We start from the raw sequence: 63,531 nt of genomic DNA on the forward strand, positions 1-63,531 counted from the left end.
GGGTGGCTACCCTGAACTCCTGCTATATAGCTCCAATTCATGAATATTTGTTTTTGTTATGATAAAATAACTAAATAATAATGACTATTTGAAATAGACCACCATTGTTTATACATAAAATACAAATAAAATGTACTGTTGTTGTTGTAATTCTCAAGAGGACGCAAGAAAGAATCATAATAAAACATGAATAATAATAATGATGTTCATATTGACCTACTCACATTTCTCTTCACATGGGGAACAGTAAAAAGCCACTGAAGGTAGTGTGTTTGTTCTGATTGTCAAACACTCTGGCACCAGGCCACTGACAGTATCGCCAACCTCCAAGTGTAGCACAATTCCATTTGAATTTCCATAACGGTCTTGTTTTTCATAGGCTATAATCACAGCCTGTCCATTTTTAACCAGAGATGTGTGTGTGGGCCCATATGAGAAGATTTAGTACTTTAAATTGTAAACCCCTCGGATCGGTGCAGTTAACACACCTGTTTTAGTGTCAGAAAGACAACTACAGAAGAATAAATCAGGATTTATTCTTAGTTTGCATGCTGGTGTCCTGCACCGAACGTCACAGCAGCCAAATATAAATCAGGCATAAGTTGACAGAACTGAATACTGTGAATCACAGGAGTATATTTATGAGTATAAGTTCTTAAGATCTCTGCAGGCAGGCAGACATACTAACAAGGTAAATCTGTTTGTTTACTACTTTTGTCTGTGTCAGGTGGATATACTGTACCTGGCATTTCCAACGTTTGTGAAGACACGGCCAAAGATTAGAACTATTTGACCATCATTTCCTGAGTAGGGTCCCACGTAACCGGAGCCAGAGGACAACAGAAAGGCTGAGAAAGCAATATATCAAACAAACTGAAAGATAAAACTTGACGTGAGAGCAATAACATGCACACTTTAAAGCCTGATTAATACTTATACACCAGTGTCTCACATGGAAAATAGCCAATCTACAAGTTCACAACGCGTCACTCTGTGACATGTCGTCAGATCAGCTTTTCATGTGAAACGCTGGCACGCAATTAAGTATAAATCAGGGGTAAGGTTTGCGTTGTTTGAAACATTTTGCTGGGGGTGGAACAGTGGCCCTGTCTATCTACTGTATTCATCAGATTGTTTATATAAATCTAAATATTATGATTTTACTCAGACATTATGTGTTTAAAATGAGAACATCATTATCAGATTAGCTTCGTTTTTTCTTTTCATCTCAGACCAGCCAGGATGGCTGAGCTGAAAGGAATGTCAGGTTCTGGGGAGGTCACTCTCTGCTTAGCCTGCACCACATTGCTTTTCTCTTCCTCCATTTGTTTGACTTCTTGAGTGATCAAGAACAATTTCATCCTCAGTGCCCATGAAAGGAAGGTCTCGTTCTGGGGTGATCACTTGGCTCTGCTCAGCCTGTACCTCATTGCCTTTCTCTACCTTATTTTGTCCGAATTCTTGAGTGATCTCATTTCCACTATTATTTAGGACAGTGCCCATGAGAACATGTATTCTAGCTGTGCAAATGAAAAGCAAAGTCAGCAAAACCACCAGAGTCTTCATTGAGGAGCAATATTGTTTCTCAAATTGAACATGTGGCACTAGCACCAATTTGATCTCATTATTAACTATTAACAGATGATAATGGCATTTACCAGAAGACACAACTAACCCACTTATGATGCAATGTTGTTACTAGGTTTGCCAACTCCCAGAAAGAAAATGAAGGGACATTTACTCCGGCCGCAAACCCCCAAAATGCATAGAAAACTTGGCACAGTTATACCTATAATACACAATACAAACACAACAGGTCTTACACCTGCATTACTGCATTACACTTACTGTAACATGGTTGTAACATTACATCACATTACAGTCATGTAATGTAAGGTGAACAAGCAACTGTCAGTGCTCCCTGGCTTCTATGCTGCTTCTCACTTTTCTTGTGGATTTCACCTGATGCATGTTGTTTACATCATGGATTCTACGTTTTCAACTGAAAAGGTTTGGCAGCAGTCGGTGCAGTTTCTTTACATAATCTTCTGTCACACTTTCTAGCCACCCTTGTCTTTTCCCCACTCAGTTCTATTCTTTTTTTGTTTTTCCTTTAGACATTACATTTCTGTTCTGAGCCAGTACTGTCAGTCGCATTAATCCATGCTTGTTTGTTGTGGTTTGAATGGAGTGAGGGTGTGGGGGGCAGCAGAGCCTATCACTATGAGGCACAGGTCTATCATATCTTAGTGAAAGTGCTTCTCTCACAGCAACAAATACGGAAAAAGGTACGTCCCGTATCAGTTCAATACGGGACGCGTCTCTTAGTTTACAAATACGGGACAATTCTGTATTTTACGGGACGGTTGGCAACCCTAATTATTACAGATTATTAAACTGTAAAACACTAATGATTTACCTGTGTGATATCTATTGAAACTGCCCATCCTAATTATAAACCCAGAGAATCTAGGACTGACTACTAAGCAACAAAGCGCAATGTAATTAACATGAATCAGCAATGACAAAGAGTGGCCCTATCCATTCAAAAGTATCATCTTTAACTTTAGAAGTGACCCCAACATTTCAGGTCAAAGCAGTAGAGAGAGGGAGAGAGAGGGGGGAGAGAGAGAGAGAGAGAGAGAGAGAGAGAGAGAGAGAGAGAGAGAGAGAGAGAGAGAGCGAGCGAGAGAGAGAGAGAGAGCACAACATCAATGCAAGATTATTAGTAAATGGTAAATGGTTTGTTTATAAAGTATAGCGCCTTTATGCAAATCGCTTTACAATGTGCATTACATTCACCCAGTCATACACACCATTCACACCCCGACAGTGGAGGAAACCACCCTGCTCATTGGTAGCAGTTTCAGTGTCTTGCTCAAGGACTTTTCTCAAACGACCACTCTACCTCCTGAGCCCCTGCCGCCCCCTTATTGATTAGAGAGAAACATACAGCAGCACATCTTAACATCCAATCCTCTTCATTGGAACAAGCCAGTTGCACATGGAGAACAATGTACCTTGACATGCCTTGTTCAGCCATTCAAAACACGCAAGTCCTTTCAAATGAAAGTAGTGGTACTGCAATTATGAAATACGGGACAGGAAAGTATTGTAGATGTTACAGTTTACCCCAAGGCAAAGCTGTGAGCGCTAGAAGCATGCATATTTCATATTCCTCTATTTATATTCAAGGTTTTGTAAGTGATCCTGGAATGAAACCGCTGCACTGTGAGCCCGGCCCTGTTGCTCGCTGGGTATAATTCTACACCGCTGATTGATTCTGCTGTGTTGTTTCCCCCAGCATGTAAAGCAATATGTTGTGTCGCGGTTGTTGTTTGTTTTGAGGTTTACAGCCCAGGCCAGCTGTCAGGTCCAGTCACAGTGCGAAGGTCAGGAGTGAATTAGGGCCTATATTGAGGAAGCGGGTAGTGGTTACCGGGAAGGTTGGATTATTTGAGTGAACTGCTCCAGTAGGGGAGGGGGTTAACACAGCGATTACACGCAGATTATAAAAGCTCCTACATCAGCCTCATGCGTATTATGCACACATGCCGTAGTGGAGCCGATGTGCACTCACACAAACTCACTCAACATGTGCATTTGTAACCAGACTGGCCTTGTGCAAACTAAGCTGTGTTAAGAAAACACTCTAGCACCCACCAGTGTTAATTTCGTCGACTAAAACTGTGACACAAAATGTTTGTCGACTACCTTTTTCCACTGACGAAAACTCAATAATAAGTAAAAACTAAGCTATGACGGCTAAAACTATGAGTAAATATATTGACAATTTAACAAATAATAAAATGACACTAAATGTTAGGGAGTGACTAGTAGAGAAGAGATCCAGCAGAGACCCAGTAGAACTATTCACTAGTGACTAGTCATTCCAATGACTAGTGTGTGTGTGTGTGTGTGTGTGTGTGTGTGTGTGTGTGTGTGTGTGTGTGTGTGTGTGTGTGTGTGTGCGCGCGCGTGCATGCATGCATGTGCGCGTGTGCGTGTGTGAAACACACAGCAGAAATATCCTGCTGAAGTTGCTGAAGCTATCTAACATTTATGTAAGGTAATAGCAGACTGCTGCTCCATTAACTTGTGTGATGGCTTATTTTGTCTTATTATGAGGCTTGGTTGAATGCTTGATTTCCATTAGTCATTCACTGAATTCAGCGGTGTGTTATTTCTGGATAATGACCTCTGAGCTCAATAACTGACCACTGTCTAATCAAAGGCTCAGTGCACCTGGCTGCGCTGGTTGATTTTGTGCTGGAAGCCATGTAAACAAACACACAATGTTATTTACAGCTAGACATTGCTCCCAAGAATGTTTTTGAAAACATTTGAAGCGAGAAATAGACAATGCAGTAACCGAAAATGTATTCTACTTGAACAACATTTCCTGTTGTTTTCCAAGGCAACCGTGTTGCACTGGATGGGCGGCTGAACCTGGCATAAATTAATTGAATACTTTCATTAATGTAAGCAATGAAAAACTTCGTTTTGTTGTTACTTTTGGGTCCATTTATTAATTAATGTATTATTCTTGCTTATTTTACTTTGACTGTATTCTCTTTGTTTGGTACAATTGAACAAACATTCTACAATTCAAACAAAGTATTTCTCTTAGTTGTTATTCATTCATCTAAAGAATATACTCAACATCTGGGGGCAACATCCAAAATGGCAATATAGTCTTCAAAACAAAACGCAAAACAGCGAATTAAGACACAAAATGATGTGTTATTGTCAGATACTCTCTAGAAGAAAGACCATTCTGTGAATGCAGGCTTTTGGTAGACTAGACACTCCCCCTAACGCAGGCTTCACGCGGGCACTTTAAAATGCTGCGGTTGCCCCGCCCCCTTTCCCCATACCTGATGTAACAACAGACCCAGAGAGACCTCCATTACTACCTCCGATATATTTGGAAGTAAAAGAGTCAAAGAGAAACTTAAAAACAACTTACAACTTGTAAACAAGTTGTAATGTAACGTTGCACCTCATGAAAGTTGAGCAGAGCTGTCATTGTCAGGGAGAAGTGAACTGCGTCACAGTGACAGTTAAAAGACAGTCACGAAAAAAAACTGCGTTGGTTTGTCGTTTTCCCTCCAACTGTGTTCATTCTCGGTGAGTAACATGTAACATGAGTGTCAGTGGTGGAAAAAGTTTTTTATACCAGAGTAAGAGTATCAATACCACAATGTAGAAATACTCTGTCACAGCCATAGTGGAAGTCTGGTATTCAGAATTAAGTAAAAGTACAAAAGTATTGGTATCAAAAGTATCAAAATGTTCTTAAAGTACCAAAAGTAGAAAGTACTCATTATGCAGAATGTCCCGTTTAATGAGTTTTCAAATGTATGAAATGTATAAAAATCTCTTCTATTAATCTCTCTATTAAAAATAGCAGATATATGGTACAAGCTCACAATGCCTTGAGCTTGTAGATCGGCTATTTTCAAATGGCCGAAATATACATGGCTGAAGTGGTTAATGTATGTTTTGTAATAATAATAAAAACCTGCAAAGTAACTAAAGTTTAAATAATTGTAGTGAAGTAAAAGTATTGAAAATTGGAAATACTCCAGTAAAGTAAAAGTTCATCAAAATGACATTACTTGAGTAAATGCTTACACCACTCATGAGTGTGAGTGTTTGTGTGTGTGAGAGATTTTAAATTAACAGACCATTAAGGTGCTTGAAGGTGCTGTAAATACTTTTAATTGCCTAAATAAATAAACACGTGTTTTGTTGGCCTGTCACAGCACCAACAATCCTTGTATGAAACCTCATACTTAACTGTTTACCAATGATTGTTAAATGAAAGTGATATTGGAGCATGAAGTGTTACAACCTGAATAGCACATCTACATTTCTATCTAAACTCTCAATGAATTTAAAAGCATACCCTAGTCAGATTTCTAGGTGTAGCTCTTTTATAATGGCCCCAGGTAGTCAGGACAAAATAAATCAATATGTAGGAAAGAGACACATGTTTACTATCATACTATTTATTTGTTTGATGAAATGAAAGCATGAATTACTTTTTCAAGGTCTGCAAATTATGAAGAAAAAAAAAAGATTTTAGCAATGTTTCTGAGCTGGAAGAAGCATGATTACAACCCTTGTCACTTGACAATTGAAGGACAAGTCATATACCATATGTTTGTCTCTACATACAGTAAGTACTCTACTTAATCTATGCATTATTGTTTTATTGTTTAAGTGCAGTACTGTTATGACAGTAATTATTACACAATTTACAGTAAAAAAAAACAAAATGTAAAGATACTATATTCATGTAGAATATTCAAGGGTGTGCTCACATACATCCCCCTGCACAATGTAGAGTTTGTTGAGCGTCAGTACTGTATATCATTTGGTTTAGAAACTATTGAAAATACAAATTAGTAGCTCTGTGGTTGAATATCTGTCACCTATCCAAAATAAAACTAACTTTACTGTGACCCCATTGACTGCCTGGCAATGAATCATGTTCAGTGACTGTACCTGGCTCTGGAATACTGTGTTATGTTGTGACAGGATACAGTAGAGTGTGTCTGTATATGTACTAGAAGGCTGTGTATGTTGTGACAGGATAGCATACATATACCAGGCTGTTGTGTTGTGGCCACTGTTGAAGCTAGTGAGTTGTGACAGGGTACGTTATACATGTATGTGACTCTTGGTTCTTTCAGACACTCATATGGTGTTCCATCCCAACCTACTCCAGACCCTAGGAGTCATGTACACATGGAGCACAAGAGCAGGTACTACAAATCTCCACGCAAACCCTGGTCTTCGCTGCAGCCGAATACTGTGCTGTGTAGAATAGCCCACATGCCAAAAAGGTTGATACTGCCATTAATAACGCCAGGCTTGTGACAGGCACCAAGCTAAGAGCGCACATCTCGGTCCTTGTCTCTCTCCATTATTGGCTCCCAGTGAAGCGTAGTGACATTTAAGATTTGTGTTCTGTTTGTGTTCAAAGCCCGTAATGGTCTTGCACCTGCCTTATAATGTGGAACTTTAAGACCAATCTCCCAGCTCCAGGTCACTCAGATCTGACAGTCAGTTGTATTTGAGGACTCCACGGTCTAATGCAGTAATTACGGGCGAACAAACTATCTTTGAGCATCAAATCTGCCCCCACCCATAGGGACTTTTAAAAGCATGCTATAAAGACCCACCTTTTCACTGCTGAGGAGTCCTAGGTTCACTTGTTGTTTTGTGGGTTGTGTGTGTTTGTTTCTACTCCCTCCTGTTGTGATTGACTGACAGTGTGACTGAGTTTCTTGTTGTCCCAGTCTAGTCTTCTTAGTTTTCTCCTTTGTTTTTTTCCAGTGTAATAACTTGATGGGGGGCACACTACAAATAACAAACCTATGAGACGAGGGCGAGGCTGCACGACATCGAGCTGGACATCTGATGTGTGGAGGACTGACTGGAGACGCCACTGGAGGGCTAATCCGGGGATGAACTAGAGAGAGGGCAGCTCTATGCATGCATGTGTTCCAAAGTTCGACCCTGGCCATCACTTACTGATGAAGACAAGAAGACGGCTCAAGGTAGGAACCTTTTTTGTTGTTGCTGCTGCTGCTGCTTGTGTTGTATGCTGTGTGTGTGTGTGTATACTAATGTGATTCAAGCTGCTGTATTATTGCTGTCATTTTGGGACCCATTGGCCCAACATGTGCAGTGACTCTGGACTAGAATGCTGATGTGAATCTACAGTTTGTGTATGTTGTGTTGTGTCTGCCGTTGAAGATAGTGAGTTGTAACAGGGGACAGTATTTGTGTATGTGGCTCTTGGTCACTTCAATTATCCCATGTGTGAGTTTGCTATTTCCTTTGAAGTTCAAGCTAGAAGTTTTGTGTTTTGACGTAACAGCCATCAATTGACCGACTGATGTGGATCTACAGTATGTTTAAGGTTGTGATCTGTGACAGGGGGGCTGATATTGGTTCATGACTGGCTTGGTGGCGACACCTCCTCTGTCTATCTAGGCCTATTCCTTATCACGGCCATTTTTATTTCTTTCTTTCTTTCTTTCTTTCTTTCTGTGTTGTTGGATTGTTTGCAGTGCGCTGTACTAAAATTAACACTGGCACACACACACACACACACATGTAAAAACACTTCTAAAGTGTACTTAAGTACAGTACTTATATGTTTCGTGTTGTAAAAAAGAATGCCCCTAGCTCCCAGAACAATGTCACGCGAACTAGCTTCTGCTACATTTTAAGCAGCAACCTAAACGCAAACGATCTTATTAGTCAACCTTATTATTCATTCATACTGGTCTGACACACACACACACACACACACACACACACACACACACACACACACACACACACACACACACACACACACACACACACACACACACACAGGCTATAATTTCACACGTTGCGCCCACAGGGCGACATTGTTATTTTTAGCAGTGTTTTGAGTGGAAGCAGCATTACAGATTCATTATGGTGTATTTCGGCATGTTTCTCCTCCACCGTGGAGACACCTGGGTCTAGGTCTTGTTTCAGACCTGAGGAGTTCATGGCTGCCAGATCAGGCAGTGAGATAACTCAAAGACTTGTTGGTCCCCTGAGGTGCAGCCCAAAGGAAAGCCAGCCAGAGCCACTGCATAACATCATGCACACATCACTGCATCTGTGGTGTCTACCTCTACTGCTCTCCAGTGTTCATTTCGTGATCGACTCAAAGTCTGAAACTATGACGAAAAATGTTCGTCGACAACTTTTTTCACTGAAGAAAACTAAATAAAAACTAAGCTATGATGACTAAAACTAGACTAAATGTACTGACAATTTCGTCAACAAATAAAAACTAGACTAAAATATTATTAGGGAGGGACTAGTGGAGAAGAGATCCAGTAGAATCCAGAAGTCATTTTATGTTGTGTGTTGCGCTCTGAAAATAGCAGATCTACAAGCTCACAACACGCGTTGTGAGCTTGTAGGTCGGCTATTTTCAGCATGCAACCAAGTGTAAAATCAGGCATTACGACGCCATCAAGGCCTGCCAAAATACTTTTAGTCGACATAATCAACTGTAGATTTAGTCGACTAAAATCTTATATTTAGTCTCTGAAACTAGACTAAAACAAACACTTTTCAGATGACTAAAATATGACTAAAACTAAATCAAGATTTACTGTCAAAATCAACACTACTGCTCTCACTCACTCCCCTCCCTCCCTCGCTACAGCACCTACCTCCTCTTCCTTTGATTTAGTCACTTCACACCTTGCGTCCCTCTAGCTGATTTTGCCTCCTCCACTCTCCCTGAGCTGTCATAAGAGGTGATCTGTGCCCCGCCTCCATCGGGGGATATATATCAAAGAGGATGATGAATTGCAGGTCTTTTTCATACTGTATACACGCCATGAACACAGATACAGTGTATGCATCTCATGACTTAATGTACTGTATGTACAATTGGTCGTGGTAACTGAGGGGGTTTAGTGGGGCACAGACACACGCACAGACACGCATTCTATAGTAGATTCTCACACACAAATACCCCCTATTGAATGAGGGGTGTTTTAAGAGGGAGCTGGGCGTGTCTCGCACTTACATTACATTAAGAACGGGCTTATGTCATGTCATGATGACTCTTTGTACAAAGATGTATCCATTTCTAACAGGATTTTGCAGTGTATGTTTGCAGTGTGTGTGTGCACACAGACAGATATGCATATATGGCAGGACTCATTCCAACCTCTCAGGGTACCTTACTTACTGCTTAATGTGATGGCTATTCGGGAATACCGTTTACACTGATAGCTGCCTCGGCCAGATAGCACACCGGACATGTCGACTCTTTTGCCTTGTTTGTACATCTGTTGCCTTTGTTGACATCTATATTATTTCAGATGTTGTGTGTGTGTGTCCGTGTGTGTGTATCCTTTGTTTGTGCTAAATATACAAATATTCCCTTCACAGACCATAGTCCTTCTGAGTTCTAATCACAGGACACAGGGCCTGTGTCTGCACTGATAGTGGTCCCCTCCTGTTTACATCTTAGCGCTGATCCTCCCCGGGATAGGGAGCGTTTAGGATTTAACCTTCACTTGTCTCACCTGCACACTGAGACGAGAGGCGGAGATACAACAGGCAGCTCTGTGTTGTTGTTGTTGATCAACTTGGCACCGATTGTATGAAACGCATGTGGACGTTCATAACACATCTTAAATACCATGGTCACGATAACAGAGTTCACCAAGGCCAAGACATTGCAGATAAAAGCTAATGTAAAACCCCCGCCCCAAAAAAACATAAAAGAGACATGAAAGACAATAGTTATAATCTGGCAGATGCTGTTGTTTGCCTAACAATATAATTTACTGTATGTGTGAATTACAATCTGTGAGTATACATGTAAATAATGTACACTGTGTGTGTGTGTGTGTGTGTGTGTGTGTGTGTGTGTGTGTGTGTGTGTGTGTGTGTGTGTGTGTGTGTGTGTGTGTGTGTGTGTGTGTGTGTGTGTGTGTGTGTGTGTGTGTGTGTGTGTGTGTGTGTGTGTGTGTGTGTGTGTGTGTGTGTGTGTGTGTGTGTGTGTAATCCACCTTGAAAACCGACTGTAAATGAGACAGTAATGCAAAGAAAGAATGTCAATGTCCTCACAATGTATATGTGAGAAGACGATGGTGTACCACCATGAGGGCACAACATGAAATACAACAACAACAAACATTAAATCCAGCAATATGAACAACCATGCATTTTTCAAAGGCTTTAATCTGTGGCTTGACAGTTCAGATGGAAAAAAACAAACAAACAACTGACTTGATAAAGTGAAAGGACTGAAAGCATGAAAGGCTTTCCTGTGGGGGTGTGCTCATGCATGTGTGTGTGAGGTGAATCTTGCACGCCACTGATAAGCCATAACCACAGAGCGAGAGAGAGAGAATGAGCGAGCTATGTATCAATATCCACTGGGCTTTCATCTCTATTTACACACGGCATTGCACATTTACTGTCTATAGGCGACACACAAATAATCAAAAACACATGACCATGTGAGCTCTGGTTCATTCCATACACAATTCTCATCAAAGGTAGAATGCAACATTAGATATAGAATGACCATTAGGTCTAAGTAATACAATCTCCAGATCACACAGACACACGTCACACACACACACACACACACACACACACACACACACACACACACACACACACACACACACACACACACACACACACACACACACACACACACACACACACACCACACACATCACACAAACACACTTCTTCACGTGCTCCAGTGGTTCATTTGCCGTTCCGCTCCCTCTGCTCTTTTTGCCGTAGCCTCATCACCTCTTCCTCCCCTCGCTCATACTCGTTCTCTTGTAGCCTATAGCAGAGCGTTCTGGCACATTGACTCCTGATGGGAACGGCACCGGTAGCGCTGATGGAGAAGCCCACAGAGAGGAGAGAGAAAATGACGAACTGCAAAACAGCAGCAAAGATGGAGGGTGGGAGATCATGGAGAGACGGCGCGGAGCAGGAGAATTCCCGTGTTTCCCACTGTACTGTACTATAACGTAATTGCTCACATCAGCGGAAGTATTTGACACACACATGGTCTTTTTTATTATTATTATTATTTCAAAACAGGTATTTTACCTGGTAAACCCTCAGTAGTTCAATGCATGGAATTGAATAGCTGAATCTGCTGAACTAAACTGGCCTTTCAACAGTTTGGGGGGCCTGCTCTTATGCAAAATACTGTATACAGGCTCCATGTCGTCACTGTCGGGTAGAAACCTTGTATTTCCATATTCTAATTTTTGTAATGTTTTTCCGTAAATGAATGCCCTTCTTTATCATACAAGAGTGTCGCACAAAAGTAGTGAAAATAGCAGGCTAGCTATTTTAACTATTTCTTATCCAAACAAAATGTATTATAAAAAAGGAAAGGTTTTGGACATACAGGAGGGTTTCCACCCGACAGCGACAATATGTAGGTATAGATTCATGCTCTGTGCTACTTCTGTGTCTTCTAATGGCTGCTTGTGCAACATCTTTCTGTGGTTGATTAGTAATCTCAACCACCAGGATATGGAAATGTTCCAAAGCTTCATTTCGGACAGAAACGGAACGTAAACAGTAAAATCCGGAATGTTCATTTACCTCTGATTAACTTGTGGAAAGAGGAAGGCGGTCGGGTGGCGCAGTGGTAAAGTACATGCCCCCTGAGTCTAGTGTAGGGTCTACACAAACACAATTGGCCTGTTTTGGGGGGAGGGAAGCCAGGTGGGGAGGGTGATATTAATCACTTTACGTTCTCCTACGGGCTGGGTGGGGCGGCACCTGTCACAGAATGTATGGATATTTGGGGATCTTTAACATGGAAAGGTTTGGGAACCCCAGGCTGCGATAAATGATCATCTGTGGATCAGTGAGTATAGGGGCCCAGGGGCCAAAGCAACAGCTCTAAAACTGACAGAGAGAGGGAGAGAGAGGAAGAGAGAGGGGTTGAGATGAGAAGGGGAGCAGGTTCAAAGCCTGTTGCTATGGTAGCCGGGTGGAATAAATCACCAATGAAAATTCTATCCTCAAACGCCTTAGAACCCCACTGGCTCTGATGGCTGCTCCGTGCGGAATGAGAATGCGTGCAGCTCCTAGGGAGCACATGAAAGTAGCCTTAATAAATGCACATATCAGGGTTAGACTGTGTATTGGGTTGTATTTCACCAGCTCACCACACCTTCCACACATGGATGGTGTCACAATGGCAGGCTATCACAAACTTTTTATTACACTCGGGCATGCTGGAAAGACCATAACACTGCATAATTTAGAGTACGGTCTTTGGAGGGCTCACAGAGTTCTACTTGTGTTTATACAGTGTCTGACTGACTGCTGTGCTAGGCTCTCTCTCCTCCTCTCTCTGACTGACACTTCGTGTGTGTGTGTGTGTGTGTGTGTGTGTGTGCGCGCACACGTGTGCGCAACATTATTGATGGCTGAATCACAGAGGTGACACCGAGGAAGACGGTCCATCTTTTTAATGGCAGGTACTTTATGGAGGCTTACAGGAGACAGCATTTTCAGTCTAAACCCCAAACTTTTAGTCAGGAGGTATTCACGGAGACTTGTCAGTGAAGAGATCAGGTCTTAATAATAATAATAATAACAATAATAATAATAATAATAGCAATAAACAAAACTGTTCTCCATCCTCAGACAATCACCTGAGGAATTTGGTAAACACAACATACCGTAAGTCAAAGAAACATCAGATAAATAAGATAAACACATTAAAAGTACTCCTATCGTTTAGCTGAACCATAATAGCGGATTTCTTTCTCGTTAGCTTTTTTTTAATGCTGTCCGTCATGTCGAGGGATATAATTGAATATTCATGAGAGCGACTCCGCGGGCCGAGCCAATGACATGCTTGGGTGCTCACTGCAAAATTTTCTCCTGTTCCTTTTTTTCCCCATATAAAGAGAAATGTGGGCGCTCTCGTTCGACGTCTGTGGTGGTAATTACGAACCCCATCTGCACCGTCATTACGGGCTGATGAGCGAGAGAGGGAGCATGAGGAAGGAAGAAGAGGGAGAGAGAGAGAGGGAAACGAATGGAGAGAAAGAATTGTCGTGACACAGATACACACAAATAAAAACAACAGAAACAGAGCAAAATAGCAAACCTTTGACTGAGGATGATGATGGTTTGGATACACAGTTAGTTATCAGATGTTCATACGCAGGCCACCGGCATTTGTAGATTAAGTATGATAATACAATGCACACAATACTGTTGGCATATTCGATCACTAAACTCGGATGTAAATGTACACACACTGGTGATAACACTTAATCTACTGCGGAAAGTTTGTCGAGTGCTAAAATATTCATCGACACAAGCAGATCTTTCATGAGACAGCTTGTTGTTAATAATACATGCCTCCAAAATATTACAGAGTCATGTCACGGCACACAGGGCTGTTGCCCTGATGATGTCATTACAATGAATTAGTAGCATTGTGAAGCTTAACGCTTATTTCACCATGACATAAAATGAACATAACATATTTCCAGTTCTATTAAATGTACACAACAGAACTCAATACACAAAATCAAGAAAATAAGTTAATACAGTACCGAAACAGAGAAAAAAAGGCCTCTTAACCTTTAACGAAAGAGTTCTTTTTTTTATCGTATCCTTAATACATAGAATAAGATTTCAGCTTTGTCACGTGGAGCCGCTGAATATTTGAGAGGAGCAGGGTACATATGGCTGAACAGTCTCAGGGAGTGTGTGTGCATTCAGGGGTCGCAGGTTAGATTTGGATGGGTTGATGTACGTTCTGCCTCTTCAGAGAAGAGGCAACGTCGCTCAGTCACAGTTCAACTCTTCCCAGAGTCTGGGCTGTGCTCCACTTGGCTCCATCAAACACCAGGACGCCCTCGTACCATTTACTTGATTCTATCGACCATGTTTGAAATGGAAAAGATGAAAAGCAAACTAAAGGGATTGTAAATATTTTGGGTAGACGCCAGATGGCTGTCTGTTCTTGTTTGAGTGATTTTCTTTTTGTTGTCGGCAAGGGAAAACCTTTTCATGTCGTACAAACACTGACCCGAGTCAGAGATGTATACGTGCATATGTGTTGGTGTTACGTTTTTTTTGTGCGTATGTGGTTGTGAGAGTGGGGATGCGTCATGTGCGTATTTTGTACATCTCAGGTGCCCAGGGTGTGTCTGGGGGCTCGATGGGAGCCCTCGCCTCCCTTCCCCCTCCCCCTTTTCTCGGCCCCCGGCTGAGCGTACTTCCTCTTCGCCTTCTTGCGCTTTTTGTCGGAGCACCACACTCTCTCGCAGTACTCCTCCACCCTCTGCGCGTCCCCGTAACCGATCAGCTGGAGGAACTCCTTGTACCACAGCCGAGAGTGAGGGGCCAGGGCCGAGGCCGGACCTCCACCCATGGCCCTGGGGCTCACACTGGCGCCCTGCGGCGGGGGGCTCCCGGAGTTGTGGCGCGCGGACGCGACTCGTTCCGCCGCTCCCTCCCAATCCTCGGCCTTCTCCCCTTTGCGCGTCATGGACACCACGGCGTCCCCCCTGAGCACGTGCAGGGTGATGCGCAGCAGCGTGTGCACGTAGCCGTGCTCCACCGTCTGGCACACGTAGACGCCCGCGTCGGAGCTCCTCGCGCGCAGGAACAGCAGGCCGTGGGAGGTTATGATGACACGCTCGTCACCCCGCACCTGATGTAGGAGGAGAGAAAAGTCGGTCAATGAAGTATAGCCATCAAACGAGGTCCTGCATTTTATGTGCATGCTGCAGCTCTCATCATGTCTAAGTCCCTTCTCATGCATGGGGAACCAAACATCTACCTTAACCCATTAAGACAGGGAAAGCATGTCATTTTAGATTTTAAATACTTTAATCATTACTCTTATACTTTGGCTATTCAAAAATGGCAGATATACAAGCTCATAGCGCGGCACTGAACTCCGCACTATGAGCTTGTAGATCTGCACATTTTTTTTTAAATCATGAAAATTTGGGCAAATTTTTGAATATATATGTTTTAAAGCGAACATTTGTAACTCAAATCTTTGCTTCTATGGATTCTACAAATGTCTTCTAAATCCTAACATCATGCTATAATCAGTGGTTCTCAAACTTTTCATGTCAAGGCTCCCCAAAATGATATGTATTTGGCCACGGACCCCCCATCTCAAAATATGTTGTTCCAGGGACCCCCAGAAGCAAAGATTTGAGTTAAAAATGTTCGCTTTGAAAAATATATATTCAAAGATTTGCACAAATGTTCACGATTAAAAAAAAAAAGAAGCAGATCTACAAGCTCATAGCGCAGCACTCGGTGCCGTGCTATGAGCTTATATATCTGACTGATATTTTAGAAAAATCTTGAACATTTTTGCAGGCACAGGCAGGATCACTGTGCTACATGCACTGTTGGAATACTCCCCGAGAGGAAGTCTCAGAAAAGATCCTACAATGCTAATGGAAACTATTGTGATGGATGTATATTCATTCATATATTCACTGTACAGTTACAGTATGTGGGATCCTATAAGCAGCTACTGTATACATTAATAATATATACCATGTATTAACCATTCAATATATTTTTCAACTAGACATTATTATATCAGTTATTGTATACCGCACATGAGTCTGTCTCTCTGATATGCATAGCAGTCATAATGCAGCTGTATTTATCTCTGTGACGTCGATAGAAATTCTATTTTGAGGCCACTGAACTGTGTGTGTGTGCGCGTGTGCGTGTGCATGTGCATGTGCATGTGCGCGTGCGTGCGTGCGTGCGTGCGTGCGTGCGTGCGTGCGTGCGTGCGTGCGTGCGTGTGTGTGTGTGTGTGTGTGTGTGGATTGCACGAGAAGAAAGCAACAGCCGGATAAGCAATAATGTTCCACACAGTCAGTTCCTTATGACTGTTATTTTGATCCTAGAATGTTCTGGAACAAATAGTTATGTAAGATCGATGAAAATGTACTGATTGTAACAAACTGCACAGGGTCAGCGTGACCTAAAATTATGACTCAATAAGAGGTTTATTGTGCCAAGAGGTAGGGGTGTGCCGATATATCGTCCCGCGATATATCGCGATACGTTTTCGTGCGATACGTTTTTTTTTTTAACAATCATTATAATCAGGCATGCAAACAGCCCCGAGGTGAAAAGGGTGACAACATGTTGTGTTTTTTTCGGGTCAGGTGTCACACTATTGCCCTATTTGGATTCAAAACGGCTATTGTAGCTGAAAAGCTACAAGTTTGCATGTCTGAATAATGCAAAAACAGAATTATTTGTTTGCATTTGCTTTTTTCTCCCCCATATATTTTCATAAGTGCGTATCGTATCGAAATCGTATCGAAGTTGTGAGCCCAATATCGTATCGTATAGTTTCGTGAAATTAGTGTATCGGCACACCCCTACCAAGAGGTAAGGCTTAAAAAGAGAGTATAGAGATGAACCCCAAACCCTGTTTGTCCGTTTTCTGCAGACATGCCCTTATTTTATTTTATTCTAAATACAAGTATATGCATGAAGATGTTCCTGCCTCAAAACAGGTTTCTCGAACATACATTTATTGATAGACTGCACAATGTATTAATCCAGCACAGACAGTCCAAGGCCAGCAGCTCAATATTTAATTTGTATTAGATTTTTTTGTCATTCCTTGTCATTCTGGGAGACTAGTGTATGTGCGATTATTAGTATTTCTCCACAGTCCTACGCTACGGTACAGTAGGTGGAAGTAGCTCACCTCTTCTTTGTCGTCTCCAGTCTGCATGAACCAGAGCACTCTGGCCTGCAGGGAACGAGGGGTACACTCCAGCAGCGTGCTGTTACTCTCCACCCCGTAAACGTGCCTCTCCTCTGCCTTCTGCCACCGCTCCTCTACACACACACACACACACACACACACACACACACACACACACACACACACACACACACACACACACACACACACACACACACACACACACACACACACACACACACACACACACGCGCAAGCCTAAGATGAGAACAATCTCCTGGCCTTTTACTGTATTACGTGAAGCTCTCACTCATAACAGCCCACCACCACCTCCCCCCACCCATTTCATCTGTGCAATGACCCCCTCACCTCAGCTAAACACCATCACACTGCAGGAGGTCGCATTCTATCAGAGCCTCAGTGGACTGCTATGGCAGTGATAAGCGACGCTCTACTGGAAAATCTTTAGCTTATTAGCTTCACTGCCACCTTTACAAAGAGCTCATTTGCTAGTGTCCGCGTACTGCGTTCCGTTGGCCATTATTATTGATGTGATAAGTGCAAACGAGTAGTCCAGTACACATACAGTACACACGCATACACCCGCAAGTGCATAGGGCATTCTATATGCGCACACACACACACACACACACACACACACACACACACACACACACACACACACACACACACACACACACACACACACACACACACACACACACACACACACACACACACTAACCTCACACGCACATCAGTCACGCATGCACACGCATACATAAAGTGCTTACTGCATACTGTACACACACACACACACACACACACACACGCGCACACGCACTAACCATCAATTTGCAGCCCATTGCACAGCTGGACGGCGTTTCCATGGCGAACATCCTGCCGCCTGAATCGTCTGCTGATGAAGGGACAGAAGGAAAAAGAAGGAAGCAGAGAGTGAATAAAGCCTGTTTCATACTTTATACTAGGCTTAACCATGGTGGATGAGAAGAAACGGGAGGGACATGACATGAAAAATAATGGGAGAGTCATGTGTGAGGGGGGGTACAGATAAACAGACAGACAGACAGACAGAGGAAAAAGAAAGAGAGGAGTGAAGTGAGAGACGATCACAGGAATACTAATACATATTACATAACAGCTTGACTGCCTTATCTGTGGTGTTTTGGTTCAGAGCCTTATTTTTCAGAGCCTTATTGTTATAAATGTGTGTTATAATAGAGAGGGAGAGGGGGGGGGGGAGAAGGGCGGTAAGGTGCTAACAGCTGACATATAGGGATTGGCCATCTGACACCTCACTCAACAAAGTGATGTGCATGCATGTTGTGCATGGTTGTTGGCATGAATACACATTTAAGCAAGCTTGTGTGCGTGTCTGCACATACATTATGCATATTTCGGAGTACAGTATCTGCAGGCCTCCGTACGTGTGTGTGTGTGTGTGTGTGTGTGTGTGCGTGTGTGTGTGTGTGCGCGTGCATACTGTACCTCTTGGTGTACACCCCTGCAGGGTAGTAGCGTGAGCATGTGATGCCGTCCCAGGCGCAGTAGGGGTCTCTGGCCAGGCAGCAGTCGGCACACTCTGATCCGTACAAGTCACACTGATGCAGCCTGACCTGGGCCACGCCCACCTCTGAGCCCACATACAGCTGTTGCTGTGGACCACCACAACATACATGGACGCATGACATTTGAGACCCAACTGGGTTTTGCCCTTCATATTTTGTAGTTACAGCGGTAACCAAACTTTTTCCGGAACAGGGCCCACTTGAAAATCTTAAAAGCTTTTGTGGCCCACCCACCCGTATGACCATTTAACACGGCAGCTGTTAAGTGTTCAGATGGGTCAGACGGTCAGATGGCCAGATGAGTGTTAAGTGTTCAGATGGGTATTAAATGATCCTATGGGTGGGACCGCATGCATTGTTTTCAGAGCATGTTTACTTTAATGATCAATCAGTTGATTGTGTTCCGGCTTGGATCATTGGAACCAATGTAGTACACTTTACGTTCTTATTTATGATTTATTTATTGTTTTGGTTTGTTTTGGCAATTATTTGGAGGTCCACTTGCAATACCCTCACGGCCCACCAGTGGGCCCCGCCCATCCCATAGGTTGGGAATCACTGTTGTAGTATTTGAGTGATAGTTTATGACATTTTCCTGGGGTGTTGGGGTGCTGTTATTTTGATGCTAAATGCTCTTCCCTCTGTTGTCGTTACTGCTTTTCTGAGCTGTCCCCTCATAGTTAAATAATCTAGTTCTCATGCAATCCAGTTCTCATGCAACCAACTAATCGATTAGTTGGCACATTTCTAGATTATTCGACATTTCTCTTTAGTTGAAAACAGCCCTACAACCAATACTATTTTGTGTACACTGTAACTGTATAGTCATGAATAATGAGTTGCATACAGCCCTGGCTTAACGGAAGGGCTTTAGGTGCTGAAGCACAGGGCACCAACCTTGGGGGGGGGGGCACCAAACAGTGTGGAGAAAGTGAAAGAAGACAAAACTATCACCAAAAAGCGCTGACATTTTTGCACCCCCACCCCCGCTGACAAAACGGTCCCGGGGGACACCAAATCGGGTCCAAGCACCGGGCACCACGAAGGCTTAAGCCGGCCCTGGTTACATAAGCATGGGATGGGGGGGGGGGGGCATCATCATCATCAATATCATTACTATCAATAGCAATTTATCATCTATTTACCCTGTGTGACTTTCTAACTATGCTGAATGATTCCAATCACACTACAGAGACATGAATGAACAAACAGGAAGGTTCATCATTATGTTGATGCAACACAATGAAAAGCTGTTGCACTATTACCACCATGTGGCTGGCAAGAGAACTGCAGTGGAGCAACGCAACAGAAGTAATTGTAATGCCAGCAGGTCCTTACCCTTTTAGATGATATAATCATTTCGGTCACTGGCACGGGCACCTAAAAAAGATGAAAGGTGAATCAAAGATTCATAAGGTAATACAAGGAGGAACATTAATAGAGCCTTTATGCGTTATCAATGTCAGCGGGCTAATGACGGATAGTTCAAATGCTACAAAACACAGAAGAACTGAACAATCTAAACAGATAAAGTGTCTGTCAGATGATGGCTTTCTGTGAAGTTTCTACCTATCAACCAGTCAATCAATCCCGCTATCAATCAACCGACCAACTGACTGCCTGACCGACCGATCAACAAAAATATATAGCTATTGAAATATATATTTTAGCTGTGAGGTGTTCAGATATCTAAACCTTTTTGTCTGTTTGTTTTTCGTTTGTTTGTTTTTTTGTCATGCAGTCACTCTCTGTACGTCTGTTAAATGTTTGAACAAACTGGACTTCTTTATCGGCATCAATGTGTAGCTTATTATGTAAGTTTTAGGAAACATACTTTGAATACTTGCAGCTCCTCCAGCAGCACCTCTTCCACAGTGTCTGTGTCTTTACTGTAGATGGTGATCACTTTCAACACCACAGAGTCATCTGGTAGAGAGAAGAAAGGAGTATCACATCTGCTCCTGTGTTCATACTGACACGCAGTCAAATGATTATCTAGCATTCCGTTCATCTCATCATTAACCACCTAAGCCCTATGTACTTTGTTGTATGACAGCTAGTGGAAATAGCAGCTCTGTCATGCTGACAGACTGCTTATTCATTTGTATTATAGCTGGCTTTGGTTGATTCCTTTTAGATTTTTGTGCATGCATGCTTTTCTTTATTATTTCATTTTGAGTTGCAATGCTTTGGAAGCCAGTCTATAGTGGCAGTGTCAGTTCAGCATTGAGGACTCCAATTGGACAAGTGAGTGGAACAGGTGCAGGGCATGCCATGAGCTAATGACTCTATTGCAGGCTGCTATTGGTGCTGGGCTGGAAGGCTCTTCTTATTTAAGGGCCACTGTTGGAGAGCGAGGCAGATTTGCCCTGGCTACGGTAAAGCACATACAAGGCCAGAGGAGGAAGAACCTGGACTCAAATGGAAACATACTGGACCCCCCCCCCCCACTCATTGGAAAGGGAAGTAGATGCACAAGACACTTTATTCTGCTGTGATTGGATTTTAGACACTGGAACCTATGGTATTTAATGACTCTGCATCTTACATTTTTAATGGCTTAACGACCCCCTTTCCCCATTGGACTTTGGATTTATGCATTCCCTTCCTACGCCCCTGCCCCATTCCACTGCTCTGCATTTATTAATATTAGGTTGCATAAAAGAACATTGACTTTGGACTTCTTGCCTCACTGTGTGGTTTTGTGTGGTGTTTTCCCATTTATGGTCACTGTTTATAGAACCGAAGCCTTTGGCTTATTTGATTGTTCACACTATTGTGTCTACAAGCTCACAACCTGTTGCTCTGTGAGCTGTTTTAGAATATCTGAACAATAAAATAGGGCTTAAGTGTTTAAACTGTTACTAATTTTACCTGGGACCCCCCCCCCCAAGGACCCCTGGTGGTCCCGGTAACCCACTTTTTAGACCCAGTGGACATTGAGGATTAGGGGGTTGGGAATTACAACCCTACATAATTCTGTGTTCACCGGTGCCAATGTAGAGTACGTGGTAGTGTCCGTCCTGGGCCTGGACGCGGTCCACGGCGATCTGGGTCAGCCGCCTCCTGCCCGGCTCCGTTTGCAGCAGGACGGGCCGGCGGTGGAGGGGAAGCACCGGGCGATACATGACGGGATGGGAACGCACGAAACGCAACACCTCGTCGGGGAACTCCTTCGAGCTGGAGAAGCCGCCCCCGTTCACCTTACTAGCACACTGCAGAGAGAATGAGAGAGAGAGAGAGATGGAGGGGAGAGGAACAAGTGAGTGAGAGAGAGAAAACAAGGTGGGCAAATAATAAATAATAATGATAATAAACTTTATTTATATAGCACCTTTCATGACATAAATGCAGCTATGAGTGCTTCACAGAGCAAAACGCACAAAACAAAAAATTATAAAATAAAAAATAAAACAGTGGCAACAGACAAAAAAGACATGAATAACAACACAGAGATTTAGAAGAGAAAAAATCAACTAAAAGCAAGAGTGAATAAATAAGTCTTGAGCTGTACTTTAAAACTGTCCACAGAGGGTGTAATGGAAGTTTATTCCAAGCCGTCGGACCGTAGAAGCAGAATGCTGCTTCGGCGTGTTTTTTATATGACATTTCAGGCACTTTGAGTAGGCCAGCACTAGAAGACCTGAGGGGGCGGTTTGGAACGTATCTAGGGAGGAGGTCATAGAGGTAGGAGGGTGCCAGACCATTGAGAGCTTTATAAACAAGTAAAAGAAATCCTAAAAACGCGGTCCAAAGAGGAAGGAAGTAAGGGAAAAGGAGAAAGCGGGAGGGAGGAGAAAGCAGGTTGGCTTGACATGTGTTTTGTCTGGCTCAGTCTGTCCTCGTGTGACCTGCTGAGCCAGCTTACAACGGTGCTGACATTCAATGGCGCTGTCCTACATAGTCTCTACACTCGCTCTCTCAAAGGGCACCTGCTCTCGACACAGAACATTGGAGAGTGCGGGGAATACATAATGTCAGCTCACTGAGCTATAGGGATCGGAAACGATTTAATCGGTTTTGGGCAGTGGTGGAAAAAGTACTCAATTGTTTTACTTACCATTTTGATAGTATTGGTATCAAAATGTACTTAAAAGTACCAAAAGTAGAAAGTACTCATTATGCAGAATGTCTCTTTTCACAAGTTTTCACAAATCTTTTGAAAATAGCAGATCTACAAGCTCACAATGCGACGCATTGTGAGCTTGTAGATCGTCTATTTTCAAATGGCCGAAATGTAAATAGGGCTGAAGAGGTTAATGTATGTTTTGTAATAATCAAAATCTACAAAGTAACTAGTAACTAAAGTTTTCAAATAATTGTAGTGGTGTAAAAGTACAATATTTGCCTCTGAGATGTAGTGGAGTAGAAGTAAAAGTATTGGAAATTGGAAATACTCAAGTAAAGTACAAATACTTAGTTACTTAGTTACTTTACACCGCTGGTTTTGGGTCATGTTTGATCATAATTCAGACTCACAGATCCAGGCCGAGGATAGGGGACCTTGTCTTCGTATGGGGTCCAGTGGTGCTCTGGTCTCTCCCGGTGAGCAAACGGGCCGTTAAAGGCCGCCCGGATGTCATCCATGTGATAGACACACACGGCGTAGCCTTTGAAAACGGCACTGCAAGAGACAGGCTCTGTCATTGTTGATCTGAACGCAAGAGAGTTGCATGTAAAGGATAAGGTGCATGTTGTTATGCTGCATGTTACCCCCAGCTCACCTGGTTGTGCTGAAAAGGCCAAATATTTCTGGGTTCTTTTCGTCCTTGCTTTTGAGCACATAAACATCCTCTGAAATGCACAACACATGGGAGAGAGATTATTACGAATACATAAACATCCTCTGAAATGCACAACACATAGGAGAGAGATTATTACGAATACATAAACATCCTCTGAAATGCACAACACATAGGAGAGAGATTATTACGAATATCAGTTGCCCATGACAAATGTCCTATTTTGAGTCAAATACCTATACAAAAAGAACCAATAAACTAATAAAACACTCTTATAGTTCCATACTATGTTGGGCAGATTTTCTTTTTTTTTTCATAATGAAATTGACAAGAAATTGTATTGGACACATTTTGAAAATCCATTCTTTTAATACCCAGAAAGTGTCTATTCATAGACTTGGACGCATTATTCAAACTGCAAAATGTAATATCATTAACGGCTAACGTTCTTAACCCATTTAGACCCGAGACCGATTCTAAAAACGCCTTCTAAATCCAGTTTTCTTAAAAACTTAAAATATTTATTCAAAAATTACAAAAAAAAATATGTTGCTATATACTGTACATAGCAACAACTAGCCCAAAAGGGGTTTCCGGATTGAAAGGTAATAACCCCAAAGGGGGTTCCCGGTCTAAATGAGTTAAACAAAATCTTACGGCCCCAACAAAATTGTTAAAGCTCCCTTTTCCAAGAGCTCCCTTTTCCAAGGACTCCCTACACACAGCCCTACCCAGCTCGTCAAAGTGTGTGTCGATGCCGTTGGGCCCGGCCACGGAGCAGATGAGACGGGTTTTCAGGAAGGAGCTCCATCTATTCACCAGCATCCTCTGGCCCCCTTGATCATTCTAACAGAGAGGGTATAGATATTGTTTATGATTATGCTATTTAACAAGTTTACAAAGTGTTTTACAGAAAATAGCGATGCAAAAAACAAGTCCACAGGACTGTTTTGGTGCTATCCTCTTTTAGCCTTAATGTCTTACTGTAGCACGTTCTGTTTACATTTCTGACTAATCAAGTATTCTATCAATCAAAAATACAATTTATGTCAGTAAACAAACTTCTTGCAGTGGTTTTCACAGAGGGGGGCTGTGGTCCCCAAGCCACACTCCAGTGGCGGCCAATGACGTTTTTTGAGCTTTTTAGTACACAGCCCAGAGGCTATGGATATTTACATTTTTGAGGTCCTTGGCATGGTCTGTAAACCGCTGACTTATGGAGTCTAATATATCTGCTGGCCCCGGGAGCAGTATGGGTTGGCGCCTCAGCCTGTGTCTTCCGTGAGGAAGAAGCCCACAAACCCACAGTGAGGCCTTTAAGGAGGAGCCTGCAGTACCACCAAGACACCATCACGCCGGAGTGAAATGTTTGGAACGGGAGGAGTCTGGTGCAACGCTCAGGTCCTGGACCTGGTGAGACGAAGGAGGGGCCCGGACAGGAGGCCATCCACAGAGCCTAGTCCCTCCACGTACCAGAGCCTCCCCCGGTCCCGGCAGAGTAGTTCCGGAGAAGCGGACTGACTTTACTGTGGGTAGCTACTGGGACTTAAGTCGGGGCTTGATCAACCCCGGCTGGGTCACCTGGGCGAGGGTGTATGTTGTTGCGAGACCCAAAACACCCGTCGACCCCAGGCTACAACACTGATGATACGTCCCAGGTGCATCCACGTGATGTTTTTTTATTTATATATCTGCTGGCCATTTTTTGTGTAGTTGGAAATATATTGAGTACATTTTCTATTCTGCAGAAAAAAAGGGATTACAGTATATCCACAGTCTTACCGCACAGACCCGCCCCACGCGGGTATAGACGCCTTTTTTCACCCCCTCAGCGTCCATCTCTCGCTCGGTGAAGAAAAAGTAAACCTTATCATCATCCCTGTCGTCGTTGTCAGGAATGACTGCTGACCCAACAAACTTAGGCTCTGGGGAGAAAGAAATGCCGTAGTGAATATACGTGTAATGAATGATTCAACACATTGGAAGTGAATGACAGCCAAGATAGCCGTGGCATACTAAGTATAACCTTTTCTGCTAATCCTCCATAATGAGTGTTTAGCATGTGTTGCCATTACCAGCTTTACAAACACAAGCAAATGTTAAGTCTTCTCCCCCAAAAGCGCCTGTAAACAAGTGAACTACGGATCAGGATGATTGCAACTAAACTATGATGTCTGTACTGGTACAGGCAGTATTTGTATTACTTATGAATTAAAGTATAGCCTACTTCCAACGGTTTTTAGCTCCTTGGAAAGATAGGTTGAATGGATTGATGTAAAAGAAATCAACCGGCAAATCATAAGACCTTAACTGGGACCAGAATTGGAAGATGAAAATAGTCATTATCCTGTGATTATTCAGTACAATGCATCATTTTGCAAGGCATGTCTACGTAATTAACGTGAAACATCAGCACAATGCTGGGGATTTACTTTCAGGCATGTGATCATGTCAAATTCAAGAGCTAGCAGGTTTGGGGAGAGTACACTCTCCATAACAAGGTTTAATTTAGACTATAAATAAGCACATTTCACGTGTATAAGTGCTCTATAAATAGTAATTAGTAACCCAGTTGCTTACTTAGCTTTTAGGTGTCATAGCCTCAGAGTTTCAAAGGGGTTTAATCATGTAACCCCATGGCTACTTGAACTATAGCATAATAATCTCTGGGGAGAAGTTAGAACAATAGCCGAAAATAGCCAAGCTCTAGTAACTCTGATCTACAGTATAAGCTGTGAGCTTATAGATTGGGCAATTTTTGGCAAAGAGATTTAGTGTAGAGGGGATGAAAAGCGGACCAAGTACAGAGCCAACTAAGCATATAGGGTATGTCAAGTATGTAAGTCACAGGAGGATTTTGTTTGTTTGGGATCATCATTAGACCTCAGGGTCTACTCTAGACCAGTGGTTTTCAACCTTTTTCATGCCAAGGACCCCTAAATTGATATACATTTGGCCACAGACCCCCATTTGAAAATGTTTGGTTCCAGGGAGCCGCAGAAGCAAAGATATCATTTAATCTTCGCTTTAAAAAATATTAATATTCAAATATATGCACACTTTTTCAAGGTTTTTCAAAAATAGCAGATCTACAAGCTATGAGCTTGTAGATCTGCTATTTTTGAATAGCCAAAGCTAAGTGGTTAAAATGATTGTGACGCTATGTTAACTAATTTCGCTGGGGACGCCCTGGAACCCCCTCAAGGACCACTGGTGGTCCCCGGACCACTGGTTGAGAACCACTGGTCTAGACAGTACTAGTCTGTAGAGAGAAGCACTGACCACTGAGCTGCTGCCGGTCATCTCTCTCTGTCCGCGTGTACGTCTGGTTGTTCAGGCGACACAGCGCTCCATCGTTCTCCCAGTAGTCTGTGTACAGGCCAATGTACAGCTCTCCTCCTGCACACACACACACACACACACACACACACACACACACACACACACACACACACACACACACACACACACACACACACACACACACACACACACACACACACACACACAGGTAGTAATGGTGAGATGATGAACTGAGAAGAAAAAAGTCCAGAAGATGGCAGTATTTCTCAAAGTAGCAGCTACAGTAGGCCTACAGAGCAGAATAAATCAGCAAACGTCCACAAAGATATTTTGAAAACAAACATGGTTTACCAATGTGATCTCATAAGTAACGTGTCACTTTTAATATTTGTTACTGAATTAAAAAGCTGGAAACGAATGGAAACAGATGATACGCTGAGGCGGCCGCGACCCGATGGGAATTGGACGAAAGAAAAAGAAGACTGAATTTAACAGCCATACAGTACAATAAGCAGTACCATGCCCATTCAAAATGAATAGGCGTTATGTCCTCTAAGATATCTGAGATACATATTTGATACATGTTATTTAGTTAATTGTATGATAAAATAACATGATGATTTCATGAGCCATCCTCCATCTCTCCTTTTGTTTGTAGTTCAGTCACAATGCACCTAACCTGGTGTCTAACCTTAGAGGTACATACAGTATTATTCACAATGTGGTTCAACTGTACTAATCTCCATTGATTTGCATGCGCATGTCCCTCACAAATCCATAGTATCACTATGTTACCGTGCATTCAGTTTAATGCTTAAGTTTATCTGTCATATGGCAGAGCCGTGTGACAAAATAGCAGATATATAAGCTCATAATCTAATCGCTATGCAATATTTTCACTATTTCTTAAAAGATTTAGACAATTCTTGACAATTTTCGGCTATCATGACATGTCCAAAATAGGGAGCAGGTTGAAAGTGGTTCGTAGTGTCTTACTGGAGAGTGTGGAGGTACAGGGGCTGTTGGGGTCGTACGGGCACCGGCCTCGCCCGCTCTCAATGCTCTCCTCCTCCAGAACAAACAGCCTGTCCTGAGGACAGAACATTGTCAGAACGCACAACACACAGAGATACACAGGCACAGAGATGCTCACACGCAGACGGAACACACAGATTATGACCGATGAATACTTGCATCCCCTTAACCCTAATTCGTACCATACCATAACCTCACCCCTACATTCCAAACCTCTATACCTTGACGGCCGACTGTGAACTCAACTCGAAGGTCTACACCCTTGAATAGACAATTAAAAAGTGATCAACCTCCTAGTCTTGACAAAACATTGGTGGTCCTCACAAAGTTGTTAAAGACGCACGCACACATGCACGCACGCGCACAGACACACACTTTCTACAGACAGACACGTCTATGTTTACCCTCGCTTCAACATTTTCAGATAGGCGTACCCCAGGAGGTGATGGAGAGATACAGATAGGAGAGAGAGACAGAGAGAGACGGAGAGAGAGGGACAGAATATGTGAAAGTGATGGATGAGAGTTGGGCGAGAAGATAGATGAGACGGGGAGTGATGGATGACCAATTGAAGGAGTGTTGTCCTTAATGTGTAAACCCCAGATCTGCTCTGCTCTTATCCTCTCTACAGAGTTCACTGCCTCCTGATCCGACCTGCCATGCACAGCGGGGAGCAGACAGACACACACACACACACACACACACACACACACACACACACACACACACACACACACACACACACAGCTGTGCACACTATTCAGGTACGCAGACAGTGGAGAACACAAGTTTGCACACTCACACGCACGCACACCCCTAACCACAGACTTGAAACGTACACGCACGCACACACACCTAGCACAGACACAAACATACAGACATGTGCACAAAGCACTAACTCACATTCGCGCCCTGCGCACACACACGCACACACATGCACCCCTAAACTCCCTATAGAAACGCAGCCCTTTAAATGGTGTGCCCACCGCAGTGTTTATGAGTGTCAGCAGGAGATCAGAGGAGATGTCTCATATTGATTTATGAGTAGCCATGGAACCCCCGCTGTGTCCAAGCCAAAAACCCTGTGTACGCCTGTACCACAATTCACTACAGTCTGCTTTAACATCATCCATCATCTGCCTGTGATCTATATAAACCCACACAGGATTCACAGAAGAACACTTCACACAGCACTGTTGGTGTACATGAAATGTAAATGTAGTTAGTGGGAAAGCAAGCTGTGCCTTTTCCTCTTGAGATATAATAAAACACATGTGACCACAGTGGTCTGTAATTATTTTACACATTTTGCACGGCACACAATTAGGTCAGATTAACCACTTAAACCCTATAAACTTGGTTGTAACTCAAATTGCAAACTGCAAGCTCACAATGCATCGTAATGGGATGCGTTGTGAGCTAGCTTGTAGATTTGCCATTTTCGTTTGATGTCCGCCTATTTATGCTCAATGTTTGCCTATTATGGCATGCGCATAACATTGACGCTAGGGTTTATGTGGTTAATAAATGTGTGTGCATCAATTTTACATAATAAATACCCTAACAACAACAGCAACAATTGATGGTGGGTACTGGGTATTGTTCCTTAGTGCCCCACGCAAAGTTCAAACCAGTCTGGCAAAGTTCTTGTAGTGTGGCAAAATGGTAATTCTAGGCTACAGTAAGTATAATATCCTACACTATGAGGAGTGTCATTCTAAAATGAGATAGCCTAAGCCACTATTTAAAAATAAAATGACACCTCCTCCCAAAATGATAGATGCTTTCATGAGACTAAGGCACATTTTGGCTTCCATTTTGGGTTCCAATTACCGTTAATCCTTGGCTTTAGAAAATAGCTGTTTTCAAGGGGAAAGAATGATGTTTGTGAGATGTGCCAATGAATCTTAAATAGAAAAACATAGAAAAAAGAAGAAATGCATTTTGGATTGACATTCCTCAAATGTAATGTAATGATTGTAATGATTATGTAATATTTGACCACAGTTAGTTCTGACCTGACATCGTGATTCGCTGAGAGGCATTCTGATGAGTGCAAATATCTCCCAGTGACAGCGCTCCAAACGCAGCCACCATATTTACTTTTCCTGTAACCTTTAACCTAGTAACGAAGACATGTTTCTTTTTTTCTTTTTTTTCTTCTAATCATAAATCATCAATACTATAATTTACACAATCAGTGTGTGTGTTTGTGTGTCTGTGTCACACAAAATGTGTCCCTGGCATAACTCGGTGTGCAGAGCCGAAAGGCAGCAACTATTTCCCTGAACCGAAAAAAATCACGAATATCTGTATCTGTCAGCCGGGAGATCGTATGCATCGGCTTCCTTGATTGGCCAACCCGAACCGTCGGCTTCGCGGATTGGCGGAGCGTCACGTTTGTGTCACCAAGCCAGTATAAGACCCTGATTGGCTAACCCGACCCATCTGCTTAACTGATTGGCCAAGCTTCGCCTAACGTGTGAGCCGCATAGCGTTATAGTTCCCGACATGCATGGTCCCAAATAGGCCGGCGCCCTTTGGGTCTAACGAATAATAAAGGAACTGTGGTGTAATCCAATACACTTGAGGTCATGCTATAGCATAATATTGCCGATAATATCGCTGATCTATGACCACAGGACACTAGCCAATATTGCAACAACACTCCTTTTCATCATGTATTATAAACACGTACAACACGGCAGCAGAGCACATTGGAACGCTTTACAGCCAGCTGCAGCTCTCTGGTCCAGTGTTGTCCAGGCCAGGGCTGTAAACATTCCATTGATATGAGTGATGGAGCAGTGGTGTGGCTGTTTCTGTTTGGAAGGTGTGATGGGCTTTTGAACGAGCAGAGCAGAGCTGTGGAATGCAGGGCGAAAAGCATTCTGCGTGTGCTCTGGCTCTCTGAAAACACCACAGAGATACACACGCCCAGGGAGCTGTTCACTGTAAACATCTGGCAGATACCTTTCACAATCTCACTTTATATGCAAGCACACACACACACACACACACACACACACACACACACACACACACACACACACACACACACAGACACACACCTGACCTCGCAGTATAGGGGCAACACAGTGTGTCTTGGAGTGCCTCTGTTCTGTTCTGTGTACAAGGAGAGCCAGGCTGTTTTTTTTTTTCTGTCCAGATTATCTAGAGCCAAACAAACATACTGCTACTCCCTACGAGGACGTAAACAGATTATTTATTCTCTCTCTGCCACACTCCATCCGTCTTGCGCTCTCCCTCTCCATTGGTGATCGGTCTTGTCTCCTTTTCTCCTCACTCCCTCTCCTTTTCTCCCCCCCTCTCCTTTTTCTGTCGTTTCCTCTCTAAATCCCCCCCTCTCCCTATACCTCCCTCTCTGTTTCTCATCTCCTTCTCTCTAGGAGACACCACACTCCCTGAGGTGCTCTGGCGAGGACTGTAGTTGCACTGACAGTGCAGGAAAGTGCAAACTTTGCTAAGAAAACTGTTGAGAAAGTTCTAGAAATCTATAGAGCACAACGACACCATGTTATTTTCATTTTGAAAAAGTTGTTGCACATAAGTACGTATACACCATAAGTCTGAATTTGGACATTCCCCTTTGTTTCTTAATAGTATGTACATATATTCTGTTTTTTTATTTCAGTACTAATTCCTATGAATTTGGTATTGGTCCCCCTATAGCGGAGTGTTGTAAGCTGTGTTCTTTTTGGTAGAACCAACCAATGGGTTCCACCTTCAATGTTCTTCTTAGGTGTGTTTCTTAACCTTTTTCATGTTTTGGAAGACGATGTGTACAGTATGCATTCCATTGCTTTTGCGTTGAAATAGGAACTGGACAAACCGGGCTCACATGTTGAAGCCAGGGACATTCAGTCAGTCAATCAGTCTCACCTGTCCTGTGTGTCCCACCCTGACCAGGCCACAGGTGGGGTTAAAGGCTCCTGTCCCACAGGCTAATAGGTGGGTCTGGTTGTACTGCTGCAAGACCTTGATGTAGTTAGCACACTCTGGCTGTATGGAGGGAGAGAGAGAGAGAGAGAGAATGTATGAGATACGACAAGAGTATTCACAGAATTCTCCTCGTCAGTGTCAATTTAACTCTGAAGAGTTTAGAAATGTGGTGGTCTTATTTGGTTCCATTTGTACACCCTTTTGAGTTAAATTAACACTTAGGATTTTACTGTGTTCTATTGTTTGTGCATCACTAATCTCTCAAGACAGATTTTCAATTAGCAATGAAAAACTGTCTTTTAAATTAATGGGTTCCCAGATTGGTGCATAATTAACCATTGTTCAGTCATTGTTTAATCAACTATTGTTCATTGTAATACAACTTATATAGGACGGACATTTCATAAACACTTTGGCAATAGGTCATTTTTTGAAAGAATGGAAAAATGGAAATGATCGAGAGGGATGAACCCATGGTGAAAAGGGAGATGAGGAATAGAAAGGGTAAACAACAGGATAAGAGGTTTTAATTAAGGAAATGAAGAATGGTCGGGGTTTTACTGCACCGTCCATAGCACCATTACATCAATAGGTTGAGCCAAGGTTAATGAGAACTAGTGTGCGGTATGCTAATCGATAGCATAGCGGTGACAGAGCCTATTGAATTATGTCCGCATATAAATGGGCCGAGTGTTACCTTCTCCCTGCCCTTGTTCAGACATTCCTCTACTTGAGTCTCAGTGCTGGCCCAGTGGATCTGAGGAGAGAACACAGTTTATCCTTTTATTTACACAAACCGTTTGACTTTGAAGGCAAATAGAAAAACAAGAAAAAGTGTGGTATTTTTTTCACTTTTTACTGTAATGTTACAGCACTGTTTGTAATGGCTGTCTTAGCTTTATTTTATGTTGAGTGCACCAGTATGCAGACTATGCACCCATGTACACACATAAACATCTGGAATACCTTTGCATCTGTTGTACACACACACACACACACACACACACAGACGCACGCACGCACGCACGCACACACGCGTACGCGTGCATGTGAACACACACATGCACGCACGCTTTCTCGCACGCACGCTTTCTCGCACGCACGCACGCACGCACGCACGCACGCACGCACGCACGCACGCACGCACGCACGCACGCACGCACGCACGCACGCACGCACGCACGCACACACACACACACACACACACACACACACACACACACACACACACACACACACACACACACACACACACACACACACACACGCACACACGCACACTTACACACTTACACACTTACACACTTACACACTGCACCTCTAACCTCTCTTACTCTCTGCCTCTCCTCTTTATATAATGTAATTCTCTGTCTATCACCTCTATCACCCTGCTGTAACCTCTATCTAACCACTTTTCTCTCTCTCTCTCTCTCTCTCTCTCTGAGTCTCTCTCTGCCCTTTTCTCTCTCATGCAACACACGCAAGCAGGCAAGCACCCGCCCACGCAATCTGTTTGAGTAACCTATTGACCCAGTGAGTGGCAGAGTTCAGTGGTTCCTCACACAGACAGCCAGGTCGTGGCAGAGAGATGAAAACAGGCCTACAGTATATATACCTCTCTGTGGTGCGTGTTGACCCGCTCCAGGCTCAGCGAGTACAGGGAGTTCTTGGCCCCTACGTACAGTCTCTCATGGCCCTCGTCCAGCATCATGGTCTGGGGCTGGAGAGAGGGCCTGGCTCCCTGGAACACCCAGGTCCTGTTCATCTGCCATAGCTCTGCAAACACACACAAACACACAAATTAGATCAGACAGACTGACAGACAGGCCCCAGGAGCTCTTTTTTTGTGTTATCCTTTTTAGCCTAAATGTCCCACTGTACCTCCTGCTGTTTACATTTCTGTCTAATACAGCATTGGTTCTCAAAGTAGGGTCCGGGGACCCCCAGGGGTCCTTGAGGGAGTTCTAGGGGGTCCTCAGCTAAATGATGGATAGTAGGAACCAAATGGACCCTTATGGGTCTGTAACTCTGAGAGTGTACAAATGGAACCAAATGGACCCTAACGGGTCCATTTGGTTCCATTTGTACACTCTCAGAGTAACGGGTTAATTTGGTTCCATTTGTACACTCTCAGAGTTGAATTAACATTGAGTTTACAATATAAATTGGGGTCCCAGAGATAGAAATGCCATTAAATGGGGGTCCGTACTACGTAGCTTAATGCATGTGAAACCGGGGGTCCTTCAAATGAAAATGGTTGAGAATTACTGCTAGAGCAGTAAAAATCTCTTCTCTTATGGGGGTCCCTGGCATTCTTTTCAAATGGGGGTCTGCGGGCTAATAGGTGTCAAGTTGGGGGTCCTTGACATGAAAAAGTTTGAGACCCACTGTAATAAAGTATTCAATCAATCATTCAAGAACAGACAGACAGACAGACGGATGAAATACTTATTTTTACATGGAAAGAGATACTGTATAAAACAAGTCACCTGATTGACACAGTACAGACAAAACTAGCCACTGGCCTCGTATTACAGTAACAGAGCAGGTATTAATTCTGTCTCCCCTGATACTTCCTGAAGGCCTGTTGAAAAGTCGATTCACCTCGATTGCACCTTTCAGTAAAACATTTCTCCTTTAGAATACGTGGGCCTCCCTTTATTTCTCTGCACAGGATTTATTTCTACTTCAGAACGATGTTTTACCCTGCGGACTCTAAAGCGCAGTACTCGCTAAATGTGATCCGTTCCCTCTCCCTTGAAGCGTGTCAAACTCATTTCAGTGTAATGGATAATTTATACTCTTGTCGTACGATGGTGTTGCGAATCTAACCGAGCTTATAACTACGCATCGTGTATGCGACGCCATATATATATATACGACAAAGTCCTTGGCCGCTGGCCATGCGTGGCCAAGGGCGCAGGGCAAACATGTGTTCCTGATCCAGCTCCTCCCTAGAGGGCCACGGGGAGCAACAACAGGGTTATCTGTCCATCGCCACTCTCCTTCCTTATGCCTAGATTATGGTCTGTTGTACAATGGCGTCGCCAGTGGTCTAAAGTAACTAAGTATATTTATATACTAATAAAATAAATATAAATAAAATAAAGTTTATATTTACTCAAGTACTGTACTTAAGTACAATTTTGAGGTATTTTTTACTTTACTGGAGTATTTCCGATTTTCAATACTTTTACTTCTACTCCACTACATCTCAGAGGCAAATGTTGTACTTTTACTCCACTACAATTATTTGAAAACTTTAGTTACTAGTTACTTTGCAGATAAAATCATTTACATTATAAAACGTACATTAACCACTTTAGCCCTATTTTATACCTAGGCTATTTGAAAATAGCCGATCTACAAGCTCACAACGCGTCGCAATGCGACCACTGCACACAATACATTGTGTCCACAATGTGTTGTGACTTGTAGATTTACAGTACGACGAAGCATACTGTAACTCCGACTACTCCTCTGCATCGACCTCCCTCTGACTCCATTCAACAGCTTGTGTTTCTCTGTGTTATGGCATTGTCCAAATGTGTTTTTGTTTGTGGTTTCTATTTGACATTGAAGACATTCCAAGCTATTACATAGGACAACATGATATGTGTGAGGGATAGAATGAACATTGTAAAAGGGAGTGGAACTAACCCATTACAATGAGCGTTCATAGGGATTCGTTATGGGTTTTATACAGTGCATAGTTATGCATGTTTTTCTTTATAACAATCACGGCTATGGAGCATGTCAACAATTTCTATTGTTAAATGCCTCACCGCCTCCCAACGTGTCTATTATTTCCAAATCTTGAGATAGCCGCCGCAAGAAGGCACCCCAGACACTGGAAATGCCCCCAAAAGCCTCTAGGATTTGAACAGAGGTGCATGGGGGATACGATTCCTGGGAAAGATGGTGTGATTAGTGGAAGGGATATTTGATCTCCGCCCCGTAACCTATGGCCCCTGTATCCAGGAGGAAGTGCTTTCATCAGACAGGAAACGGAACCGTCCTCTTTATCAGGCCCAATGGTTGATTTCTTGCCCCGAGGCAGAAAGCGCGTCTCAGCTTTCCCCATCCAAACGTCTGAAGCGCATTAGCGAAAGACAACAGTGAACTAATGCGTGAGATCAGCTGTTACTCGCTGTCAGGCTAACATAATACCATTTGACTTTACAATAAATGGACTGCAAGAAGAGCTTCACATACATTTAACTTTCAGTATTTGCTTCACAATATTGAAAAAAATTCATAGCCTTGTCCGCGGACACACAAACATGCGCACACACGTGCGCACACACACACACACACACACACACACACACACACACACACACACACACACACACACACACACACACACACACACACACACACACACACACACACACACACACACGTGCGCACTCACACACGTACACACACACAAATGCAGTTCCGTCTGTGTGATTGAAGCTGACAGGCTGGTCTTCTGTATCTCTGCCTCTGATGTGAAGCACTGGAGCTGCAGTGCAGAGGGTGAAGGACCTGAACGTAGAGTCGCCCCCCCTAGAGCGGCGCACTTCCCATGGGCCTGCCCTAGCTTAACCCTGTAAGACCGGGAACGCATCTGTGTCATTTTAGATTCCTTTGGCTATTGAATAGCAGATCTACAAGCTCATAGCACGGCACCGAGTGCCGTGATATGAGCTTGTAGATCTGTGTGCAAATCTTTCAATATATATTTTTAAAAGCAAACATTTTTAACTAAAATATTTGCTTCTGGTGGGTCCCTGGAACAAAATATAAATATCAGTGGTTCTATAAAAAAATCATGTCAAGGACCCCCAAAATTATATGTATTTGGCCGCGGACCCCCATCTAAAAAAAATAATGTTCCAGGGACCCCCAGAAGCAAAGATTTTCAGTTACAAATGTTCGCTTTAAAAAAATATATATTCAAAGATTTTCCCAAATGTTCATGATTTTAAAAAAATATAGCAGATCTACAAGCTCATAGTGCAGCACTCGGTACCGCGCTATGAGCTTGTAGATCTGCTATTTTTGAGTAGCCCAAAGTATCAAATAATGGTTAAAGTGGTTGCTTTCCCGGTCTTAATGGGTTAAACCTGTGGGCCCCGGAGGCGCATGGCTGGGTGTCCTTGTGAGAGGGAAAGGGAATGGGATCTGGTATGTGTTAACTGCAGGACCACCGTAATGGCTCACACCAGGGCGTTCTGCACGGGCTCACTGTGATACAATGTCTGCCCATTTGTTCCACTTTCATTGCCAATTTAAACCAGCCAGACAACGCGGAGGGAGAGAGGAAAACACTGGCTACCATCACCTGCCCCACAGCTGTCTCCTTCCTCGGGCAAAACCTCTCCTTAATGCTACGCCAAGCATTTAGCTCGGAGGTTCCCAAACCTTTCCTCGCTATTCCCACAAATAGCCATAGCCCCGGTATTGCAAAATGTCTAAAAAACTAATAAATTACTTAATTCAATGAAAATGATGTAAAAAAAAAATCTATTGTTTGAAAATAATGACTTGCCCAACATAGGGACATCAGGTTGTAAGTGGTCACACTGGTACAATAAATGTATGAATTGAAATTGAAGAGAAATTCTTATTTTTTAACTTTTAACTTTTTTTAATTTAATAAAAACATGTAATTTAATTTTCCTCGCCTTTACAATTGGCCAACCTGCGGACCCCCTGGGGGCCTACGGTCCCCATTTAGAAAACCTGTCTTTTAGCTAACTCAGGTATTAGGGAGGCTAACCCGAAACTCTGGTGATTCAGAGGGTTAATTGTATGATTTGTTATTCCTGCCGTCTGTATATTTTTAGAGAGACGCGATCTCGCAGATAGAGGCCGTGACGTATGTTTTGCCCTATTTGCGCAGTTCATTCACAGCATACAGCCACGGACTCGGTGGCTGGTTCTTGTTTGTTTTAACTGGCATTAGATCTCCACGGAGCGCGGAGAGGGAAGCGTGTTTATTTTGCTGCTGTTAAGATCTTGCTGTTGGTGGAGACAGGTTTGTTTTGGTAGCGTCAGATCTCTGTGCTGGCGAGGTGGCACAGACAGAGCCAGGGATGTGGCAGCGCTGCTGCCAAAGGCCCAGATCAGCTTCCTGTAATTATCTAATCCATGTAGTTAGAGCTTCCTTGGAGCCCCCACACAGACACACGGGCGTGCACGAGTGTGCGTGTGCCTACACAGATAGCCAGCCCCCCACGCTCCACACACTCATAGCCGACACTTTTTTTTACTGTATCTCTCTCTCTCTGGGATTTGAATAGAGAGCACTATGTCATTATGTCCTTGTACCTCTCTAAAGGTGTTAGGGAAACCATCAGCTTGTCTCTTCATGTGGAGCCAGAGAGTCACTGGCTCTCGCCGCCATGACGATGACAGACTGAGACGCCTATTGAGAGTGATGGAGTGAACAATTGTTCGACCAAACCCATTTTCCGCACGGTCCTCACCCTGTTCGGGCCTTAATGAGGAGTGACAGCGAGCATTGCGTGTACAAATACAACCACTCACACCAGGATTCACACGCATATGCTCAGACACGCTTGGTTGGGCGTGCGCACACGTGTGCGTGCACACACGTGAGAGCACACACACACACACACACACACACACACACACACACACACACACACTTTGACAGCCGCTCTTGTTCGTGTGCATGCGAGTGTAATCCATAAGGTGCACTTCACCTTGGAATGCCTGGTGTGACACTCACTTGGACAGAGGATGGGAGAGAGCAGGACTCAGCTTGCTTGTGCAGGTGTAGTTAACCACTTAAGCCCTGTGTGCGTGTGGTGAGATTGCAGATCTGCATTTTTCACTCTTTTTGAAATGTTTGCTTTTTTAAATCTTTCGATTCTTTTTAAATATATCTGTCTGTCTGTCTGTGGGGGTGGGAGAGATTCTATTTCACCCACGCAATGTCCTGATTCCTGGGCAATGCTGGGTCCAAATGTCAACAAGCCGATCGAGGCATCACAGATAGTGAATCAGGACATCAAAAAAGCCTTTCTATAAAATTGTTTTAACAGCGATTTAAAAATGTATAATGTGCTGACAAGCCTGATCTCCTCAGGGAAGGCATTCCAGGATGTACTTAGCCCTGATGACAAATAGCCAGCCTTCCCTGTAGTCACCAATCTGGACCAGGAGACAGCCAATGAAGGTGTGTCTGAGGATCTCATGTGACTCCCTGGCACATAAGGGGGTCAAGATTTCGGTGATGCAACCAAGAGCAAAACCACACTCTCCAAAACAAGAACTGAGGCGTTGAGGGACTTGAGGCCGCTCACATTTGAGCAGCGTCCTGCACAAGTTGAAGTTGAGCCATAGTAGTGCACTGCAGTTGTCATAAAGTTAGGTGTGGAATTAGCAGATTTATTTTAAATTCAATAAATCAAAGGTAACGGTAACACATTTCTACCTTAAACAGGTTTACTGTTTTATACAGCTGGGCAATTAATCAGTTATATAACATGCCAGTAACATACAAGGTGATCTGAACATAAATGTTTTACTTTAGAAATCAATTCAGTTATCTGAATATATCTGCAGAAAATTCAATGCAATCCATTTCTTGATAGGAATTACAGTATGGAATCCTTCACACTGGCCAATCTATACCATTATCTGTATAATGGAAAGTTAAGGCTGTGTGTCGTCAGCATAGCAGCGATAAGAATTGTTCCCGGGAAAGCATACAAAGGCACATAAAATATGACCAATAATTGACTCGTTCTGGGGTACTCTTCAGGTCAGATGACGATGATGATGATGATTCATCATCAGTGATGTAAAAAGTTCCAAAATGGTTTGGATTTTCCTTTAACAATAGGTATCGATAGATCTAAAACTGAGGACCGACTTTCCAAAAATAACGTGATGAATAACAATAGTGTATTGTGCACACTCTGATAACACATTATCATAATGGAAGTCTATTAATCAGCTAAATTATAGACAAATGCATTGATAGCGTACACAGCAATCGGAAGGCACTCTAATCATGGCAAGAGGCGTTTATGATTATACAGTCAAGATAAGAAGATTCCTTCCTCTGTGATTATCTAAACCAGTCACAGCCAGAGAGTAGCTGTAGTCACCATTCAGCCTCCTCAGTCAAAGAGGGGATTTCCACCTCTCTCCTCCTTGTCATTCTCGCCATCTGCAGCCAATGAGCATTTTTTACCATCAGCTAAGGGGCTTGAGAGGGGAATGGAGAAGGTGTGCATGGTTCCAACTGTGCTCCTGCACTTCAAATGGAAAAGACGGAGGGAAAAAAAATACTCCCTCAAGACAGACACTTTCATCGGCTGTCTGCCGAGTGCTGAAAGATGCCCGGGGAGATTTGGTGAAGTTAAAATCAAAATAAACTCCTCTGATCCCCTCTTTATCCAAGTATGGAAACGTTGGTTTTCCTTACACCCGGAGACAGCCCGGGGTGTGTGTGTGTGTATGTGTAATGTGCGTTTCTGACTGTACAGTAGGAACTGCTTATCATTTTACCTCCCGGGGAAGAAAACGTTCATGTCAATGTCAAAGAAACACCAAGACAAACGCACTCATAAAACAAGAATGTCAGGAAACGTACAGTAACCACAACCAAAATAAATTTCTTGTAACAATTTGAGCCGTTGCCAGCGCTAACCGCTGACATTTCATGTCAGAATTTTGGCTGCTCGCGACAGACAGTTTCCTAGGCAAACGTATAACTTTACTGAGTAATGGTATTCGTGCTGGACTCGAAACAAAGACAAACACTGAAGTGGGTCAGAGCACAGGGATCAGTAATAAAGGAGTGTGTGTTCGTCTTGGGCCGCTGTGTAAGCCCTTGGGGTTTTGGGGGGTGAGTAGGGAGCTTTGCGGGATGGGGGTGTCATGCCATTATCAGCACGGCCTTGTATTCCCGTACTAGACCCCTGGGTGAGGGGAATGATGTCATTAAGCAAAATGGAAGCCACATGGGGTATCCAAGGCGGCGGCGACAGGAGCGTGTGTGTGTGTGTGTGTGTGTGTGTGTGTGTGTGTGTGTGTGTGTGTGTGTGTGTGTGTGTGTGTGTGTGTGTGTGTGTGTGTGTGTGTGTGTGTGTGTGTGTGTGTGTGTGTGTGTGTGTGTGTGTGTGTGTGTGTGTGTGTGTGAGAGACAGAGGGACTCCTTGAGGTGTAAGAGCTCTGAACAGTGGAACTAAAGTATAATTGTGCTGTACTCTGTGGTATAAATCAGAAAGAGAATCATTAACAGCTGACAGTTGTTATTATGGCTAGCCTGGAGAGATTCAAGTTTCCTCATCAAACCATACACAGTAAGTAGGTGCCAATATAATTGATGGGGTTGCTTATTATTTGACCGACTTTGAGTCCAAACCCTCTCCCCATCTGTTTCAAAGCACATTGTCTCGACCACAAGGCCAAGAAGCGAAACGTACTGCTAAGATGAATTATTATTGAATGAATTATTGATGCATGTTAAGCTCGGTGACTTCCAAACTACACAAAAACATCTAATACTTGAACTGACTAAAGGGCTTTATTATTAATTCCTGTGGTAATTCCATTGCTTGAACATTCTAACTGCTACATTAAATAAATCAACATTTTCTGCACAATTAAACAAGTCAGATATGTCAAGCTGCAACAGCGTCTGCAATGTAACTGTTCATTTACAGTGATATTTTGGCATACACAGCACCTGCAACAGTTGAAGTTTTCTCGCTTTCTCACATTCTCTATGATAGATTACCCCACAATCCTCTTATTACAGTACCTTACCTGTGATTAACCAAAAAAGACTTTCGCTGCTGGATTTTGGGGGGATTTAGTGTGTGGCATTTCCCACATTCCAGATAGTATCTCTCTCTCTCTCTCTCTCTCTCTCTCTCCACTCTCCCGCAGGTTGCCATGGGGATAGCGGAGGATGTAAAGGGACATTATAGTACAGTATACAGTCTGGTAAACACACTGCTTTTTAATGATGAGCTACAGTAAACAACAGTGTTGATTTTGCCGACTAAAACTATGACGAAAAATGTTCGTCGACTACCTATTTTCACTAACGAAGACTAAATAAAAACTAAATAAAAACTATGCTACGATGACTAAAACTAAGACTAAATATATTTACATTTTCGTCAACAAATAAAAACTAGACTAACATGTTAGTGAGGGACTAGTGGAGAAGAGATCCAGTAGAACTAAAAGAAAAGTCATTTTAAGTTTGGTGGCGCTCGCTGCTCGGGTGTTGCACTCTGAAAATAGCAGATCTACAAGCTCACAACGCGTCGAGCTGCGACGCGTTGTGAGCTTGCCAAAATACATTATACTCGACTAAATCAATTGTAGATTTAGTCGACTATAATGTATTTTGGCGGTGCCTTGATGGCTCCACTGGCTATATGGCTATAATCTTATGATATTTAGTCGACTAAAACTAGCCAAAAACTATTACATTTCAGATGACTAAAATATGACTAAAACTAAATGGAATTTTATTCAAAATACTATGACTAAGACTAAATCAAAATTTGCTGTCAAAATCAACACTGGTAAACAACAGCTACAAGGCATTACTGCTCATCCCCTCTTCAACCACTGTAACACTTGCTATCCTTCTTAACCACTTAACCATATATACAGTACTTCATCGTACAACGAGTAGCGGAAATGGAGTAAGCTCAATGTGACCACTTCAGTGATGCGGTCAGGAACTCGGCTCCGCCTCGTTCCTGACCGCATCACTGGCGTGCCACCCCCCCCCCCCCCCTTTTTTTGGTGTAAATAAACATTATTTTGATCTGGTAGGACCACTACAGGTTGACAAGATCTCTCTCTCTCTCTCTCTCTCTCTCTCTCTCTCTCTCTCTCTCTCTCTCTCTCTCTGCCATAAATTGATATATATTTGCCCCCCCCCCCATTCTGCAAGTGTTGTAAAAAAAAAGAAAAATTATTCAAAAATGTTCAAACACTTAAAAGATTTTTCTAAAATAGCAGATGTACAAGCTCGCAGAGCGGCACGATGACGATGTGCCACGCTGTGAGCTTCTATTTTTGAACAGCCAACGCTGAAATCTAACAGGTTTTAACAGGTTAATGTGGTTAAGATGTTCCCTCCATCTTCCTGCTCCCCCCCCCTTCCAGTTCCCATGTCTCTTAACTGAACTCATCCCCTCTCTGTCGCCCCTGCGCTGAGGAAAGGTCAGGAAGGATATTAGACTTTCACCAGCTGCCTTCCCTTCTGGACGCCTCGCTAATGAACTAGAGAGCACACACGTTACACAATGGGAGAGAAATAAAGCACTGGGGTTGGGGGGGGGGGTGAAAGAGAACATGAGAAATGAGAGCGAGAGAAGGACAGAGAGAGAGAGAGGAGAGAGGTCTAAGTGGTTAGATAGAGGTTACAGGGTGATAGAGGTGATAGACGGATAATTATAAAGAGGAGAGGCAGAGAGTCGGTGCTGTGTGTGTGTGTGTGTGTGTGTGCGTGCCGTGCCGTGCGTGGGAGAGAGAGAGCGAGAGAGAGACATACAGTACAGACTAAGGACAGGGAGAATTACAGAGATAGGGGAGGAAGATATTAAGTGATAGAAAGAGAGGCAGCACTGCAGCAGAGAGAGAGAGATCGAGCACACAGAGATAATGAGAGAGACGAATAAATCAAATAAAAACTTAGTTTACCCTTCGCTGACCTGAAAGAGGGACGATTTATCTCTGCATCATCATATTCGCCATTTCCTAATGATTTAATATAAGGTCTGTGCGCCGTAGGCCCTCCGGCTCAGAGCCTGCGTGGTAAACGTTAATTACAGGCCTTGGCACACATAGGTGGAACCCAGTTAATGGAGCTCCTCAGTTCACACATTAGCTTTAGGAAGAGAGAGGGGAAAAAAGAAAATCCCCACCTTCATTTTCTGGCAGGCAGAACTAGCAGCGCGCAACACTGGTATTCCCCATCCTCATCTCTCATAAGAGATTTAGCCGCAGCTATAAGTCAGTGGAGGGTCGTAAAAACGCATACACACAGAGAGAGCCCTTTACCTTGTCTGGGGAAGGGTGGTTTTAAATTACTACTCAGCAGGGGGTTCCATATATCACTAATTGCTACCTGGGTATTCACTGTAGGCAGACACGGGCGAGCATGATATGCACACACATATATATATACACACACACACACACACACACACACACACACACACACACACACACACACACACACACACACACACACACACACACACACACACACACACACACACACACACACACACACACACACACACACACTTACCCATACCCACCACACAAGCTGCAATATGAAGACGCATACTTAACGTGATGCATTTAAATGAACATAAAATTTCCCAATGAATGCCACTATTCAACCATCACATAGGAGCACCTCCCCTTGCTGCACTGAAAAGCTGAGAAAGAGAGAGAGAGAGAGGGAAGGGTTTCTAAAAGAAGAGCAACACATTAGCACCAGCTGTATGTACACTTCTAAATTCTAGATACAGTACGGAGGTGAGGTGTGTGCACTCTTTTCCCACAACGGTGCTAGAAAATGTCGCTCCCGAGTGCTTTTAGCAGCTTCTTGTTTGAGTTTTCTGAGAGGAAAACGTCGGGGCTAAAACATGGAAGTGACACAGGTTTATTTATACAAGCCGGCGGGTATGACGTTCGCCCTGTCAAAACATTCTGACATCACTGGACGGCTTTATTCAAGTTGGGACATCACACAGACCTGCTGAAGCAAAATATTTATATGTGGCACTAAATGATTATGACTTTTAAATAAATACGTTTGCTGGCTGAGATACTGTCAACTTAATTGTCGTGAAACGCTCCAGTTTAACCCATTTAGACCGGGACAGAATCTGTGTCATTTTTAGATTTTCTTTGGGCTATTCAAAAAAACAGCAGATATACAAGCTCTTAGCTGGTATATCTATGAGCTTGTAGATCTGCTATTGTTTTTTGAAAAATCGTGAAAATGTGTGCAAATATTTTAATATATACATTTTTGTATAACATTTGTAAAATATTTTGTTCCAGGGACCCCCCAGAAGCAAAGATTTGAGTTACAATTTGTAACTTTGTGTTCTTACAAATAATGTTCGCTTAAAAAAATATATTTTCACGATTTTTCAACGATAGCAGATCTACAAGTTCATTGTACGGCACGAGTGCCGTGCTATGAACTTGTACATCTGCTATTTTTGAATAGCCCAAAGAAATCAAAAAAATGACAGAGATGCGTTCCCCCGGATTGAATGGGTTAATGGCAGCCGTCTCACATATAGTGCCAGAGCAGCTCTCACTCACTCTGGCATGTTTTGAGGGGAACATAGCTTAGCTTGGCTGCCTTGAAAACGTGTCAACTCATGTTATTTAATTTTTTTCCACGGCGTTGCCACTTTCCTCTACCCAGTGGAATGCTTCTTCTCAGTACAAACAGAAGCAACTGTAACCAAAAGTTTTATCCCACTCAAGGACCCATGATGGCTTTTTTGTCTGTTTGTTTTATGTTCCTTTTAAACACATAATGGTTTCTCTAAAGCGCATGTAACCAGAGCAGTGCTCAACAGGTATCCATTATATAAGGGTGTGGTGTGGCGCTTCTAGGCCTCACTAAACCTAGGAATGTATGAATCTGAATCAGGGCCCGCTGTTTCAACACTGGGGAGCCGTAGAAAGAAATCCATGTCTGGATTGAAAACTTAACACAGCTGGATGATCAGGGGTGCTGTGTCAAGTGAAAACTCTAAACCACACGCTATTCCGAAGCAAGTGCAAAGGCCACTGATCCATCCAGCATCGTTACACTGCGCAAGAACTTCAGGGCTTTTTCTGTGGAAGTGACTTTGAACTGATTGGTTCATTACTATTAGGAAAGTGCTGTATCACCCTCTCCCTCGCGCCGCAGCTCCAGCGAGATCAGCCAAGCGTGCGGCTATACTAGCGCTGCAGAGGGAAGGATAAATCTCGGCCCAGCTACCCTCCCTTGCCAGCCCACCGTGACACTGACACTTGGCTAGCGGTGCAAGAGCATCATTAGCAAGCGGAATGGATGTTTTTTTCCGACTCTGATGAGCTCGGTCCACTCGGGGAACCTGGAAAGTTGTTCAAAGTTGTTGGCAAAAGTTTTTTTTAGATCCAGGTTACAAAATGTTATGTCCAGGATAGTTAGACCAGTGGTTCTCAAACTTTTTTCTAGTCAAGGATCCCTAAATCAACGTGTACTTGGCCGCAGACCCCCATCTGAAAATGTGCCAAGGACCCCATACAAGATTTATGGTGTTAAAAAATGGCAAAAAATATTCATACATTTCGAAAGAATGCCAAGATTTTTTTGAAAATAGCTGATGCATATAGGACCCTGGGGGTCCCCGGACCCCACTTTGAGAACCCTGCTTTAGACCACGGACCAAGTGATAAGTGAATGTACAGGTGGAACCAAATGGACCCCGTAAGGGTTCCATTTGTAGACTCTCAGAGTTACAGCCATATATAAGGGTCCACTATGCCTCATTTATCTGGGGACCCCCTGGAACCCCCTCAAGGACCCCTGGGGGTCCCTGGACCCCACCTCCATAGTAGACAGCATACTGTACATTCTGGTGTCTGTGCAACGGTGGGCTCGCGTCCACGAAATGATCACACAGGGATTAAGGACATTGATTAGCCCTAAAGTCATGGCCATTGAGGTGTATTAGAGGCTCATAACTTGCATTTAAGGTCTTTGCGAGGCTCGGCGGCTGGGAGCCTATAGGATCAGTTCTGCACCGGAGAGAGCAGACAATCTGCCATTGTAACTTAATACATGGTGAGATTAGGCTAACAACCTTCTGGAACATGAGTTAATTAAGAGTGTAGGCCGCAGAGAAGAATGAAAGAAAAGTTAATGTGGGTGTTTGTTTGGGTAGAAATCATCAGCAGGTCCAGAAATAGACAGGGCAGTAGATGCAGAAGGAGATGAAAGAAAGGGATGCTAATAATTTGAAGCAAGTCTGCATTAAGCGCGGCTTCACATCAAAGCTGCGGGACATTTATATATTCCAGGGTAGGAACTTGGACAGTCGCCCTTGAAACATCTGACAACGTTCCCGAAGGAATTCATCCCCAAAGAAACCAGAATAAAGCTAATCTGAAAATGAGCACTTATTAAAAAACAGAGGCACAAAGTTCTATTGCTCCCACACCAGAAGGACAACAACAGAAAGAAGAAGGTAACCAATACATTCCAGTAGTGATTGTATTCATCACGTCCATCATGTGTTCCCTCCGCTTGAAACGGGAGAATCAAACAGATAGATTGAGTTACGATGGCTCCTCTGCCCTGTTTATCCGCCAGATGTTATGGTAATATTTTCATAGTCCTGAGGGTGAATAGTTAAAACCACATCCCACTCTGCCCTGAATCACTTCCAAGGCCCCGGCGTGCGAAGAATTCACACTATTCTGTGAGCGAGCGAGTGTGTGTGTGTGTGTGTGTGTGTGTGTGTGCCTGTGTCCAATCTCGGCATGTGTGGATCTACTGTGTGTGTGTGTGAGAATCCTACGGTGTCTGTGTGTGCACTAGTGAGTATGTGTTTGCGTGTGCTTGAGGGTGTGTTCAAAATCACTGGCAGGGGCCATGAGGCATATATTAAGGCTTAGATGTTTTTCATTCCATAATGATAGGATCCAACTGCAGCACTCCCCGGCACTCTCTGCTAGCCAGAACATGTAACAGAGAAACTCAGAGAGAGAGAGAGAGCGACAGAGAGAGAGAGAGGGAGTTATGGCATCCACTCTCCCCTCAGGCGGTTAATGAATTGGGTGATATATGAAAGTCATGCTTATTAGAGATATTGATGTGGCATTTATGACTAAGCACACCAGCATGGCTCTGCTCACAGCTGGAGACTCGATATTAGCATGTACTAAAGATCCCATGGAACAGTTAACCAAGTGCACCCCTGTTTCAAATTTCTTCTACTCGTTATTCTTGTCCTTTTTTCTCCCCGTCCATCCCATGTGTTTTACTTCACTTTTACGTAACTGCTGTACAGTACTTCCACCCTTTGACTTACAGTTGAAGAGAGACCTATCAGCTGTTGGAGCGGACAATACAAGCAGAATGGAAGTTTAACCGTTTAAACACTATACTAATTTGACCGTATACCCAAGGGCTAATAATGCTAGGCCCACTCCTGTTCTCTCTGCACTGCGGCGAAAATAGCAGATCTACAAGCTCACAATCAGTGTTGCCAGATTCTGTGAGAGAAACAAGCAACCAGGTCTAGGAAAACAGATCTACAAGCTCAGATCTACAAGCTCACAATGTGTCGCCATGCGACACGTTGTGAGCTTGTAGATCGGCTATTTTCAAATAAAATCTTGCGGGGAAATTTTAATAAGCAGATCTGGCAACCCTGCTCACAATGCGTCACAATGCAATGCACTGCTGAATGTTAACCGCATAATGGGGATGCTATGGGTTCAAGTACACAAGGTCATGAGCACCAACCAGTCCATTGTGTTTCAAACCACACAAAAAGCTCTTCTCTCATTCATCTTGTAAGTTATAGAGCAGCAAGTGCTCATAACTAGCTCACATATCAGCATATTAGTGTTTTACTGACCATACAAATTCCACACCTATATTCAAGCATGGCTAACTGGTGTACGTGGAATCGTCACTTTCTGTTGCTATAGAGATCAAAAGAAACACGGCAGGGGGAAGGGAGGTGTTTACTATTTATAAAAGAGTTTTATCTACAAAGCAGAGAGAGCCCTCATTATTCTGTAAGAAGATACAGTGGAAACAGTCCGCATACCAGCACATATCACACAAACACATGCATGCCCACACACACACACACACACACACACACACACGCATGCACGCAGGCACGCACGCATGCACACACAGCTGTATTTTGTGAGGATTTTAGATTGATTCTGATCGATTGACCCTAACCTTACATCACCCCTACATGTCGAACCATAACCTTTACCCTTACATTAACATAAGTCTAACCCTGCACTTTACGTAATTTTCCTCATCTTGTTGTCCTTGTGAGGACATTTGGTAAGAACACACACACACACACACACACACACACACACACACACACACACACACACACACACACACACACACACACACACACACACACACACACACACACACACACACACACACACACACACACACACACAGAAAGTAAACTACATCCATTCCCATATCCAGAAAGCCACTCTATCACAGCACCAGTATAGCATGGTAGAAAGCCACATTGTGTAATCTCAGCCACCATGGCCAGGGTGGCAAAACAAACCCATAGTCAACAACACAGATGGAGAAAAACATCCACAGCCACAACATCCAGGGAGCAACAACCATGAAGCTGACAAAGTCATCAGAGAGGGCTTGACCCTCTTTCCCAATTAGCACTCACACTGTGAAATCCTTAGTGTTAGTTTAAATCCCGGAGAGAAAAAGTATTTACACTATCAGATTTAAACAGAGATTTAAACAGAGATAATTTAGCACTCAGGATATTACAGTCTCTCTCTCTCTCTCTCTCTCTCTCTCTCTCTCTCTCTCTCTCTCTCTCTCTCTCTCTCTCTCTCTCTCTCTCTCTCTCTCTCTCTCTCTCTCTCTCTCTCTTCTCTCCCTCTCTCTGGAGAGGCATAAATCTTAGATAACAATCAATAACAATACCATTAGATGGTAACGATAACTTGGACTTCCTTTACTCACAGATGGTGTGGCTTGCAAAATGAAATGCCAGAAACAGTACCTCATTTGGTACTGACATTTCTCTCAAGAATGTTCCGATATGTTTTCTTTTCTTTCTTTTTTTGTTGGATAAGGCCAGTTAATACATCTTCTGTGTTCATACAGTTACAGCACAGTTACACATATGTTGTGCCTTCGAGTCATAAGAAAAACCTGTCATCAATTAAACCATCCTTAGACAAATTTCGGTAGAAAAGATCACAGGCGGTCTCGTGTGACAGGTTTCTGTGGTTGCGGTACCCTTTTAGTAACCGTATTTATTTGCGTGGCACTCCAAACCAAACAGTCATTGTTTAATCAACATTTACTTAGCCAATCTAATCAGGAATGTTGGGAATCCACAAGGAATACCTTACTAACAGTGTGGTTAGAGTCAGGGGCAGGCGAAGCGTGCAACAGTGTGAAAAAAAAAGAGAAAAAAAATCAGTTTGCACCGTTACACCTGTCTTAGCTTCAATCTACCATGAACTCACACGGTAAAGAATGTTAGTTTCCACCCAGCCTGCGTTGACTAGTCTGGAGTCTGAGCGACACGGCATGTGTTCAATTACCCAAGGGCTCGCTTCCCTTTTTTATTAGTTGATCGCATTTGGCTTCATTACATCAAATAAGAATACAAGACATATATGTGGCAGCAGACAGCATCGCACGCACGCACGCACGCACGCACACACGCACGCACGCACGCACGCACGCACGCACGCACGCACGCACGCACGCACGCACGCACGCACGCACGCACGCACGCACGTATACGCGCACACACCCACACTCACTCACTCACTCACTCACTCACTCACTCACTCACTCGCACACACACTCACACTCACACTCACACACAGGTATCACTTACCTTTGTTTGAGAGCCGTATCCTGGGGTAGACGCCGTGGGCTGTCGGGGCCGAGCTCCACACGAAGAAATACAGCAGCGTCAGTGTCCGACACACGCTCCTCACCCGCTTGGCCATTGTCATTGTGACGCACGCTTCACGCTCATGTACACAGTCAGCCTGCAAGGGGTAGTTAAGTCCATCCAACAAGGTCTGGGAGAGGAGGAAGAACCAAGTCCCTGTGGGCTTTTATGAGATGCTACAGTCCAACAATGGCAACAGTGGTCCACTGGGAGATCGCAAGATTACAGAGTTACCTGAGCTGCTCCTATACAGTGTCTGCTCTATAATACCCTATACCAGTCTGCTTAGAGCTGCGTCCACCAAGCTGCCCAAGTGGATGGAATAATGCAGCAGGTCTCTGCTAATTAGCCCTCACTGTCCTGGTAACCAGGGAAGCAGAACAGAAGTCCAGTTGCTACATTCACACTGCAGTGCCTATACCACTGTCAATCTACATTTGTGTGTGCGTGTGTGTGTGTGGGTGTGGGTGTGTGTGTGTGTGGGTGTGGGTGTGTGTGCGTGTGCGTCTGGCTATGTCTGTCTGGTTCCCTATATAAAGCTTATACATCCAGTCTCACTTGTCTGATAAAAGAAAAAAAGAAAGAAAGCGCGAAGCCGCCAGATGAGTCGCACCAAGGTGTGCGTGCGGGGAGCCGCTGAAGTGTAAATCCTCTTGTGCGTCTGTCTGTCCCAGCGGGCCAGCGGACAGACAGGGGGGCTGGGGCTGCCTGGAGCTTCAGCCTGCGTTCCTCAAGGGTCCAGTGGAGCCAGTCATTCCCTGGATGGGAGCCCAGGAAAAGGAAGCTCGGGTGCGTGCGTGTGTGTGTGTGTGTGTCAGTGTGTGTGTGTGTGTGTGTGTGTGTGTGTGTGTATGCGGGGAGCCTCGTGTCTGGCGTGTGGTCTCTCTGAGCTGGGGAGGAAAGTGAGGCTTGAGGTTCCTAACTCCCGCTCACGCTTGAGCAGCCTGGGGAGGATCTCCAGACCTCAGTGAGTCAGCCGAACCGCGCGTCTCCGCTGCTGCTGCTACTGATCTGGGCAGCTAGACGATGCACGCCAGGGAAGTGTGAGCGTATGGGTATATCTGTGTGCCGTGAACGGGGGGGGAGACTGCAATAGTGGTGGTATAGTGTGTTTGGCAGTTCTGAAGGGAGGAAATTTTCCTGCTGCTTCTCAACTTGTCTGCTTTCAGAATCTCTGTTTCTCTCTTTCTCTGCCTGTCTCTTCTCTCTCACTCTCTCTCGCTCTCTTTCTGCTTGTCTCATTTCTCTCTTACCCCCCTCTCCTTCTCTCTCTCTTGCTCTCCCCCACCTCTCTCTCTCTCTCTCTCCCACCTCTCTCTCTCTCTCTCTCACTCTTACTGCCTGACAGCTGGAGTGAGAGACTGTGTTGGACTCTCCACTGTGGGAGCACCCCCTTACACACACACACACACACACACACACACACACACACACACACACACACACACACACACACACACACACACACACACACACACACACTCTAAGAACTCTAAGACATACTGCCTTAACTACTCTTGTGGCTCTGCAGACCCCCTCTCTCTCTATCCTTCTCCTTCTCCTCCCCCTACCTCCTTCCCTCACCACCTCGCCTTCACTCCTACGTTCCTACATCTACTGCATTATCATGGACCACGGCCAAGATCTATTTTACTTTTCTTTTTTCTCTCTCTCTCTCTCTCTTTCTGTCTGTCTCTTTGATCACTGTAATCCGTCATGCTATCGTGTGTGTGGGTCGTTGTCACCACAGTGGTCACATATTGTGACAGCTCTTGAGATTATGCTCAGTTTTTTCTCTCTTTCCCTATGCGCTTATTCTCTGACGCTGTTTGTCACTCCCCCCCCACCCCATCTCTCTGTCTCTCCCTCCCTCTCACTCCTCTTCTGTTTGAAACCCTGTTATTAGTGTGTCCTTGCCTCAGTCACAATTCCTTTCATGTCTTATAACATACGTCTCATTTTTTGTGTGTTTGAGCGTGTGTTTTGTGCATGTGTGTCCTCGAACATGCTGTCTCTTTCTCGCTGTGTTTGTGTGTGTGTAGATGTGTGTGTAAGGTGCTGCATTCAGTCAGTATTGTGTGAAATATTTACAGACTTGTACATGTCCTTGTGGCCTTTTTGTTTTTTGCTCTTCATAAAGATACCTTTAACCTTCTGAATTAGATTATCAAGACACGCACACACACACACACACACACACACACACACACACACACACACACACACACACACACACACACACACACACACACACACACACACACATGATGCACATGCTCGCAGACAGTCTCGTAAACATGGAAGGCGATGGCCGGGAAGGGACTGGATTCATTATTGTATTTTCACATATCCTGGAGGGATGTCCCACAGGCGATCAGTTACTGGAGTAAAGCGTCGTCAGTTCCCCTTTAAACCTCCCTGAAATCCATCTGTTTCCCTCTGTCTTTGTCCCTTTTTCTCATGACTGTGTGGTGGTGACACACGCCATAGCCCCCACTGCGTATTTAAGGGAAACATTCTGTCTGTCTGGGAGGAAATTAAAGTTTGTCTTTCAATCGTCGGTTCTCCCCAAACATGTGTCTGTTTTTTTTTTCAGCTGGCCATTATTCAGCCATGTGATATTTTGTTGCTTTCATCCTCCCGTATTGATACCTTGCGAACAGCAGTATTGATTTGAATATCAGCAATACTAGCACGTACAATAGAGAGAAATCACAATGGAATCACAAAGACAAGAAAGATGGTTCACAGTAAAATCCTCGAGTGTAAACCCATTTAGACCTGAGGCCGATTTTAAAAACGCCTTCTAAAGCCTAACCTAAGTTTTCAGAAAAAACATTCTCGTGAAGAATAAATGTGTTTTATAAATGTCAGAAAAAGCTGCTAAATCTGCTTTTCTCATCATTGACGGTCTGAGTCTTAGCAAAATATGACAAGAAATCTCGTCGTTGGCAGTCAAAGAGTTAAAGGATGTGAATCACTGGTTTCTTTCAAAACTGGCCCGAAAATCAATATTAAATCCCCCCCTTGAATTTATTCAGGCCAAGGACCCTTTAGCTGAGAAAGATGAAACAGTGACCCCCCCAGTGGCATACCCACTGTAGAGGCAGGGCAGGCGGTCGCCTGCCCAAATAAGATCTCGCCTCCCCTAGAAAACCCAAATAACCCGAAAATGTGTCATGCGTGCTTAATGTCCTCAAAGTCACACATCCAACAGGCTTTGAACTGAGCAGATTCTAGAGATAATGGCCTAAACATCTTGAAAACGGCCACGTTCGCCGGTTTTTGATTGCCGATTTTCGTTAATATTGTATAACATTGTGTTGCAAATTAAACTTACAATTAAGATTTCATAGATAGCTTGATAGACGTGTTTGACAGCACTGTCATCAGTGTTATTGTGTATCTAAGGACATTTGACCACTTAAACCCTCAGTACTTGGTCCATTCGGTTCCATGTATACGCTCTCAGAGTTATTGTGGTCCATGGAATTTAAAAGTTTGAGAACCACCGTTATTCTAATTGCATAGCAGACGTGAAGACCAGCTCTGACGGTGTAGATAAAACCCGGTTCCTGAAACGGTTCCAAATGTCATGGAACCGGTTCCGGCTCCTCAATCTCGGATCCGGTTCCTCCCGATTCCTCCGGTTCCAGATCCCAACCCTAATACTGTAAGGGTTTAAGTCAGGGGTGTCCGGACTTTTTTTTGTCCAAAGGGGCCATTTTGACTGCATCTCCTGCCATACTGTATCTTTGCATTATAACAAAGTCACACAAATACACACATTGTGATACAGGGGCGGCAGTGGCTCAGGGGTAGAGTGGCCGGTAGAGCGGCCGGATGGAAGCCGTGAGGTTTCCAGTTTGATCCCGGGCTCCCCCAGAAGAGTTAGCGTCGAAGTGTCCTTGAGCAAGACGCTGAACCCCTAATTGCTAATCCTAACCCTAACCCTAACCCGATAAGCAGGTTGGTGCCTTGCATGGTTTCCTCCGCCATCGGTGTATGAATGTGTGTGTGAATGGGCGAATGTAATGCACAATCTATGTAAAGCGCTTTGGATAAAAGCGCTATATAAATGCACCATTTATTTATAAATGCATCGCATTATAACCATTTTAATTAACTACAGTGCAATATCCGTAGTCTTTTTTTTAAAGATAATTGTATTTCTTTCTATTGTGGTTGGATGGTATATCACTGGCAGGTCACACACTTAGACTTTGTTTGTTTTCTTTGTTTTATTTTGGGCTTGTTGTTTTTTTGTTTCTCTTTGTTTATTCAGTTGTTGGTAGTCATGGCTGCCAGTTCCCACCTGATGTTGTGTGGGAGTTCAGACTTCTCCAGACCGTACCGAATAGCTTCCAGCTTGCACAACGTCTTCAGACTAGGACTCAAGTCTAAGACATACAGGTCATCGGCTGTGTTTATTCCTCGAAAGAGGAAGACACGATCTCCCACCATGCAACAGCACATCCTAGACCTAAGCATTGGAGACGGTCCTTTCCCCTTGGGCTTAACCTCCTTCCAGGAGAAGCTCTCTGGACTGAATTTCCACAGACAATTGAGGTGTAGGTCAGTGCTTTTACCACCAAATATGTACAGCTCTCCATTGTAGGCAAAGGCAGAATGACCCCAACGTCTTTCTGGAAGAAGCTCTGCAGGAGGTGTTTTCAGCCAGCTGTTGGTCACTGTGTCAAACACGCTGATGGTGTTGTAGTTGTCGTCGCCCCAACGCAGTGTGAGTCCAGAGTGAGGCAGAGTGCCCCCAAATACAAACATCTTTGTCCCGATAATGGTGGCAGAGTGCCAGTGTGAAGCAGTTGGCTGAGTGGCTCTGGTGTTAATTAAAGACCAGACCATTGTGCTGGTGTCCAACTTGTACACATCATTAGTCTGTCTAGTCAGAGGTTTAAATCCTCCATAGACATACATGAACTTCCCCAAGACACAGGCTGAGTGGCCGTACCTCCCCTCTGGAACAGTCCCAGAAACCTGTGGTTTGAACCATTTATGGGTGTCGACATCAAAAGCATGAAGCAGGTTGCAGTACTCACTTTTACCGTATTTAAACCCTCCCCAGATGTAGACGATATCTCCTATCAGCACAGCAGTATCCCCACGAATAGAGGGAACCTCAGGGGGTCGTTCTCCTCTTCCAGGTGTCACTGGCGGCAACTTCATCCAGCATAAAGACACTGTGTTGAAGACCTGAACATCAATCTGATCCTTGTTGTTCCCATGCCTGTTCCTTCCAAAGTAGTACAGCTTGTGTTTCACCGCTACAGCAACATGATCATCTGTCTTTGGTGATCCTTTCTGATGCAACGTCCACAAAAACGTTTTGGACACGACAGTTAGTGGTGAAAAGTAGTCATACACCATTAGAATGAATGAAGAGCTCAAGAGTCAAAGAAAGGAAGAGCCAAATAAGTATTCTTCTAGATTCTAGAGCTGTTTTAGAATCTTGGGGAAAGAGTCTTGAAGATAACAGTCTTGAAGAGAGTATGTGGTAAAGAGTTGAGTCTTGGAGAACAGATCTTTTGGAGATTCTTGGGATGCGTCGCTTTAATCTGGACTCTCTCTGAGGCTGCAGTGCATTTTATCCCGCTGGCCAGATTGCTTATGTCATCCCGTTGAGCTACGGTATATTCATATATGGCCTCCCAGCAGGTCGGCCATTCCCAAATATGGGCTCCCTGATGTCTGTCCAATTTATTACCTAATCACACAGGCTGTCTTTTCCAGCCCTGTATAATCAGGGAATCTCCCCTTCATCACAAAAAAAAGAAACTGAGTTAGAAGTGTTTTTCTAAAAATCCTATAGTTGGGGCGGACGGAAGTCATTCCTAAGCTGTGTAAGAGCGCCCCTTGTGGAATTTTCCAAAAAAATGCTCAAGATAAAATAGCACTGTTTCTTTGTACTCAGTCTGTGTCTGAGACTGAGGGATATGAGGCAGGTTTTTCTTTATTGTCTCCGCCAGGAGACTATGTTTTCGTTCTCGTCCTTCCGTGTGTCCACCAAGCTAACATTGGTCAAGCTTCACGTGACACGTGACAATATGTTGAAAGGGTGTGCTTTGATTGGCTAGCGAGACGCATGATGAAATAGAGTTCTATAAATAGGTGTGTCACTTCAAAAGATCATTTATATCTTTTGAAGTGAGGTAAGACAGGATTAATCAGGAACAGTACTGGCGGAGACCTGTGCTCCGAGGAGCACATTTTCTAGTTTAGATTTGTATTAACACGAGAACAATGACTTCCATTAAAGCATGCTAACTTTCCAGGAATAGAAAGCCTGCAGTTTCTATTAGCTTGGATTCCCCATTGATGATGTCACTGGTAGGCAGGTTTATGAACTGTCCACAGCCTTCCCCTGAGACACAGACAGAGTAGACACAAATGGTACCATTATTATAATGAGCATTGAGGACCAATTATATGAAGATATCATTTTTTTGCAGTAGAGAGCTTCCAGAGCATAGCAAATGTATCTGTATTTGAATCATTTGAAACAACACTATTGATGTGTCCAAGTTTGTGCATCAGTAGATGTTTTATTACTCTGGGAGTACCAGTGACAACCAGTGACAACCAGTAACAGACTGGGTGACGACCACGAAGAGCGTGGTGACATCTGGAGAAACAGAGGGCGGCCGGAGAGACGGCCACCCGGGGTGGAGAGGGTTGGCAGCCCAAACCACTTCTTCCGTGAGAAAGAACCCAAAGGCTACAAACTACGGTAAAACCTGCAAGGAGGGTTTAAAAATCCATCAAGGCAGAATGAGATGTTTGCTGTCCAGCGGCAACGACGACACAACGCACAGAAGTCACTTCTGGTCAGACGCAGGAGGAGCCAGGCCCGGAGGCAACCCACAGTGCCCAGAGCCTCCTAGTGTCGCCAACAATCCGAGAGTGTGAAGATGGACCCATAGTGTTAAAGTGACACTTCGAGAATTGAAGATTTTACTGTGTATATGTTTTTAACCCTGAAAGCCCACACTATTTAGCATTGAGCTTTAGAAAATTAACAAATTATGTATTTATTTATTTCTACAGCATTTTAACCCCTTACAGTTTAAGTGGCTGATCTATGGGCCCACAGAATGTTGCAATGAGATGCATTGTGAACTTGTAGATCAGCTGTGTGGTTAAATGATACATTCTCATCCTTTCTCTGCTTCTCCGACATACAGCAGCCCTACTGTACTGTGTTCTTTAACGGGGAGGGAGAGAAGGGAAGAGAGACATGGAGACAGACAGAGACAGAAGCATACTGTAGTTAGTGTGGGAATGCGTGCCTGTCACCAAATATCCAGTCTATACATTAACGCACAAAATACGTAATAGAAACGATTGTGGTGAGCTCTAGCAGCTGCCCCCCCCCCCCCCCCGCCCCATCCCCCATCCCGTCCCCTCCCCCCCCTCGCGGGATCTGATGACTCCAACTCCCACGTTGCACCTGTTCACTGCCAGAACAGAGGGACTTGTGTTATATGTCTGTGTGGAGTTCTAATTACACACAGTATCTGTGTTATTCCCACACCCCACCCCGCCCTACACCACACGCAATCACAAACCATCATCTGTTGTCGAGGGCGAGACAAATGTTTGCAACTTTCTATACATGTTGACACCTTAAGACTGACTGCGCCCGGAGCATTTGATTCATGTGAGAGCAGTAATGCTCGGCAGACATGCTAACTAGCCAGGCGTGGATGTATATGGACATATTTTAGTGGTGCCATGTTGCATCTCTGGGTGGTGGTGGTGGTGATGTTGGGGCTGGTGGGTGGAAACTGTTTCTTTGTCTATCTATTCCTCAAGTTAATAACCATTTCAAAGGCGCTTTAATGCACACAGGGTTCCGTCAGAGGCGACATCCTCCGAGGCTCGCACCGACCTCGCTTGAGCGATGGCGTCTTTCCTTCCCTCGAACCGGACTAATAACAGCAATCAGTCAGACAGTCCGCCTCAGAAACGGCAGCGGCACCAATCATCAACCGCTCTGTTGCCTCTTCGCTGTCCCCTCTCTGCCTCTCTCTCTCTCCGCGCTCTCACATCCTCCCTCTCCCCCTCCTCCTCCTCCTCCTCCACCTCCTCCTGCTCCTTTTGATTTGTGTTTTTACTTTCAGGTCTTGATGTTTCCATTAGTGCGACTCCGGCTGCAGCAGTTTTGTAGCAAGGTTTCCCCCCTCCCACTCAGCCCTCCCACACGCAATTACCGCTGCAGAAGCCCGATGCATGCTAAATCGCCTCCATTGAAGTGTTGAAGCGACATTGGGTGGGATTCCTTCTGTCACTGCTGTTACTACTACTAACCAATTAAGATGGACCACAATGGAAACGAGCTTTGGCTTTTTTGTGTATAATCCACGTTGCCGTTTTCCGAAATAGTGACATAGTTGTGATTTTTTTAACAAACCAGTAAAGAATTCTATCTATCTATTTATCTGGTTGAAAGTGGTTAACAGACAGCCATACAGTATAAGCCTTCTCTCTATTACATTGGACATGTGCGTAACAAATTATCTAAGCTTTTCAACTTGGGAAATGAAGTCAACGTTTTAGAGGCAAAATCCCAAGTCTGATGTCAATGAGCAATGCAATACGACTGGATCTGAGGTGCACGTGGTGCCAATAGACATAAACCTTTCCCATCATTAAACAGATCATTGAGATGGAAAGGTGCTTGACAAGAGAAATATGTACAAGAAAAAAATACTAGGCTACTTCCTTTTAATGTAATAAAACCCCTGTGGCTACGTCTTTCTCTGCAAATCTCTCTCTCTCTCTCTCTCTCTCTCTCTCGCCAGCTTTAGCAGCAAAAAAAAACTTAGCAGCAATCGGGAATGTTCAGAATTAGGGTTACATTTGTATCAGATTCATAAAATGAGCAGTAAGGTATGTAGATCTAAACATCAGCGTTCAGGGGGTCCTAGGGGGTCCTCAGAGCTACTACAGGGGGTCCACCAAATATTTGTGTGCTATGATTTTTTGAGCGGTGCAACCGCTCCTATAAGAGGGTTTAGGACCCATCCGTGGTGAAAGTTTTTCTTTCCGTCGTGAAAATTTGTCTTTCGCTGTGACGCCATGCTGTGGAAAACACGCCCATAGGCTAAAAAAAAATCACACCCAGTGGACATGCTGTGATTGGCTAGCGAGACACATGATGAAATTAACTTCAAACTTCGCAGACGCGCTGTGATTGGCTAGCAAGACGCATGATGAAATTAATAATAATGTAAATAAAAATCACACCCAGTGTGAAGTGGGCGGTGTGTGGTCATCACAACATGACTTTATCAAAAAGGATAAATGACTTTTTTTAAAGTCCATACTGCTATTCATAGGGCTGCACATGTGTCATGTGTTTCGCTAGCCAATCACAGTCCTGAATTTGCAAAGTCAGCCAATCACATTACAGTTAGTGGTGATGACACTAGCTGTAATGTGATTGGCTGATATGAAAAAAGTATCGATTTGCATTAACAATGGAAGGGTTAGGGGGTACACAAATCTTTTGGTCGGTGTCCAAAACTCACTTATAGGGGGCGGCTACACCGCCCCAAAAATCACACCCAGTGTGAAGTGGGCGGTGTGTGGTCATCACAACATGACTCACTTTAAAAAAAGGATAAATGACTTTTTTTAAAGTCCATACTGCTATTCATAGGGCTGCACATGTGTCATGTGTTTCGCTAGCCAATCACAGTCCTGAATTTGCAAAGTCAGCCAATCACATTACAGTTAGTGGTGATGACACTAGCTGTAAATGTGATTGGCTGACTTTGCAAAAGTATCGATTTGGTTAGGGGGTATACAAATCTTTTGGTCGGTGTCCAAAACTCACTTATAGGGGGCGGCTACACCGCCCCAAAAATGTAAGCACGTCACTTCACAGGACGTGCTGTGATTGGCTACCGAGATGCATGATGAAATGAATAACTCATAAATATCACCGCTCACTTCACACTGGGTGTGATTTTTTAACCCTTTTTACATTAACCACTTTGAACCCTAGCATTCCTTTTCTGAGGAGAACTTTAGCCAAACATAGCTGATCTACAAGCAAAATCTACAAGCAAGATCTACAAGCTACAATGCCTCGCGCTGCGAGGCGTTGTGAGCGAGGCGTAGGTGTAGAGGGAAAAGAGAGCAGACCAATATAGTCATATTTTTTTAAGTAAAATGTTGAAGACCCCTGCCATACACCAGCTATTTTCCGTCGTAAAGCAAACCCCACCAGCCAGGATGTGTTGGTTTCTCCATCGTCCTGTCCATACGAAACACGGAGAAATGTTCTGCTTGGGTGGTCTGCCAGGGCCATCTCGGTAGAAGGTAGTGTCATGTCTCCTGAAAATGTAAACAGCACCAGGTACAGTCAGACAATTAGGCTAAAAGGATAACACAAAACAAGTCCTGGGGACTTGTTTCCATTGTGGTTCTATGTATTCAATTCATCAACATTACATGTGGATAGCCTGGTTTCTATTTACTGCTCTGTGCTCAGATCCTACTGTACCTAGGCCTCTCACAATTATTACATAATCGTCTTATCGCAATTATTTTATATAATCGCAATTATTTTTGCATAATCGTCATACTTGTCATAATCAATTCCTTGTTAAAAAATGGCATATATTTTCAAAAAATGTCAAAAATAGTGGAAATAGCAGATCTATAAGCTCAAAACGCGCCGTGATGTGACGCGTTTTGAGCTTGTGGATCGGCTATTTCCACTATTAATGTTTATTTTTAATTATGAAATAATTAAATATGTGTTATTTGTCATATCTGCCCCGTGCAACTTTTGTTTACGAAAGCTAAAAGAAACAGATATGTAATTTTTATTCATAATGTTCCATTAATTTTCAACAACAGAAACACAATTAAATCGTTAATCGGCCCTAGCTGTATCGGGTCATTTTCAAACACACACATACATGCACACACACACAGACTGTTTCAATAACCTCTCTAAACTGGATCTTAATCAAAGTGAGTAGACTCACGAGCCAGAAAAATAAATCGATAAATAACCAAATGTCCAAACGTTTTAATTGAGATCTGAATGTCAATATAACGATCAAACCTTTGAACCTTCGGGGCCATCCTTGTGTGTTTCTGTGAGTCTAAGAAGTGTTCTATCTGTCTCTGAAGGGGACGCGATGCATGAGTGTGACCAATGTCTGTGTTTACGGCCAAAGGGTTTTGTGAACTGGAGCCATGTCCAACAATCAATGAAGTTATCCACTGCATAAACTGTTGGTTCATTTATACTCCTTCTCACGATGGTGACGCGCATCAAAACTTGCAGATCTACAAGATCACAGCTCTAGCACTAGCACCAGCAACACGTTGTGAGCTTTTAAATCGGCTATTTCCGGCAGCACTGGTACTACAAAGTATAAATCGGGCTTACATTGGCATGATGCTGTTCAAACTCGTCCCAACATCTTTTCCTCATTCCCATCTCAGTGTGTTCCCCTAAAACGATGTTTTTAGGATGTCTGGCTTTGCAAAATCACTGTGTGATTGAATGCTGATGTCTGCAGTTTGTTTTAGTATGCCATGGCCAAGCGTCTGGAGGCGCCCCTTTCATGCTGTCCCAACACAGAGAAAATATTTTCATACATGTAAATGCTGTGTCAATATCCGCTCCTGTTCAATGGAAGCTTCCCCCACCTTCTGTTACTCACATGCACACGCACACACGCGCGCGTGCGTGCGCACACACACACACACACACACACACACACACACACACACACACACACACACACACACACACACACACACACACACACACACACACAGCTGATCATGAGATACAAAATCAAAACCAATAAAATCTATCGGTGTTGCAGATCTCTCAGTAATATAGTTTGACAGTTGAATCAGAGGAAAAAATAGGTTAATTTCAATGGAATTTGCTCCCCCCTGACTTGATATAAAATGTGTGTGAGTTTCCCAAGGCTCTAATCTTGAGGCATTTTATTTTTTATTTACATGAATGATTTATGCAGGGTATCTGATTTTATTTAAAAAAATATTGTCTGCCCAAATGACACTACAATAAATGATTCAAAATTAACACATTGTCTTGAAATAGATACTATATATTACTAAATGTAATAAATCTTAAATTAAATGACTATAACCTCATAAAGTAGATTCCTGGGCATCTTGAATCATGATAAATTAATCCGTAATCGTCACATTAAAGAATTTCATCTAAAATGGCAAACACTGAATAGTAGACTTTGTTACACGCAGACAAAAAAAAACCTCACTGAAATTGTATTATGGTACCGCATTTATCTTCAAAAACGTTGTAATGAAATTATTTCACGGGCAGATTACACAGCTCACTTGTTCCTCTCTTCAAGAAACCGAACGTACTTTACAACTACAACGCTTATTATTTTTTAAAATCCTTCACACTGCACAATTTATTTTCAAGTCAATTCCTAATCTTCCCCCCACCTTGTTCAATAGCTGTTAGTGTGTGCTTACGTATAAGTATCCAGACTATCCACACACATAGGTTTATGTCAGCGGTGTAAAGGAACTAAGTACATTTACTCAAGTACTGTACTTGTACTACCGTACAATGTTGAGGTATCTTTACTTAACTGGAGTATTTACTTTATTTTCAGTACTTTCATTCTACTCCACTACATCTCAGAGCCAAATACTTTTACTCCACTACAATTATTAGTAGTTGTAGATTTAGATTATTATTACAAAACATACATTACCCACTTCAGCCCTATACATTTTGGCCATTTGAAAACAGGCGACCTACAAGCTCACAATGCGTCGCATCGTAGATTTCTACATTGCAGTATTAAAGAAAT

General features: G+C 43.5%; 1 protein-coding gene across 2 annotated transcripts; it reads right to left on the reverse strand.

The window, feature by feature from the left end:
* Window positions 1–13,034: 13,034 nt before the first annotated feature.
* Window positions 13,035–51,706, reverse strand: sema3e (sema domain, immunoglobulin domain (Ig), short basic domain, secreted, (semaphorin) 3E). Of its 2 annotated transcripts, none has more exons than XM_084060512.1 (17): window positions 50,606–51,706; window positions 33,556–33,716; window positions 32,638–32,697; window positions 31,881–32,000; window positions 27,939–28,032; window positions 26,922–27,038; window positions 25,422–25,564; window positions 24,371–24,485; window positions 23,622–23,691; window positions 23,377–23,521; window positions 21,887–22,112; window positions 20,732–20,823; window positions 20,236–20,277; window positions 18,818–18,984; window positions 18,157–18,224; window positions 17,309–17,442; window positions 13,035–15,256 (listed from the first exon to the last, which is right to left on the reverse strand). In XM_084060512.1, the coding sequence occupies exons 1-17, from the start codon at window positions 50,724–50,726 to the stop codon at window positions 14,732–14,734; spliced, it is 2,400 nt and encodes a 799-aa protein (XP_083916638.1). In that variant the 5' UTR covers window positions 50,727–51,706; the 3' UTR covers window positions 13,035–14,731. The 2 variants fall into 2 exon arrangements, with proteins under 2 accessions (XP_083916638.1, XP_083916637.1); XM_084060511.1 differs by having other exon boundaries at window positions 18,157–18,227; window positions 50,606–51,705.
* Between the last annotated feature and the right edge of the window lie 11,825 nt (window positions 51,707–63,531).

The sequence above is a fragment of the Gymnoscopelus microlampas genome (genome assembly GCF_963454915.1).
Source record: "Gymnoscopelus microlampas genome assembly, chromosome: 6".
Taxonomy (NCBI): domain Eukaryota; kingdom Metazoa; phylum Chordata; class Actinopteri; order Myctophiformes; family Myctophidae; genus Gymnoscopelus; species Gymnoscopelus microlampas.

Coding starts and splice junctions, on each gene's coding strand:
- sema3e (XM_084060511.1), bottom strand. CDS start 50,726: ATGACAATGGCCAAGCGGGTGAGGAGCGTGTGTCGGACACTGACGCTG. Junction 28,033..31,880: donor GGGTGGGACACACAGGACAG/GTGAGACTGATT, acceptor TTCTGTCCTCAG/GACAGGCTGTTTGTTCTGGA. Junction 23,692..24,370: donor CACACACTTTGACGAGCTGG/GTAGGGCTGTGT, acceptor TGTGCATTTCAG/AGGATGTTTATGTGCTCAAA.